The 67,983-nt window shown below is 32.6% G+C and overlaps 6 protein-coding genes and 1 pseudogene across 9 annotated transcripts; 4 read left to right on the forward strand and 3 right to left on the reverse strand.

Moving 5' to 3' along the window:
• Positions 1 to 10,864: 10,864 nt before the first annotated feature.
• On the forward strand, positions 10,865 to 15,893 carry LOC11407103 (polygalacturonase At1g48100). The gene is made up of 7 exons (XM_003613167.4): positions 10,865 to 11,372; positions 12,622 to 12,753; positions 13,218 to 13,439; positions 13,524 to 13,568; positions 13,666 to 13,873; positions 14,581 to 14,771; positions 15,078 to 15,893. The coding sequence occupies exons 1-7, from the start codon at positions 10,959 to 10,961 to the stop codon at positions 15,468 to 15,470; spliced, it is 1,605 nt and encodes a 534-aa protein (XP_003613215.2). The 5' UTR covers positions 10,865 to 10,958; the 3' UTR covers positions 15,471 to 15,893.
• Positions 15,894 to 16,596: 703 nt separating this feature from the next.
• On the reverse strand, positions 16,597 to 20,875 carry LOC11415598 (uncharacterized). Of its 4 annotated transcripts, none has more exons than XM_024784329.2 (7): positions 19,595 to 20,366; positions 19,450 to 19,520; positions 19,284 to 19,352; positions 19,139 to 19,204; positions 18,979 to 19,038; positions 18,227 to 18,287; positions 16,597 to 16,930 (listed from the first exon to the last, which is right to left on the reverse strand). In XM_024784329.2, the coding sequence occupies exons 1-7, from the start codon at positions 19,665 to 19,667 to the stop codon at positions 16,920 to 16,922; spliced, it is 411 nt and encodes a 136-aa protein (XP_024640097.1). In that variant the 5' UTR covers positions 19,668 to 20,366; the 3' UTR covers positions 16,597 to 16,919. The 4 variants fall into 4 exon arrangements, with proteins under 4 accessions (XP_024640097.1, XP_024640098.1, XP_024640099.1 ...); XM_024784330.2 differs by having other exon boundaries at positions 19,139 to 19,201; positions 19,595 to 20,365; XM_024784331.2 differs by lacking the exons at positions 19,450 to 19,520; positions 19,595 to 20,366 and adding an exon at positions 20,383 to 20,875.
• Positions 20,876 to 23,748: 2,873 nt separating this feature from the next.
• On the forward strand, positions 23,749 to 34,523 carry LOC11415599 (phosphatidylinositol 3-kinase, root isoform). The gene is made up of 18 exons (XM_003613170.4): positions 23,749 to 24,017; positions 24,410 to 24,494; positions 25,877 to 25,973; positions 26,200 to 26,352; positions 26,467 to 26,676; positions 27,535 to 27,713; positions 28,403 to 28,550; positions 29,058 to 29,153; positions 29,746 to 29,881; positions 29,972 to 30,093; positions 30,545 to 30,739; positions 30,910 to 31,080; positions 31,273 to 31,410; positions 32,172 to 32,326; positions 33,069 to 33,212; positions 33,317 to 33,464; positions 33,541 to 33,728; positions 34,079 to 34,523. Exons 1-17 carry the CDS (start codon positions 23,906 to 23,908, stop codon positions 33,676 to 33,678), a joined length of 2,427 nt encoding a protein of 808 aa, XP_003613218.1. The 5' UTR covers positions 23,749 to 23,905; the 3' UTR covers positions 33,679 to 33,728; positions 34,079 to 34,523.
• Positions 34,524 to 35,568: 1,045 nt separating this feature from the next.
• LOC25494605 (ADP-ribosylation factor 2) lies at positions 35,569 to 39,207 on the forward strand. The gene is made up of 7 exons (XM_024784593.2): positions 35,569 to 35,730; positions 36,098 to 36,269; positions 37,332 to 37,402; positions 37,527 to 37,646; positions 38,260 to 38,378; positions 38,461 to 38,542; positions 38,816 to 39,207. Exons 2-7 carry the CDS (start codon positions 36,122 to 36,124, stop codon positions 38,819 to 38,821), a joined length of 546 nt encoding a protein of 181 aa, XP_024640361.1. The 5' UTR covers positions 35,569 to 35,730; positions 36,098 to 36,121; the 3' UTR covers positions 38,822 to 39,207.
• Positions 39,208 to 41,323: 2,116 nt separating this feature from the next.
• Positions 41,324 to 44,777, forward strand: LOC11416588 (ADP-ribosylation factor 2). Its single transcript, XM_003613171.4, has 7 exons — positions 41,324 to 41,483; positions 41,842 to 42,013; positions 42,714 to 42,784; positions 42,898 to 43,017; positions 43,554 to 43,672; positions 43,758 to 43,839; positions 44,458 to 44,777. Exons 2-7 carry the CDS (start codon positions 41,866 to 41,868, stop codon positions 44,461 to 44,463), a joined length of 546 nt encoding a protein of 181 aa, XP_003613219.2. The 5' UTR covers positions 41,324 to 41,483; positions 41,842 to 41,865; the 3' UTR covers positions 44,464 to 44,777.
• Positions 44,778 to 47,780: 3,003 nt separating this feature from the next.
• On the reverse strand, positions 47,781 to 56,431 carry LOC11426325 (mitochondrial Rho GTPase 1-like; annotated as a pseudogene).
• A 2,210-nt stretch (positions 56,432 to 58,641) lies between these two features.
• LOC11413525 (type 2 DNA topoisomerase 6 subunit B-like) lies at positions 58,642 to 64,826 on the reverse strand. The gene is made up of 12 exons (XM_024783805.2): positions 64,623 to 64,826; positions 64,354 to 64,459; positions 63,696 to 63,776; positions 63,583 to 63,609; positions 63,090 to 63,195; positions 62,922 to 62,997; positions 62,116 to 62,136; positions 61,502 to 61,698; positions 60,751 to 60,889; positions 60,451 to 60,644; positions 59,887 to 60,016; positions 58,642 to 59,052 (listed from the first exon to the last, which is right to left on the reverse strand). The coding sequence occupies exons 1-12, from the start codon at positions 64,656 to 64,658 to the stop codon at positions 58,744 to 58,746; spliced, it is 1,422 nt and encodes a 473-aa protein (XP_024639573.1). The 5' UTR covers positions 64,659 to 64,826; the 3' UTR covers positions 58,642 to 58,743.
• Between the last annotated feature and the right edge of the window lie 3,157 nt (positions 64,827 to 67,983).

A 67,983-nucleotide genomic window follows, 5' to 3' on the forward strand; every position in this document is an offset into this window, starting at 1 on the left:
TGATTTGGGTTCCTTTTTGTTGGCTAAAACTGAATGGATTAGTCCTCTTTGTGATGTTCATGTGGGAGAACTCTTGGTTTACTATCTGCTTTAGAATGGGTTCATGATCTTTAACTTGGACCTATTGATTTCGAGCTTGACGCGAAAAGAGTTGTTGACAGCTTTCTATCTGCACAACATGATGCTACAGAGTCTGGTAGTATTATCCATAGATGTAAAGCTCTTTTCAATTTATTTTATGAAAACTAGTTTATTCGGAGACAAGCAAATGAGGTTGCCCATGAATTAACTAAGGCGGCTTATTATCAGTTAGTTTCGATATATTGGTTAACATACCAGATTATATTGAACACATTTTAAATAATGAAATGCTATAAGTCTATTTCTTTAAAAAAAATTACTAAAATATAACTATAATGAAATGCTATAAGTCTATTTCTTTAAAAAAATTACTAAAGTATAACTATAATGAAATGCTATAAGTCTATTTCTTTAAAAAAAATTACTAAAATATAACTATAATGAAATGCTATAAGTCTATTTCTTTAAAACAAAATTACTAAAATATAACTATGGACTACAAAAAGACATCATGCTATAATATGTATTGGTTAGTCCTACTTATATATCGATTGATAGGTTGTTCAGTAGTATAAAAATAAAAACTAATATTTTGAGTCTCTCATATAAAGGAAATTATAAAGTGAATAAACAATGACATATATAGTTTTAAATCGTGTTTAGCTTGTTGAAAATGTACAGCATCGATCCTTTTCTCCTGCATAAATTTAGTACTTGTGGATATAGTACTTATTTGGCATGCAGCTCTGATCTAAAAGACACAATGAACATTCCATAGTGACAAAAACTAATTAAAAATATCACATGGGTGAGGAAATTACACACTCCAATAGCCAAAATGAGGTTATTGTCTCATTGTGAATGTGTCGCATCCTTATTTGCCATGGGATTAAGGGTCTCTTCCTCCAAAGAATTATTGAAGAATTAAATGATCTAGGTACTCAAAAGTGATCCGTGAATTTGTATTGCTAATATGTCTTTCTGTAAAGAAGTTAGGATACACACATAAAGATGAGGACAATCACACATATTTTTAGATAAATGTCACGTGGCCGTGGAGATCATTTTTTATGTCCAACACCATGATTTAAATAAAATAACACATAAACAAATCCTATAAAAATATTGGTATAATATCTTAAAGAAATTTTTATCTACAACAGTATTGGTATGATATTGTATACAACAATATATAAAGGGAGTCATGGTTTTTTTCTTTCTGAATTTTCTATTTCAGTTATACTTTTATCAAATTTGTGTGTAAGAATGTTATATTGCTGGTGTTATTGAAAAATATAAGAATTTTTATTATATTATTGGTAAATGATAAACAAAATCTGTTACCATTTTTTTTAAAAATAAGTTTGTTACCATTTAAAAGTCACAAACATCTATACATATAATTTTAACCAAAATTCAAATTTCATAAAAAAAATAAAAAAAATTGCTTATAATATTGCCAGTATTATTATAATATATACTATGTAGCATGGAATATTTATCATGTTTATATGATTTAGAAACTATAAGAGAAAAATCGGAACTAAAAATGAAATTATAAGAGAAAAACTATTAGATCAGATGAAGTAGATAAGAAAGAGAGTCGGATTAGAAGAGGTAGAGGAAAAGCTAGAAAAATTATAAGATAAACTATTATAAAAGATTTAAAGGTTAATGAGTTGGATCAAAATATGGTTTATGATCGAACAATACGACATAATTCGATCTATGCAGTCATCCACACTTAATATGATAAGACTTTGTTGTTGTTGTTGTTCTTGTTGATTTAAAAAAAAGTCCCTATCCGCACTTATTCATCTTAAATGGTGAAATTTTAACCACTAAACAACTTCATCTTGAGAAGAAAAAAAATCCCTATTTAATTTGATAGAGAGCTATTTTCTGTGGAACGGATAAGCAACTTATTTACATCTTGCAGCATAAACTCATACCATGATAAATACTTATGTGTAAACTATTTATATATAGCAAAAGATAAAATAAAATTTGTTTTTGTATGAGCCATAAAATATTCATATGCTATCTTGACGAGTTTATGAAAATAAACTAAAAACAACTCATGAGCAATGCCATAAGTATATTCACAAGTTCTGCCGAATAATTTTAAAACAAAATTTATGTTATTAGATAAACTCAAATATGTCAATTTAAACGAACCCTAAGTTGAAAAAAGAGTAATAGTTTATACACTAATTTTTTTGTTGACAAAAACAAAACGATATTCATTCATTCAAATCGATAGATTACATCAGATACAAACATCACTAAAAACGTAAAGGGTGAATCTGTGAACAAACTCACAGCATCCAAGTTAATATTATAAAACGACAAAATGCCTACAAATAATATGATAAAACCTAAGTCACCAAAATTCACATGCTTCCGGATCTTCAACGTTGACACCCAAATCATTGGTTGAATTTGTGATTGACTGATGCCGATCTTTCAATAAGAAATAAACTAACACCGTGACAAGACGCGAAATCAAACATCGCACAAGACGACGAACAACACAACACCGCACTTAGACGACGAAATCACAAAAAAACACATAAGAAAAAACTTGATATATATGAAAACCACTTAGTTAGATTGAAAGAAAAAGAGAAAAAAAGATGTAAATGGGTGATTCTAGGTCAAAACTAGGGCCGACGTCCACAATTAACATGTGTTGCTCTCACTAGAAAAAGATGTTTAGAGAGAAGTTAAAGTTTCTCTCACTAGAAAACTAGGGCCGGCATCCACAATTAACATATGTTGCTTAGACACTAAATTAATTGTTTATTCAATTTTTATTTCCTAGAAGTTTGTATTCAAATTTTGTTGAATGGATCCTCTCGAGTGAGGGTCCAGTAAAATCATAACCATTGAATAATAAAATCATAACCATTAAATAATAAATACACATGAACAATTAAATGTTATAATTAAGAGAGATAACGATAGATAATTTCACAAGAGGGAATCTTCTCCCAATAAAAATATTGTTTAGAGCTGAGATTCTACTAAAAATATCCTATGGAATCATGACAACAAAAGAAGTAACACGTTTACAAATGGCTCTTCTTCAGAGTGAAAATTTCACATGCATAAGAAGCCATGGATGAATATGGAATCTGCATTGCTTGTTTTGAATACACGTATTATTATATTTACTGAAATTCAGATTCAAATTTCTAGATTGTGATCCGTGAACAAAAAAGCTGTTACTATCTAGAAATAGAGTAGAACCACTTCTAGACGTGTAACAAATTTTCTATCATTACCAACATTTGCATTGTTGAGGGTGACGTGGAATCTTGTTAAAGTGACTGATTCTTTCAATTATTTTCTGTTGATTAGTTGATTAGTGAAGAGAATGAGTCCAAAAGCATATAATTGATTAGCATAGCTAGAAACATTTATATAATGTTTCCAAAATGAAAAGGTTTTTATATTAATCGAGTTGTCTTGAGGGACTCCTCAAATTATTTAACTGTGTGTTTGAATTAACGTTAAGCTTTTGACAAAAGTTGCATTTTTTCTAAAGCTAAAAAATACAGTTTTTACCAAATGGTGGTGATTCACTATAACACTCAATTTTTTTGTTGATAATATATTGTCAATTCTTTTTGTCAAACCAAACCTTCACATATTCAATTATATAAAAGGTATAAACCCCTCTGTATTTGAAAGTCTTATTAAACCGGACCAATCCATCCAACTCGCACTTGTTTTGTGTTTTGGTGGGTGGAAATGTGAGAACATCGTGAGATGTAAATGGGGTGGTTGAGGTGTTTAAGTATCACGATCCTAGTTTTTTCATGGAGACAAAACTTAAGGGAAACAAATTCTTGATCATTTGAACCAATTGATATGGTGTAGGATAAAATTTAATTAAACCAAATTCATGTCGATAATTTAATGCAGAAACTTAATGCAATTTATCTAACAAGCCGAAAGTATATAATTTACCCCATTCTAAATAAAACATAAGAAACCAAGTTGTTTGGGCTCCAGTGGCAATGAGCTCATTCCAAGGTCATTTTTGGGAAATACCGGATTCGATTTTCAGGGGGGGACAACGCTTGGTCAGTGCGCATGCCTCTACGCATGAGCCGGATTAGTTGCTCACCTTTGATGGGTCGGAAACCGGTGCGAAAGCAAAAAAAAAACATAAGAAACTCATTAGCGCTGTCACATGTCTCTTTTAGCTTAATTAAAGTTTTGGGTTCAAACACAGCCTAGGACATGCGTCAACGTTAAAACTCTTAGAGAGAGTTGTCACTCATTTGAATCCTACTATACTCTAGGGATTAGTCTCAGCAAGTTGCGCGGAGAAAACCTGATTTTAAAAAAATGAAATATGAGAAAAATTAACTTATGTTTTTCAAAGTAAAACATAATAGAATTTAACAATTTATATGTGTTATAATATAATATCTCTAAAATATTCTCATTTTTTAGGGTAAATTGTACTTTTGGTCCCTTGAGTTATTTTTAGAATTTGTTTTTATTCTATAAGTATGTTTCATTTTATTTTGATTCTTTTAAGTTACAAACGTTATACATTATCATCTCTTAAGTTATTGTTATTAGTAACCAAAAAAAAATCTCTTAAGTTATTGGACACTTTGGTCCCCTTTTACAAATATTAAGATGTTTGGTCCTTGATAGAAAGATCTAAAGTGTTTAAAGTTTGTAACTTAAATGATCAAAATATCTATTTGATGTAAGTTTAGTTACCAAAATAAAAGTAAAAAAACTTCAAAAGATAAAACTATCCAAAGTTTGTAATTTAAGGGAACAAAATGAAACGCAAAAGAATTTAAAGGAATAAAGTGAGACATAAAATTAATTTAAGAGACCAAAAGTATAATTTAGTCTTTTTAACTTTTTATATTTTCAATACCCATACTTATTAATCATAAAGGGTGTTAATTTTTAATTCAAGTTAGTTGATATAATAATGTAGTTAAAATTGTTTGCTACTTTTGTGCAAGTTAGTAGGTTTTGGATGATTACTTGTATAGCAAGTAATGATGTAAACTCAGTTTCGTAGCTAATGAGAATTATAAGTTTACAATCATAAAGAGCATTCTCTTCTTCTCTCTCTCAAACACAAATAACTTACATTGCAAGTTATCATTGTTGTGCTACTAAAGGGTAACTTAGGCGATAGACTTAAATTTTTATTGCAATTGCTTAGATTAAACGTAAACAAACACATTTTTTTAATATGCATAATTTGATCAATTTTGCTTATAATTTTGGAGTTGGTATCTTGGAGAGAAGAGTTAAAGGAGTGAATTCTCTTGTTTTTTTTAGGGACACTGTCTTATGCTTGTTGTCTATAGTTAATTGTGTGGGCCATATTTTGGTGCACAGTTGGCCAAGTCAAATAAGCATGAAATAATTTAATCAAAATTACACTTTTAGTCCTTTAACTTTATTTTAGGTAACAGTTTAGTCTTTTATCTTTTCATTTCAATTTTGTCATTTTGATCCATTTACATATGAATTTTGATCCATTTTGATCCCTTAACTTTATTTCTTATGGTCTTTTAGTCTTTAAATCTATGATCCTTGTCTATGTTTGCATAAGAATATTTAATTTGAAGCTTGAAAATGTATATGAAAATGGACAAAAAAGACCAAATTGAAATGAAAAAAAGATAAAGGACCAAACTGTTACTTAAAATTAAGTTAAGGGACTAAAAATTTAATTTTGCCAATAATTTATCACCTTATTGGTCACAAACATTTTCTCACATTAATAATGGAGAAGAAGCAACCCTAATAATAATCTTTGTGTGCATTAGTTCACGAGGCAAATTAAAATGTTCACGAGACGAACACTAGCACAAAAAGACGGTTGGTAAGGACGAACCGTACTCCTTATTTGTCTCCCTTTTCTTTGAATTAGACCATATTTTATTTTTATGGTCAGCATATAATAAGGAGGTTGCAAACTAAAACATGTTGGAATTAAATAAAGGTGTAAAAGATAATAAGATTTAGTATTAGAAAGTATACATGCATATGTGGGTTTTTCATATGCATGTCCTCAGTTACAGGAAACATGTCTCCAATTTGTACGTATGCATGATCAAGTTGTGCATATAATATGCAACATAATAGGCAGCTGGGCTTGATTAAAATAGGTCAATTCATGATCGTATTGTTTCTTCCAAAAATAATAATAGGAGTAATTTATTTATTGTGAAGTTTGCTAAAATGGTGATCAATATGAAAAGAGAGGAAAATCAATCTTTGTAATAATAGAAATACATATATAATTGTTGAATATTATACATTTTTGCATCTCACTTTAGTGTATGTTTAGGCCAAAGGATCTTCTTGGTCATTGTAAATATAATCACAAAATGTTAACACAATTTAAAGCCATTTACAAAGACAGAGAACATGACACTCAGGTTAACACGTCATCTTTAATAATAATTTATGATAATGAGATTATTGAATGCAACTACATGTGTTGATATCGTTTTAAAGTCGGACAAACATCAAACAACCTTCGGTTTGAAATGCTGATATGTTACATAGATTTAATTATTACATTTGCTCAAAAAAAAAAAATTATTACATAAGTATCACATGATTTTGCATATAAAAAATGGAAAAATGAATTGCAATATGACAAAAAGTGTTTGACCCAATGTCTAACATGAGATAGTTATTATGGCAAAATGTCATTTTGAAGGGACTTAGACCATCTTCAATAGTGAGGTCTAAACCATTTAAGATTCACTATTGGTATCTCTATTGGAGAGAATTTTTCCAGAGGTTTTACAGGACCCAAGGGCTCACTTAAGCATATCATTCTTAAGTGAACCCACAATATTTTTCATTAAATTAATTAATCATTTTGCATTGTTTGTTTGACATTCTTTGTTTATTGATGAGACCCATTTTGAACTTTTGTAAGAGGTGCTGCATTATAGTGATCGACTGCTTGTTAAGTACTGTTATTAAAAAATTATAAATGAGTGACGTATACACGTGAAACCCGTTTAAATATTCAAAATTGAGGGTCTCCATAATGGAATGCTATTAGAGAGATACGCATTATAACTAAGGAGAATGATGAGTTGTTTTCAGGCAGTGACATTTATGTTAATAGTCCACTGCCACAGCTGACATTTAACCAGCACCTTGTGTACTCGAGATCGAGAAGAGAACACTGAGTGACTATAGTGAACAATATGGAAACAACAATAAATCCATATTTCATTATTGAAGATGACATTGACATTTATATTCAAGTTTCTATGGTTTTGTATTCATGTTGATATCACTACATTAAACTTCACAAATGATTTATGATTCATTGACAATTTTTTATATCCACAATGCATCAAAATTCATTTTAAGCAAATTATCAGAGATCACACCAAATATTTTTTTAATCTTAAACTTTGATTGGTAAACGCACATATAATCCCTCAATGAAATACTTTACTAGTCATCAATGAGGTTGAGTTTAGCGGAATGGATAAATCTCTCACAATGTGACGAACTAATGTTTAAATTCTAGTTGCGAGATGTCTGACACACCTCAAATAGAATTACCTCTAGTGGATAAAATCTATAGAAAACTAAAATAAAAAAAACAAAAAAAACTAGGTAACTAAATGAGAAGAAAAATAAAAAATAAATTAATTAACTAGGTAGTAAATGAAGTATATTGGTTTATGATTCATTGTGTTTTAATAAAAGAAAAAGAGATAGATTTTTCTATGGCAATGTATACGTAGCTACACATGGAGGTTGGAGGGTTTGGTAAAATATGAAAGATTATATCCTCAAATTGGTTTTTGAAATTGTAAGATTGTGTCAATTTAGTCCCTTACATTATCGATATTCCAAAATATCTTTTAAATTATAAAATTTTAATCAAATTCGTCTCTCTATCTTCAAATTGCTCTTAAGATTGTATGAACTAGAATAACATAAGTTTGTAGTGTGACGTGAATAAATTTAAAACTAAGAGAATGTATAATGTGAGTAACGATTTTGATTAACGCTTTACAATTTTCAGAGCAACTATTTATGCGATAAGAAATAAAAGAAATGTGTTAGATGGTCCTTCAAGTTGTGCGCCTACAATGATTTCAGAATGATTGCCCAAATCAAGCCCTCAGGCCTGAATCTGTAGCTGCATAATGATTGTACTTTGCCTCTTAATCTTCCATTAAATTAATGCATTAAGCATTACTCACCACATAGGGATTTTGACATGATCTTGGGAAAGTAATTTTTTTTTGTTCATTTGTTTGGTTACTAATATTGCACATTTTATTTTCCTATTTTAGGGATCTCAATAGATTTGATAAGCATATGCACAGAAATTTTGTAAGCAGTTAGCACTGGCATGAAGTTGTACTTTTTCTTTTGTTTTATTCACATGCACAGAAAAAGTTGTCTACCAAAACCATATTGAAATAAAAATGCTACAAAACTATGGGCATGAAGAGGGTTTGTTTTCCTGTCCAAAAAAACTGGCAAATATTTGATAGACACCTTTAATAATATGCGAGCGTACGGAATGTGATAGATTAGTGATATGATGATAAATTGAACGAATGGAAATTAATTTTACATGTCTAAAATTACTTTTAGTTCTCTCTACTATAAAACCAAACAGACGTATATTCACCAGCCATGCATTCGGATTGTACTATTATAGATTGATATCTTCTTTTTCAAGTAAAGAAATAATCAGGTTCATGCATTTTTATTATCTCAAATTCTTTAATAATGTCGCTAGCAAAATAGAACTTTTTTGATGTAACAAGTAAAAGAGGAACAGAAAGACCAGAATTGGAGGAAATAGCCTAAGGAATGGTTTTTGTTTTGATGATATAAGAAAGAGTCATGGCTTAAGAAGACAAAGTACACAAAAAGTTTTGGCCCGTGAAGTTTGCATGTGATCATTAAGAGCTGTTATAATCAGTGCCCTTGCACATTATAGACCCACTCACGTGTATCATCATTTGTCTTTTGCATCAAATCTTCATTCATTATTATATTATTGCTAATACAAATTCATGTTTAACATTTTTTAATATATACAATTTGATGTATGTTTATGTAATAATGTGCACTAATCCCTCTCTTAAGCCTGAACTTTTTCTTGGTTATGAAAATGGTAACTTGTTTCATGCTCTTGTTATTCTTTGAAACAGCTCTTGTATCTACATAAAATGTTTTAGGACCGATCATATTTGGTTTCAATCTGTATGATAAAATAGGCCAATCGTTGAGGGAATATCGTATCTCCATTGCCATTATTCAAATGAGTTTTATATATAATTGACAATTTGGTATTAAGCAAATAACTAATCAAGATTAGCTAAGAAATGAAAAGAAAGTAAGACAAGACAACAATGTTTTGACAATTATGTAATTTGGTATTAAGCAAATAACTAACGAGTCAAGATCCTCTTCATTTAATTTTTTTCTCCATTTCTTCCATTTAGAAAGATAAAGACACAATTTTTTTTTAAATAATTAACGATGGTGGGACTCATTTAATAATAAGACCCACCGCTTATTTTTGTGTCTATCTCTTTCCTAATGACAATCTTCATTTATTTTTATAAATGGAGAGGATCTCAACTCATAACTAATCAAACTCGTCCAATAGTACAATTATGCTTTGCATGTATTCAAGCATGACATAAGGTTAAACTGTTTAATTAAGCACTTATGACATAAGTGTTTATTGATTTCATAAGTTATCCGAGCGACTTTACAAAAATAAACTGAAAGCAGTTTATCAACATGTCATAAAATGATTTCATAATCTCTTTCAAACAATTTTACAAGTGCTTATATCAATAGGTAATCTTAAATAAGTTAATTTAAACATGTGGTTAATAATTTGAGACTAATACATAATACATAAGATGAGATAGATCAATCTCTTAAATAGATGACAATATTTAGGGATACTTGAATTTAACAAAAACAGCCAATTGGTTTAGTCACGGTATAGTATTTTCCATAATCTTACTGTGATTTTTTTTAGGAGTTACTGTGATTTTGTTATGTGGTGAAGATTCATTTTCCATATCCCGGTTTTCATTCCCATTAGGTCCAATGGGACCACTCCTAGAATAAAATATTAAAAAAAATTCTATAATATATAAGTGAAAAAAGTCTTGCATCATATATTAATTAATTTTTATTATAGGATAATAAATTTCATTGTTAAATTAAATGAAATATAAGGTAATTTTTTTATCAAACGATGAAAAAGACACTTATACATGATGCAAAAAGATTTTACTTATGATGTAGGTTAGACAAAACCTAAAGTAATTTAGTCACATGTAATGACATGTGGGATATGTGGCAAATAGAAATAGTGGTCCTATTGCTCACTCAGAGCAAACAAACTATAACCAAAGTTCACAAAAAAGAAAACAAAATAATCAATGAAAGATGAAAAAGAAGGAAGAAAGAATAATAAAGGATAAATCATAAATGGCTGGAATTATCAAGAATATTTTGCACTTTTTATCGGCCTTCTCAATTATTATATACGAAAACATCGACATAGACACACGATACGACATTCACACCGGTACTTCCACACTAGTTAGTAATAATTTTTGAGAGAATGATGGAATTAAATTTAATCACTCTTGAAGTGTTAGATACTGACACATGTCAAACGCCAAACACACTTTCAATCAGAAGTGTTGGTTGTACCGTACTATCGAAATTATTATAAGCTTTCAAAATGCCTCTCATTATATAAACATAGCCGTCACCTAGTTTTTGGCAATAAAAAGAACCCTCTGTTTCTCTCTGCCTCTTCACTCACATTTCCACATTAACCACTAAAAATGAGTGGTTTTAGCTTAAGAGGCTTCACATACATGTTACTCATTGCATTTCTCATCTGGTCTTCCAATTTTGAGTGCTGCATTGCAAGAAGAGGTAAGCATTTGAGACAAAGTAGAACTTTCTCATCCTCTTTGTTTAAGAAGAAAGGTAAGAGTTATAATGGAAATAGTCATAATAAAAATCACCATAGTGGAGGATCAAATTCAAAACCAAAGTCTCCACCACATAAAAGTACTCCACCATTACCAAAATCTCCTCCATCACATAAAAGTGTTCCATCTTCTCCACCAATTTCTAAACCAAAATACTCTCCTTCAATTCCACCACCTAAAGCTAACAATGGTGTGCATTCAACTTTCTTCAATGTGCTAGATTATGGAGCTAAAGGAGATGGTAACACCGATGACACAAAGGTAAGTAACTCTTTTGAATTTCATTACATTCTGCATATGGCTTTAATGTATCACAAAATTCAGTGTTCTAAGTGAAAATATGGAACATGCATGGTAATTTTATGAGAATGTTATGAATTTTTCATAAGGAATTGTTCATGTTCCTTACTATATGCTTACATTTTCTTTTTGCTACATTATACATTATTCCTTATGACTATTAGGATTCAAGGAAGGTCACTTGAAACTACTATGCTCTTGCTTTGCCTAAGAAAGCTTGTGTTATAATTTGGTAATTGTACCATCTTTTTTAACCCACCGGTAAAAAGAAACATGGTAAAGGCTTTTTAATTTTTTTTTAATTGATTGAAAGGGGTGTTTGAAAATCACAAAATCATGATTTTTATTTCAATGTTTCTTCTTCTACAAAGTTTATAAAGATTCACTTTTAAGTGAATAAAAAAATAACATTAGCTTGTACACAAAAAAAAAAGTCACAACAAATACTAGTAGTCTAATAAGTAAGACACACATCATTGAATTGTACTATATTATATTAAGAAATTAAATATTATTGTTTTTAGTAAAATAAACGAATATTATTTTTTTACATTTGTTCTAAACTGGGCTTCCATTTCACAAGAGTCAAGCTAGAATAAACAAATTCCATTTTCTTTTCCTAACCATGAATGATGAGGTTTCATCTACCTAATTTTGAGGAGTAGTTTTTTGAAGTAACCCAATTTAATAGTAGAAGAGTATATAAATAAGTTATTTCCTTTTGTCTTCTCTGTTTGGGATGAACTACTTAGGAATTAATTAACTATAGAAATATTAATGTGAACAAAAATTGAATAATATAAAATTGGAAACGGAACAGTGAAAAAACCACGAGAAAAAACCAAAGAGTGGGACCTCTTTACGATTGATTCTCGTTACAGCAGTTACTAGGTCACGATTCCTACAATAATTGTATAACACACACATGCACAAACTAGCACCTAACCTTAATTAGACTTATTTTTCCTCCCCTTTTTTCATCAAGTATAAAAGAAAATCGTTAAAATATTTTTCTTTTAAAGATTCTAGCGGCGAAACTCAATACTAAGTGTTTAGAAATTTCGAGTTTGAATTCGCGCTAGACATATCAAATATTTATGCGGTCTTTTGTAATCTTAAATGTAGAGGAACAAAAGAACATTATTTAATGTTATGTTACTTTGATCTGGTTATGTTACATACTTGAATTGAAATCAAAATTGCAATGCAGGCATTCCAAGCAACATGGGCAGCTACATGTAAAGTAGAAGCATCAACAATGGTGATTCCAGCAAATTACATCTTCTACGTGGGACCAATTTCATTCTCTGGCCCATATTGTAAGGCCAACATTGTTTTTCAGGTAAATGCAACAACCAAAAATAAAAGTAGGAATCAACAGTAACATAATATTATTCTTAACTACATAAATAAATAAAAGGAAGAAAAAAACAAGACTAGGAAGTAAGTAGGTAACACGTGAAAACAATAACACACATCATCCCAATATTCACAAATCGCTAAGCCAATAACCAAAACATGACATTAACATGTGCCTGTCTTTTTCGCCACAGTTCAGAATATTAAACAACATACAACAGTTAAATGTGTATTTTGTCATTGTTACCTTGCTTCAACCACCATCACTTTTTTTTTCTTTCACTAGTGAAATGTTTATATAATTTAAATGTAGGATTTTATGCATTTTTGGTAAACAAGGTATCAGTTGTGAAGACTAATTCTTCGAAATAATTGAGATCTATTTAAGAGTTTGATTGTCGCATTTGAGTTTTGTATCAGGCTAATAATAAAGTGATTTTTTGTCAGCTTGATGGTACAATTATTGCTCCAACAAACCCAAATGCTTGGAGTGGAGTAACACTACAGTGGCTGGAATTCACAAAACTAGAAGGAATTACCATTCAAGGAAATGGTGTCATTGATGGAAGAGGCTCAGTTTGGTGGCAAGATTTCCCATATGACAATCCAATTGATGATGAAGAAAAGCTTATAGTTCCTTTAAATCAAACTCAGAAGCCTCCAATGCCGGTATATTCACAATCAATTACTACCTAGGATTTTGTTAATTTATATTACTCACATTAAATTAATTCTCTAAATTTATAACAATAGGTACAAAATGAGATGGGAAGAAAAATGCCAAGCAACAAGCCAACGGTGAGGACTACTTTGAAACTTTATAATTAATTAATTTGGATTCATGTTTATATGGTTTTTCTAATCTAATGGTTTTGTAATTTAATTTTTTGGACAGGCACTAAGGTTTTATGGTAGCTATGGTCCAACTGTCACGGGTATAACAATTCAGAATAGTCCTCAGTGTCATCTAAAGTTTGACAATTGCAATGGGGTCCTTGTTCATGATGTGAGTATTTCATCTCCTGGTGATAGCCCTAATACCGATGGAATTCACCTTCAGAATTCCAAAGATGTGTTGATTCACAGCAGCAAGTTAGCATGTGGTAATTTTTCAATTCTTCATAAGTATTGCACATTCATACGATCATAAAAATCGATGAGACCTCCAAATCATGGTTTAACTCGTTTAAGTGTGACGGTGATTAGTCTTACATTAGGCGGACATATTGTGTCATGTTCTCTTCATGGTCTTGATCATTAGTCTGATGTTGCTGTCGGACTCTCCAAAATAATTTATATGATAATTTGTGATGGCATGCAAAAGTAATGTAAAAGTTGATATCTAATACTGGCATGTGAATCTAGTCATTAAAAGAGCGTGACATTATCTTATCCCATCACTTCGAACATTTTTTTTAGGGACCATCCCTTGGAGCATTGCAGCTAATAGTGTCTCAATGCTTTGCAAATCATAGCCATAGATTATATTTGATAATAAAAACACCATAGGTTACATGACAGGTGTCAAACCCATGATGCATCATCCAATGTTATCCTATAATCTGTATCCCCAAGCACAAGCTCTTCTTTTAGTACTTTTTCCACTATTCTTGTTTCATCAGAAAATGGAGCTTCTTATTTTTGTTCTTACTTACCAACCATTTATTAATTAAGGCCCTACATAGCAGAACATAGGACTTATATAAAACAAAAACTAGGGAATATAATGTAGACTAATAGAATTCAATTAAGCAGTTTATGTTGGTTAAGTTTTATTTCAAATTTAAAAGATTTCAACTATGATATGCAGGAGATGATTGCATTTCTATACAAACTGGATGCTCAAATGTATATGTACACAATGTCAACTGTGGTCCGGGACATGGAATCAGCATTGGAAGTTTAGGAAAAGATAACACCAGAGCCTGTGTCTCAAACATTACTGTCAGAGATGTCAACATACACGACTCAATGAATGGTGTTAGAATCAAAACATGGCAGGTAAATTCATTCAATACAATGGTTACAACCCTAAGTTGAAGGTTACAGTATTAATACAAAAATGATTAGATACTGCAATGGCATTGTTAGTTAGCTAAATGGATTGAGTACATAGTATAACTCACCCAATACATGTACTTTTTTGGGTATATTTAAGACTAGAAGGAGTATAGAAAATAAACTGATAGTAAAACATTTTAGAGTTGTTAGCATGTAAATTACGATGAGTGAAACCCAATGCTTCCATAATTTAAGAGTTTGATGCATTAAGTTAGATACATCTCACAAAAGTTAAAACATCTGCAGGGTGGATCTGGTTCAGTACAGGGAGTATTATTCTCAAACATACAAGTTTCAGAAGTTCAACTTCCAATTGTAATAGACCAATTCTATTGTGATAAAAGGGTATGCACAAATCACACATCAGCAGTGTCTCTAGCAGGAATCAACTACGAAAGAATAAAAGGAACATACACAGTTAAACCAGTACACTTTGCTTGCAGTGATAGCCTGCCATGTGTAGATGTTTCTTTAACCACTGTTGAGTTAAAACCAATTCAAGAAAAATATCATCTATATGATCCATTTTGCTGGCAGACTTTTGGTGAATTAAGAACTCCAACTGTCCCACCAATTGGTTGTTTACAGATTGGGAAACCGTCGAATAATCGAATTCAAACTGATCACGATATATGTTGAATCGTTGATGTGGCGTATGTTTGGACCTGCAGTGAAAATTTCTTCTCGCGTCCGAAGGCAATCTTGCCCACAACCAACCTATAAAACTAAAGTTCCACGTCGATGTGGTTTTCCTAAACACACTGCATGACGGAACAAAGGCCTAAATTCATATGGTTGTTGATGTTGCTATTATTCGAAAAAAGGCAAGTCTCACATCAACGAAGATATGCTATTAATTATAGGTAGAATGTATATTCCAGAGTCCTAGTTCTATAGGGAATTTTAAATTTTATTAATGAGAATGTTATTATATACTATATTATAATTATCAGCCCTACTTTATGCAAGAGGCTAAGAGTATATCTTTTATTTGTGATAAAATGTAGCCTTGCAGCTAAAATTGTCATTGTGTGTGATATATTATTTATTACAGAAGTGCTAGGATGATAGCATATATGTGTGCAATAAAAACATTGACATCTTCACGACAGTTTCAGAATTATGGAATTCAAATCGAAGGACAAAACAAAGAACATTACTTACAATTATGCAGTCTCTTCCAGAAAAAGAAAACATTTATGCCGTTTCACTCTTAAGAGAAATGTACTTTAACAACGGCCAAAAATGGTTGGAACAACAAAAAATCTGTCAAAAAAGTGATGTTTTTTGAAGGGTAAGGAGCCTCTAGATCTTGTTCATAACTCATTGGTAAAGAAGTAGAGCAAGATTGAGATCTAATCTGATATTCATTCAGAGGTTTTCCTGTGTTATCGTATTGAAACCGATTTGAAAGTTTGTGTTATGAGATTGAGGCTCATAAGTCATATCCTCAATTACCTCTTTATTTTTGACATCAGAGTTTTGTTCCAGTTGAAGATGGTTAAATACAATAATCCAATCAAATAATTATGTAACTTTTTTTTTAGGCATTATAGATAGAGTTTCATTTGTATACAATCTGAGTGTAAAAAAAGTTATATATATTTTTTTAGAGTAATAAAATAGTTATTATGATAAAAGTTAAATTGTTGATAATGATTCATTGACCATGTAATAAATCTTGAAATTGATAGTGTATATGAATTAAATCCACATATAATTATAGATGAGAAAAGGCAAAAGAGATAAAACTCTGCAAAGCAAGCACATAGAAGAGAATCAACTATGATATAAACAACTGAACAAATGATTGGTTATTTAGTTGTCAACACAAATGAAACCTTTATAATGTAATTTCCCCTTCACTCTGTGCTTCATGGACAGAATGTGAAGACTGAGGGAATCATGTATCTCACCCTCAAGTAAAAGGTAAAAGTAGAAATTCTAAAAGCTAACGGGAAGAAGATGAAATATAAGGAAATAAGCAACAATCCCAAAAAAAAGTAAATATGCAACGAGAGTTTGTAATGAGGAACTTGTAGCCACAACTTACAGCTACTATTTGCCAGCAAGGAGAAAGACTCGCATTCACAATAGACCTGTTTCAATTTCAGCATAAATAACAGATATTGGTAGAAAAGTTATTGGAGACAACATTAAAGATAAACAACTCCAAGTACAAATAGAGCAAGTGTGACAATGAGTATTCCTTGTGTAGCTCTTCACTATATGTCATATGAGTAAGACCCTACCCTTAACCTTGTGACAGGGTCACTCTCTGGTTTATATTAAGCAGTCACCGTATTTTCTATTAGCATTCAATTATCGTTGGCTATTGTAGTTCTCAAATCTTAATTCCAAAGACAATGATCAACAAGATACAAACATAATTACTTAGGATAGAAAATGGCTTGATCGAACTGATTCACCATCTCGACATAGCCTTTGTTTGAAAGTTGAAAAAACAAATTAGGTGACTGTTACCATTTCTTAAATTATTTAGGGAAAGAAACTTTACACTCCATCTATAGGATGTAAATGTCATCTAAACTCTTCTAGGTTATTTGGGAAAATTGGCAAAGCACATTATTAGCAATGCATTAGAGTTGATTCCAGAGGCCACGATAAACATTATGCAGCAAACGAAATGTTTTTCGATATTATCTTTCCATAGTGTAAAACTTGTTTAAATCATCGTAGTATCAACACTTGTTTAAGTTAATATAATAAGGCTAAGAATGAACCAAATTCCAATTCAAAATGACATTTAATTCCGCAGTCAAATCAAAGGTGTCAGCCATATTCTTTCTTCGTAGTCTTGTTGTTGTTTCTCATTTTCTCTCAACATATTATGATATTTTCTCTTCACTTCCCAATATAAATACTTACAAGTTTTGAACCTTTTTCATTCGTTTCTATTATGCATTCATTCTCTCCTTCACACAACACAACAGAGATAATTCATTACAGCATGGTAACAACATGAAGCAGGATACAAAACTCATAGCTTCAAACTTATTTATTTTCATCTGTATATGTATTGTATGTATAGTGAAGGCTGAACAAATCAACAATAACAACAGCAACGTAGACAAAAATATCATCATCGTCAGTTCAGTTATATTGTTCAAGATTGATAATCAACTCCAGCTAGAAACATGGCAAAGTAAAAGACTCATACTACTAGCAGAGTATTAAAATCACACATGCAATAAGCCTTTAATTTATAAACAGCAAAAGGGTTACATGTTTATATTGCCATTTTCTATCATTTCTGGAGTCGAAAATACAATAATTGAAACACTTCGCTTTTGCAAAATTTATTCCTTAAAGGGATCCAAATCTGCACCTCAACTCCATAAAGAAACTCAATTAAAAATAGGATGTGTGCATACCAGTAGATCTACTGCTTGGATCAAATGCTCCAGATGTGCCTTCCTGATGCTGCTTTACTTCCTGCTTGAATGACATAAGTGAAGGTTAATTTGTATAATCGGCAGATCCATGGCTTGGTTGCGGCAGATCCAATGTACAAAACATGATGCAAGAATTCTACTAAAGTTTGTGCCTCAGATAAGGATGTTATCGATTTTAGCTATTGTTAAAACCAACTATAACGAGTATGGCTTTCCCTTCTTTCCTTGACCAAGCAATTATAGAGACTTTTTCATGCAGAGACAAAAGAAAAAATGATTTGTGTTGACAGTAGTAACATTAATGCCAATCCTGGTCTTCTCTTGCAATATTCATGTTGGATTGATATGTCTCTCCCTCTAGTATTTCTTCATTTAAATTAGTGCTAAGCTTTTAGGTTCCTGAGTAGTGCTAAGAGCTTAGGAAACAATTGGACTCATATCGAAGACGTAAAAAACATAGGTCTACTGTTTTGTATAGAAAGGATGGTGAGTGATTTAGAAGAACAAACTACTATTGATCTTCGACTTGAACATGTCAAGTTGCAACAAAACCAGTACATTACATGGCATGGGCTGCATAGCCACTCAGCCACACTTCGGTGCTATAAACCACTATTCAAAATACTCGAATAACCAAAATTAAGCCAATTCAAACCTCAACAACTGTCTTTGCTTTGTCTCAACTCTCACGTTTATGCATACCATTTGATGTGATTGAATCGGAAGCTAACCTGTCTAAAGTCCGTGTCAGTTTCTTGAATGTAGGTTTCTTCTGCAATGCCTTTAAGACCCTGTAGGCGAAAACAATATCATTTAGCATAAGATATGTATTAAATTTCAAATTAATTACTAATTCAAAATAGAGAACAAAGTACAAGAAATAAGAAACACCTTAAGTTTTGGAGATTTTGAATATTTAGATTTAGAGAAACAAAAGCACCTCTCATGTCGCTCCTGCTGAATAAATATTTATTAATTAACATCATATGATTATCTAAAAAGGTAAATACAAGAGATAACATCAATACTATGTTACCTGAGCAGCATTGTTTGTTAACCGAGCAACACCGTGTTGAGATGATGGAAATACTTTGTTCCACAACCACTACGACCAAAACAAACAGAGATAATAAAGAAAATAATGAAAATGGTGAGATAAGAAATGAATAAAAAAGGAATGTTGTAAAACCCTAATAATACACCTTCGCGGAAGTGTGGCAGCGTCTTGCTAGGGCAATTGATATGACATAGAAGCCAAAGAGGGAAAATACACCTAAATAATTTACGAATGAGATGAAGAATAATAATATATTTGGATGGAAAAGTGAGAGATAGGGAAGTACGAACCACCAACAGAGAAGAAGATGAGATTGAAGTAAAATTCAACGGTGTCATCGATGTTGCCAACTTTTTTTCGCATTCAGCGAGAGCAGGAAAAAAGAGATGTAAGAGGGATTTGAAGGGAGCGAAGAAACGATTAACCTCTTCTTCCAGGAGGCGTTTTATCTCTGCTTCGGAGAAGGTTGATTTGATCAGGCGAGCCTTCTCCTCGATAGTCAGGCCAGATACTTCCGCTTTCGTCAGGCCAAACCTCTTGCTTACGATGTTGTTGATCACAATGCGAACCACCGGATTAAGTCCGTCGTCGGCGGCGGGAACGCCAAAGAGAGACATGTCTGTATTATATGCTTTGTTTGTTTGAAATGGTAGGTTTTTCAAATTCAAATAATCCATTCAATGAAGAATAACAGTAAACTAAAAAAAAAAAAAAAAAAAACCCTAAAAAAACAGTAAATTAAAAAAGTTTTATATGGGAAGACCAATTTTTATTTTTCTTTTTATTGTGAAACTTCTTAGTTGTTGAACAGAGAGTTATTGTATAGTTGATAATTAACATATCCTTTTTTTATCCATCCAATTCAATAGAAGTCCTTATATTTCTTAATATGTTGAGGTCTTTAACAATTAGACATGGATCTTTCCAAATTAAAGGAAAAAACAAATTTCCAAATTACAAATAAAGAAAGAGAGAATCGATTCTCAATTTATATTAAAAAAATTAGAAATTGATACATAGGTTAGGAGGGATACCGAAAGATATTGGTAAACCAGATAGACCAAGAATGGTTACTTACTTTTCGCGTATTTGAATAATCTAAACTAGAGATCATGGAGAAGCACTATATGAAGAAGATATGGTTGTTCTATTTGAAGGGACTTTGAAGATGATGAACAACAGAGAGTAAAAATGGTTTTGTTCAAGTGATGAACATAAGCCACACACTTTGATTTTGACGAAAAGCACAAAAACAAGCACAAACTAATTATATGATAATGGTAGCATCTTTAATTTGTTAATGTTTAAAAGCTTCAAGTCCTTGTTGAAGGAGAGGGAGTGAGTGGGTGCTGGTGGTGAAACAAAAGGATAGGGAGAGGGAGTGAGAGAAGAAGAGAAGGAGAATGAGGGAAGAAGATAAGGGTAAAATGGTCTTTGCCGTCCACCTAAGCAAATTTTTTTAATTAGGACGAAAATTCAAATGATTAATATTTGCAGGGGCAAAATGGGAGGATTAGTAAGTTCAGGGATGAAAAATCAAATGACATATAATTGCAGGGATGAAATGCATATTTAAGCCTTTTAGAAATAATAACAGCAAAATGACAACAACTGGTATAAACCAATGAAATTCATGTGAAAGGCAAACAATGACAAGAACGGCAACATGAACAATGAGAAAGGCAAACAGTAACAACACAACAAAGAGAACGATGCTAAAAAAACGGCAAGAATGACGAATATAATGATAGCTGGAATGCACTTGGGCAAAAACAATGATGAGTGGTAAGGGGAGATGATCAGAAACGACGACAACAACGAGTGAAGGTAAAGATGAGTTAAGAAGGCATTGAGTGACCAAGAAGAAGAATAAAGACGTAAGGGTTCTTTTTGGCTGTGTTTTGAGAGAGAATAAGTACAGAGTTTTCATGACAAACATGTTTTGTATTCTAACGGCGATTTGACTGAATGTAACTGGAGGGGAGGTATCTGATGCTTTGCAAAACAGAGGGGACATATGACGATATGCCTCTCCCTCTGGTATTTCTTCATTTAAAGTAGATCTAAGCTTTTAGGTTCCTGAGTGATTTAGAAAGAGTCTACTGTTTTGTATAGAAAGGATGGCGACTGATTTAGAAGAACAAACTACTATTGATCTTCGACTTGAACATTTCAAGTTGCAACAAAACCACTATAGGCTTAAATAGGTCTTTCGTCCCTGCAAATATAGGTCATTTGAATTTTCATCCCTGAAGTTACTAATCCTTCCAATCTGCCCCTGCAAATATTAATCATTTGACTTTTGGTCCTAATTACATCTGATTAGTAACTTAGGACCAAAAGTCAAATGATTAATATTTGCAAGGGCAGATTGGAAGGATTAGTAACTTCAGCGACGAAAATTCAAATGGCCTATATTTGTAGGGACGAAAGACATATATTTTTACATGGCATGAGCTACATAGCCGCTCAGCCACACTTCGGTGCTATAAACCACTATTCAAAACACTCGAATAACCAAAATTAAGCCAATTAACACCTCAACAACCGTCTTTGATTTGGCTCAGGTTTATGTATACCATTTGATGTGATAGAATCAGAAGCTAACCTGTCTGAAGTCTGTGTCAGTTCTTGAATGTAGGTTTCTGCGATGCCTTTAAGACACTGCAGGTGAAAACAATATCATTTAGCATAAGATATGCATTAAATTTCAAATTACTAATTAGAAAAGTAGGATACCATATCATATAGAGATAAATACTATCTTAAACTCGACCTTAACATATGATGACAGGCAAACTTGTTACATTAGAGAAAGTGAGAAACTAACAAATAGAGAACAAAGTACAAGAAAGAAGAACACCTTAAGTTTTGGAATTCTTGAATATTTAGATTTAGAGAAACAAAAGCACCTCTCTAAAAGGTTATGTGGCTCCAGCTGAATATATATTAAGTAACATCATACCAAAACAGAGATAATAAAGAAAGTTATCAAACTAGTGAGACAATACAACAATAAATGAATTAAAAAGGAATGTTGTAAACCGCTAATAATATACCTTCGCGGAAGTGGAGCAGCGTTTTGCTAAGGTATCGAGGGCATGATAGGCAAAGATACCTAAATAATTTAGGAAAGAACAAGATGAAGAAGAAGAAGAAGAATAAGATAATAGTAAAATGGATGGGAAAAAGTAAGTAAATGCGTGTGAAAGGTAGGGAAGTACAAGGTACAGGGAGGAAGATGAGATAGAAGTAATCAAAGGTGGGAGGAGCAGAATCATGACGAGCAGTCTCTTTTTCGTATTCAGAGATATAAGAGAGTTTTGAAGGGAGCAAATAGGTGAGTCATCTCTTCTTCGATGAGGCGAGTAATCTCTGCTTCAGAGAAGGTTGATTTGATCAGGCAAGCCTTCTCCTCGATGGTCAGGCCGGATACCTCCGCTTTCGTCAGGCCAAACCTCTTGCTTACGATGTTGTTGATCACAATGCTAGCCACCGGATGAATTCCGTCGCCGAAAACGCCAGAGAAGAGAGACATGTTTGTATGTGTATATGCTTTGTTTGTTTGGAATGGGAGTTTTTCAAATTCAAATGTTCTTTATTTAAGAGTTTTTCTTCTTAGCTCTCTGCTACTGTGTTTTGTATACATATGAATAAGGGCAAGTTCTATGGTACACTCAACAATTTAAGTGTATTGATACACCAAAGACAAATTAATTATGAATTTTAAAAGCGTTGAAAACTCTAAAAATAAAACAACGAAAATCTCGACCAAGAAATCAATTTTGAGTTGTTTTTTTTAAGACACCTCTTAAAAAGTACGTGGAAATGATCTGCAAAGTTTTGTAGCATTCTAACAACGCCTCAATTTATTTTGATTTTTAACCTAAACATGCAAAATCACAATTTTATTACGTTCAAGCATATACTGATGCATATCAAATTTCGTTCCCTAAAATTTTATAGACACGGGAGAGAATTATTTATGAAATTTTAAATGAGTGAATAATTATTTATGAATTGTTTAAGAACTCTAAAATTAAATAAACAATTCATAAATCAATTCCTATAATTATGAATTTCCTAATCAATATTTTCCCCGATCACATGCATAAGTAACTCTTATTTTTTAAAAATTTATTAAATAATTGTTGTATCTAAATTATATTATTGTCCAAATACATAAGTTATTTAATAAATATGAAAAAAAGTTGCAATCTCTTTAAAAAAACATAAGTAAAGACTTTAAATAAAGACCTCATAAATAAGGACTTAAAACACCTAATAAAAAATATGAAAACCTAAAAAACATAAATAATTCACCTCTAAAATCAATTTTGACATTTTAAAAGTAAATACAAACATTCTTAAAAAAAAAAAAAAAAAAAAAAAAAACCAAACACATACAATTTTTATTTTTTTTTCAAAAGCAAAAGAGAAAAAAACAAAAACAGAGTATTGTTGAGTTGCGTGGTCGAAGAAAAGAGTGTGATCTTACTTCAGCTCGTGTAAAACTGAGAAGCGTGAACTCCAATTCCGTTTGCAACAGTTTCCTCAATCTCAAGTTCTTCAACGATCGCGTAGAACCCTAACAATTTCACATGACTGGAAACGAGTTTCGCTTCTTCTTGTCCTGCGATATCAATCTTCCCGTCACTTTCCGTATCGAACGCCTTGAAGGCAATTTACCCTTTCCCAATTCCCTTAATTCAGGTCTATTTCTTTTTATCTTGTTTAAATTCATCTATATTTCTAATTTTGGAATTTTAAATTGACTTAATGTGTTATGTGATGAATCAATTTGTAAATGTTCATCACTTTGACTTGATCATTGTGCAGTTTTGATTCCTTAGAATGTTATATTATGTGATTGGTGTAAATGATTATTATATATGAAGCACCGACACGGACACTACGATACTGAAAGGTTAATGATTTTATAAAATAAATTAATTGAATGTAATCCTATGTGTTAGTGTTGGGCTCCAGACACGCCATTGATCAGAGGTGTCAGTGCTACTGAGATTTTCATGGTTTCGGTTTTTGCTTATGTTGAACGATCTATTTTGCTTAGACATATGTTCATATTTTTTTTCTTGTTGTAGAAAATGATGATGGAACTGCAGAGTTATATGTGGAGTGTGCGTTGCACATTGATGGTGCACCGTTTGGACTTCCCACCAGAACAAGGTTATATCATCTTGTCATCGTTGAAATTTTGTGCTGTTTATATTTCACAGAACTTTTAAGACAGCTGTACGATTTTAGTTTTAGGGATGATTAGGGAATTTGTTTGATCAAACGTCTCAATAGTTTTTGTCATTTGTGCTTAAATTCGATAAATTATGCATTAGGAATTGGTTTACTCTACATTTGTTTTGACTGTGAAAAATAAAATTTTGGTGGATTTAAATCAAAGAGTGGAAGGGCCGAAGGGGTAAGCTCAACATAAACTGTTTCTATAAGCTATATCTAAGAGCTTATTAAAATAAACTAAAGCGACTTATGGATATAGCATAAGTTATTGTTATTATGAGTTCTTTTAAACACTCAGACAAGTCCTTGTATCATGTGATAAGCCTACTAAATCAATGTTGCCCGACCAATTTCAACCGACATATTGAAGGAATAATTGTTACTGGATTATATTTCGTTTGCTTATATATCGGACAGTTATAAGACCTATGATATTTTACGAGACAAAATGTTGGGCGTTAAAGAACCAACACAAACATAAGTTAAGCGCAACAGAGATGAGGATGTTGCATTGGATGTGTGGTAAGCCAAACTTATATAAAAAGAAGCAGGAGAAGTAAACAAATGCAAGGTAATTTGTCTGCTTGGCTAATCAAACACGGAATAGTTTACAGATCTTTGGGTTTTGATTACCAAGGAATAGACTTTACAAATAAAGCCCGAGGATTGGCATTCAATTGCTGTTATTTTATATGTATGTATATGGTTACAATTACCTACGTTCCCAATGTGCCTATGATGTAGCACCATAAGACTTAAATGAGATAGGATTAGAAATGAAAACATTAGAGAGAGAGTTGGTGTAGCACCTATAGTAGAAAAATTGGTAGAAACTAGACTTAGATGGTTTGGACATGTAGAGAGAAGACCTGTGGATTCTGTTGTAAGGAGAGTCGATCAGATGGAGGGGAGTCAAATCACTAAAGGCAGAGGAAGACCTAGAAAAACTATAAGAGAAACTATCAAGAAGGATCTAGAGATTAACGAGTTGGATAGAAATATGGTTTTTGATAGAACACTATGGCGTCATTTGATAGAACACTATGGCCTTATATCTCCAAGCCCTATGTTCTTCTCACAAATAACGAAACTACCTTCGTAGATAAATGAAACAGGGGAAGGGCCGAAGGGGTATGCCCAACATCAACTGTTTCTGTAAGCTATATCTAAGAGCTTATTAAAATAAAGATTTATTAACCATGATGTTTTATCTTCATAGATAGCTCATATTCATTAACCAATCAGAAATGCGATGATATTATAACGACTAATTATTGTATTTATGGATTTTCATATTTTTAAATCTCCTGGTGAAGGTTGGAGTCCACGGGACCCTCGTATTGTTGGAATGAGCTCATCACGTTAACAGCTAAATATCGGGATTTGACTGCTCAGTCACAACTCACTTTCACTGTAAGTTGCAATGGCAGCTTACTAGCTTATTTGTGCATCCTTCAATATGTGTTAGGTCATTTATCTTGAAGTTTCTACTGGACATTTTTTGTCCATCAATGAATTAAAGCAAGAATAAAAGTATTCTTGTTTTTGTTTTAACTTCATGAAATCATGTGTACATTTATTTATTTTTAAATGAATATACAATTTTTGAAGTGTAATTTTTGCAATCTTGTGTGAACAGGTTTGGGATCTTTCTCATGGTGAAGGATTGATTGGAGGAGCCACAATTCTTCTCTTTAACAACAAAAAGCAGCTCAAGACTGGGAAGCAAAAGCTTAGGCTTTGGGCAGGAAAAGAAGCAGATGGAACATTCCCTACTTCTACACCTGGAAAGGTTAATAATGTGCATTTTAAGTGATCGTATTTATTGGTGTCACATTTTGTTTTATGTTTATTTTTATAAAACCTTTTTAAACGAGCATACAATACTCTGATGTGTCCTCATTAGGTCCCTAGGCATGAACGGGGGGAGTTGGAGCGTTTGGAAAAGCTTTTGAATAAGTATGAGCGAGGCCAAATTCAACGAGTGGACTGGCTAGATCGCCTCACATTCAAAACTATGGAGAAAATCAAGGAACGTGAAAGTTTGAAAAATGGAAGTGCTCATTTGTATGTGGTTGTAGACTTCTGTAGTTTTGAGCATCGAGTTGTTTTTCAGGTATTCTTACCTCCCAGTTGTGACACTTCCTAAAGGACTAGTTTGACAGTAATGCCTTTGTTCACATGACATATCCCTCCATCCCCCCAAAATAAGTTTACTTATGTGTCTTAGTCTACAAGTGCCTTTTCAGTGACCGCTATCACATAGATTCTTAATTTCTAAAGAACTTCAATTTTTGTTTTCTTTCAGTTTTCTACTTTGCTTACAAAACACTGTATCACTTAGGTGCTTCCAAAATAATTTTTGAGTTGAGACTAATTGCTATTCTTCAATGACATGACTAAATAAATTGTGCGCAGTTTGTATGTTAGAAAAAATTATGTTCTACTGCCAATCTTGACGTTGTTCTCCTATTGTTATTTTTCACAGCAGTATATGAATACTCCCACATCAAATTCACTAGTATGTAAGATCTCCATATCTAGTTTACCTATTAAAAATAAATCCAAATGTGTGTGGGATCCCTGGAATGCGACCTTGAATTTGCAAGCATCCTACTCCCTCCGGTCACATGTATAAGCAAAATGACTTTTTAGGTGCATTGAATAATTAATGTATCCAGTTACATTTATAGGTTAGATACATCAACTATTCAATGTACCTAAAAAGTTGTTTTTTGCTTATAAATGTGACCGGAGGGAGTACATTTCTAAGAATGCTAACATTCCATGCATAGACCATCACAGTAATTGAGGTATCCTATCCTACATACTAGTGTCTAGATGCCCATTTAACGAACAACCCTGAAGTTATTGGTACTGATGTTTTTGTTTATTTGTTTTCCTTTGTCGATAGTATAATTAACACTGATATAGATCCTACACATCATTAACTCTTCTCTGTTAAAAAATATAGGAATCTGGTGCCAACTTTTTGTTGCCATCTCCTATAGCTTCGACCAATGATATCGTTATTGTCTGGGACCCAGAGGTGGGAAAAATTAATCCCTCTGAGCATAAACAGTTAAAGCTGGCCAGGAGTTTAACCCGTGGTGTCATAGACAGAGATCTGAAGCCAAGCTCAAATGAGAGAAAGTAAGCTTCAACTTCCACGTCCAAATATGGTTTCCCTATTATATCTATGATCAGATCAATGTTGCGAAGAATTTACCTTACAGTGCTTCAAATGGTTAAATTGTTAAGTGGCATATCATAAACTATGAAGTAATAAGCATTCATTTCCACTTATGAAGTTGGACGCTTGTTGAGATCATGCTTCATAGATTGCCACAATTCTGATTCCAGTTGGTTAAATTATCAAACTAAATGGTTTTAGATTTAACGGGTATTTTTTTGAAGTTTCTAAACTGCATGTATAATTTCAATAAAACATTGTCAAGATTTATCTCTGGAGTTTAGCATTGCAGAGGATAATCTATTAATGTGAAAGAATTTCCGTATTGTACCTTCTTATAGGACCATGGTCAGTAATTTTCGAAGTGATTTAGACCGTGTATTAATGAAAATTTAATAAGCCATCAAAATGCCAAAGAAAATATTGGGACCGATTCTTCATTTGTCTTAGTTGCCAAACCAGAAAAGTGTGAAGTGTTACCTGTTCTCTTTCCGACATAAACCTTTTTCCCCTAATTGTTTTCTGCTTTGATCTTTTGTCGAGCAACTTTTCTTACTTATGTTAGTATTTTAATATTGCACTTTTTTAATCATGTTTAACATATAAATATAAATTCATTTAACTGTTTTGTTTGCTCTTTTGTGTCAAGGTCCATCCAGAGAATATTGAAGTATCCACCAACAAGGACTTTGAGTGGAGATGATAGGCAACTCTTGTGGAAATTCCGTTTTTCTTTGATGTCTGAGAAGAGGGCTCTAACAAAATTTCTTCGTTGTGTTGAATGGAGTGATGTACAGGTTAGCCTATTGTTATGATGGAAAATATTAATAGATATTATGATATACCGCTTTGGGTTTTTCAAAAAAAAAGAAGGCTTTGGGTGTGTTATAGACGTGGTACTTAAAGTTTAATGAGGTATTCTTTTATTCATTAATGGGAAAAAAGGAATTCTGTAATTTAGTGAAATAAATTATGCATTGGCCAATGTTTTATAAGTGAATTGGAAATCCGAGTGCATATCCGATAGTTAGTTAGGAGAAATCAGGGAGGAACCCTTCTAACCATTTCCTTATAAACGTGAATTTAGGGCATTGAGTGGTATCTTTTTAGGGGTTTCATATAATCAAATGCTTTTATCTCCAATAACGAGAAAAGACTTTTCTTATTGTTGTTGTTCATTGAATTTTTTTGTTTCTTGAATAATTATCTTGTTATCTCTCTGGTTTTCTCCATATCCTTTAGTTCTTTTTACTTAATAACAGCTGTAGAAATCTCAATATTTTATAATGCTGGTTTCATAACAGGAAGCGAAACAAGCACTAGAATTGATGGGCAAGTGGGAAATGATTGACGTTTGTGATGCACTGGAACTTTTGTCTCCAGTTTTTGAAAGTGAAGAGGTAATTGCAGAGTAGAGAAATATTTTGAGAATCTGTACCAGTGTGGGTGTAGGTCTTTTATTTATTTATATTCAGTAAGTTAGGCTAGCAGTGCAAATTATCATATAGTTCAGAAGACATCAACACCTTCCACACATCAATCATGATCATAATTTTCTCTGCACATTAATCATATGTGTAACACATTTTACTCTCAGCAGACATATAGAGAAGCAGGTTTCTTGTAAATTTTACTACATATAGTCTTAAATATAAATACTGAAAAAGATCATCAGATAGACAAGACAAAGAGGAAAATTATGAAGGACTGAGGCGAGGATTGAATAAGATATTTGCACTGCAGTTACAACTAGATTCAACAAGGAATAGCAAATCAACCCTATTTGTCTGTAAGTTATAAGGTGCAGGTCCCTTGATATTGCTACGAGTTAACACCATAAGGGTCATAAACATAACCCTATATCCCATAGAAAATGTAGGGGCAAAGATGCCAAACTGCCAATGCACACTCAAGTCTCAGCCTTAGAGTTGGTATAAATGTATCACTTGCAACTTGTTTTTCACAAGGAGAAATTTGTACACCTGTTTTCAGGTCCGTGCTTATGCAGTGAGTGTTCTTGAAAGAGCTGATGATGAAGAGCTTCAATGTTACTTGCTCCAATTGGTTCAGGCTCTTCGGTTTGAGCGATCTGACAAATCTCGCCTTTCTCTTTTTCTTGTCCAGCGTGGTATGTGCATGGGGTAGTAAGTGCTAGCTCAGGTTCTGTTTCTGATTGTATTTGGCTCTTTGTCTGAAAGAAACTTATAACTTTTTACAGCATTAAGCAATATTGAATTGGCAAGCTTTCTTCGCTGGTATGTGGCTGTTGAACTTTATGACCCTACATATGCAAAAAGGTTTTACTGCACATATGAAATTCTGGAGGAGTATATGATGAAGGTGTGAACTTACAAAAAAATTTAATACTTCTATTGCTTATTATGATGATAACTGTTTTACCTGTTAACTGTATTTGGAAAATATGTTTGATGTGATATTATGTGCTCCTTTAATGTTGCAAGGCTGTCAATATAGCTAAGCCATTTCTGCTTTTATATGTATAGCCACAGCAGAAATATTTTCATATTTTAACATAAGAGATTCATTCTTGAACTAGAAAAGTTGCGTATGTAACCTGGCTTATGTACTTTCACATCTTGATTTCATTTGTGCAGCATAGAAGTCTTGAGTGTATTTTTTACAAGTAATTTAATAATTAACACCAATCTTGCAACATATTAAGCTTTATTAATGAATTAAAGGCAGTGAAAGTGCTAAAACCAATCTTGCAGCATAGAATAGTTAATTCATTATAGAATCTAACAACTCTACCCCCACCCCAAAATCTCAGATGGGAGCTGGTGCAAACGGAGAGGAAGATGGATTTAAACGGTGGCAGAGTTTGGTACGACAGACAGAATTAACTGCTCAGTTGTGTTCAATCACTAGAGATGTCAGGAATGTCCGAGGTAATACACAGAAGAAGATTGAAAAGCTTAGACAGCTACTTTCTGGTCTTCTTAGTGAACTTACCTATTTTGATGAGGTATTGGTCTAAGATGATGCTGTGAAGTAATTTATTGTCTTATGTTCTTTTTTTTCCTAGCTTAAATGAATGATACATCTGAAAGAAACTGTTTAATTTCCAACAATTACATGTCATGAATTTTTAGAAAGTTTCTAAGATGTATACTTGATGCTATGTTTCTTCTGTAGCCAATACGATCACCTCTGACACCAGATGTGCTCATCACTGGGATTGTGCCCTCAGAGTCATCAATATTTAAAAGTGCATTGCATCCTTTGCGCCTTACTTTTAAAACAGCAAATGGTGGAACCTGTAAAATCATTTTTAAGAAGGGGGATGATCTTCGCCAGGACCAGTTGGTATTCCTGCAAAACCTTCTTACATTCTGTGTGTATGCTTGCAATTGGATATCTGTGTACGTGTGGGCACTGGCGCACCAAAACACATACCTGCCATGTGCTTTGACATACACACAAACTCTATCTTATGAATTTGGAGATGGATGTTCAGGAAAAACGAGTTTGTTTACATAAGTATTTGTCTTTTTGTAGGTTGTTCAAATGGTATCGTTAATGGATCGACTGCTAAAGTTAGAAAATCTAGACCTGCATTTAACTCCATACAAGGTTCTAGCAACTGGGCAAGATGAAGGCATGTTGGAATTCATTCCATCCCGTTCATTAGCACAGGTAGGGTCATTTTTTTAACACTTTTTCTGTATTAGTATGTAGTCACTGCTTCATCTTTTTGTATCTTGGATTTTCTTCTATGTTGTTGTTTTTTAGTTTTAAGTGTTTTAGTTTCTTCTATATTGATATTTCTTGTCAAAGACTTGTTTGTTATTCTTGTTGTATACTTTGAATGTGAAATATTTGATATACAGTAGTAAATCTATTTACTTTGATAACTTTCAAAGGCTTAGAAGCTGATGTCTCGGTCTGCATGTCATGAATAATGAATCTTATTTTTTTCCCCCTTTATTTCGTACCTGCTTACTTTTGTAAAAATTTTGAGATTATTAGATGGAATGAAAAATTATTCATTATCTTTAAGCATTTAACTTATCACTTACAGAAAATGGTAAAACCTCCGGAATTTTGTATGCCAGTGTTTTTCAAATGTATAGTTGATTAAATGTAATAGCACAATTTTGTTGGAGAAAGTTTCAAGTTTAGTTACTAGTATTTTTATGAAAGATTTTATTTTTATCTTTTACTTTCTCTATTCAGATGGTGTTTACAAATGATTTTACATTTCTTTTTCAAGAAAAGAAAAAGAGCCTTACTGAATACGAATACATGTCAGTTGGTAGTTTCTTTTAGTTGTATCCTCAACTCTCTTTTCCTCCCTTTATAGGACAATTATTTTGATGATCCATAAATGATCACGTTGATTGTAGGATATTTAATCTTCCAGTTGCTTGACTAACACGTAATCCTCTCGTGTCTAGATTTTATCAGAGCATCGCAGCATCATAAGCTATTTGCAGAATTTTCATCCTGATGATCATGGGCCTTTTGGAATCACAGCCAACTGTCTTGAAACGTTTATAAAAAGCTGTGCTGGCTACTCCGTTATCACATATATACTTGGTATTGGAGACAGGTGATTGTTAATTTTATTCATATTTTTTGTCTAAATTGTGATCTTGACATTTTGTTTTTGGTGCTTCTAGTTTTGCGTTGGTGATGTGATGCTGTGTTACTTGCACAGTTACACCAATATCTTCCAAGGCCCCCACCTCCTGTAAAATGGGAGTGTAGTTGGTTATTAGGAATGGCTAGGTTATCACAAAATTAAAAATAGATACATAAACTTAGGTTGGTAATGTCACTTAATACTTTAAGAAAAAATTATCTCAACTGTTGAGTTTTTCTGAAATTGAGTTGTTAAATTTAAGGAAAATTGCATTCACCTCCTCAGAGTATGTTGAAGTGACACACCCTAGATATTGTAAAAGATAATGACCTCCACTCAATTACACAAACATTCTCTCTACTAAGTAAAATACCATGTAAAAGTAGAAGGGGTGTCGCTAAACAGAATTGAGGAGAGGTGTGTGCAATTTCTCCAACACATAAAGTTGGTGAGTGTTCATTTAAAAAATAGAAAGACTGTGTTTTATAAAAATATACCTCATGGAAGGTGAGTGTAATTTTTCCTTAAATTTATAAAGTATGTAACTCGTAAAAGGCATCCAAGTTTTTTCCCCCAACTTTTAGTTAAGAAATTGGCATGTTATTCTATATTTTATGATATACTTTATATTTTTATGAAATTGGCATGTTACATTGTTCACTAAATCTATAATTTCTCCCAATTTGAAGTGATAGTTTTCTATTGCTAGGCACTTAGACAACCTCCTCCTAAGAGACGATGGAAGTCTTTTCCATGTTGATTTTGGTTTTATTCTTGGGCGAGATCCTAAGCCATTTCCGCCACCAATGAAGCTTTGCAAGGAAATGGTTGAGGCTATGGGTGGAGCTGAAAGGTAAAGTTTCCATTGGATGATTCACTTCAGTTTTCAACACATTGGTTGTGTGATTTGCGGCTTAAATTATGAGACGGTGTTTTTTTCCCCCTGTGCTCTTGCAGCCAATATTATACAAGATTCAAGTCCTATTGTTGTGAAGCATACAACATTCTTCGGAAATCCAGTAACCTAATTTTAAATCTATTTTACTTAATGGCGGGTTCCAATATTCCGGACATAGCTTCTGATCCTGAAAAAGGGATTCTTAAAGTGAGTTCCCTCCTGTTTCTGTAAATAGGTTACAACTGTGCTTTTGTTCTTATACCAAGAATTTCTTGTTGTACAGCTCCAGGAAAAGTTTCGGTTGGACTTGGATGATGAAGCCTGTATACATTTCTTCCAGGATCTTATCAACGAGAGCGTGAGTGCATTGTTCCCTCAGATGGTTGAGACCATTCATCGTTGGGCTCAATATTGGAGATAACCCTGATATCTGTATCTGTTGGGTTTCATTACGTTATTGTCATTAACCAGGTAAGCTCTAGTTACATTCAGTATACACCTATAATTTTGATGGATTTCATTGCTTTTCTGGCAATTGTATGGCATGACTTTGAACTTCAAATTAAAACTTAATCACTGATTGTCCTTGCTTTTTGAAAACAAGATACTGACATGATCATTGGCACTAATTGGAACATAATAGTACTGTGCATTTTTCATTCCTATTTGAGTGGATCAACAGCATTTTATTTTCTTTATAGTTGTTTCCTTAAAACAGAACGATATTGTCTACTGAAAATCTCTCAATGCTTAACAAATTGAAAATGGATGTTTCCCTCAGGCATCTTCCTCATATTTTCTCACCTTTTTCCACTTTACAGCATCTGATGCTGTCTGGAGGCTTCTGAAGCAGTTATATAACGTGTGCAGCTTTATCTTCTCTTGGAAGTACATAAGGAGAGTGAGACATCAGACACGAGTCGCAGCTGTGATGTCAGCTGTTTGCACAACTAATTATCCTGGTGGCAGTGAGGTTGTCTGCAAATGTTTAGATAAATTAAGATACAGCATAACTTGTAAAACTTTTATCCTGTACAAACTAATGGTCGTTTAGGGTAAACTAGCCTTTTGCCATTCGTATAGAATCCCACTTACCTACCTAGTCATTAACCAACATATATTATGTAAATAACTTCAGCTATGATCCCATACTTTTTGCCAAATAGGCCAGAGATAAATTACCAAAATTGCATCTGTTTGGATTGTGAGTATTGAAAAGTGCGACTCTTTTTAATTAATGTACATTCTGTATGCTTTGATTTGATACATCATGCACTTGAATTGAAGGAAATTTATATGGGCTATAGAGTATATGGGGATAAGGGGAACATTTATTAACACTGGGAAACTTGCAATGTAGGTTAGAGAGCTTCTTTTTCCATCTCTATGGTTCTTAAAAACAGCTCCCGTCTGAGTTTATCCATCCAGACAGAAAGAAAAAAAAACCATTCTTTTTATTTACCCATCTGGACTAGGAAAATGGGGAATGCAGTGAATCCCTTCTCACAATGTAAACATCTGCGTAAACTATTCATTTAAAACTATGTAAGATTGCATCCCTTCTCACAAAAGCTCCTATTTGTAGCTTCAGCTTCAATGTGAATCTCCGTCGTAAATTTAGAATCTCTCACTGAATTTCCAAACATTTGTTAAATTGCTTTCAAACTTCGTTTCGAAATAACACATATTTAGATATAGTATAGGCTTTTAAAAAAAAACAGTTCAACTTGACAATCTATCACATTTTTAACTTATGAATATAATTAAATGACAATAGTTACAATTGTAAAATCATTTTCAATGGAGAAGACTTTGACTTTAATATGATTTGAGATGCGTTACACGAATGATTAAGTGTCATATTCAAATTTTAGTTTGTCACATTGAAAAAGTCTAACCTCTTCTCAAACTCAATCTTAATTGATTAATGAACTATTTTGTATAATAAATAAAATCAAGATAAATATACTCTCCCATCACTATTATAAGCAATAATTTATTTTCATGTCCATTTCATAAATGATGCATGTGGTCTATCTATAGACTACATACATCAATTAATAAATTTAAAAAGTATATTTTTGTTTATAATACTGACGGAAAGGTACAGTTGATTAACAAATAAATATTGCAACCGTCCAATCCCTAAAAAAAAAAAATTGCAACCAATTTTTTAATTAAAACAAAAAACATCCTAATATTTTGTATAATCAAGCTTTACACAAAAAAAAAAAATCCTAATTACTGCAAAACAGTAAAGTAGTCACTCCAATTTAGCTTTAGAAGGTTCGAAAGCAGAATCTTGATGAAGGGTCCTTCTCGTTATTTTCAACCAAGGAATGAAATAATCCCGGTGCTACCCTTCCTTTTTCCTCTAATAAAAATCAATTTTATAACTTTCTTTTCCCATATTACGCGTTGGAGCAAAGCTTCCTTCATCTCTTTACGTACTCCGAAGCTTTCATCTCCAAAGGTAAATTCAAATCTCAGATTCATTCTCGTCATTCAAATTGGTTTCAGATTTTCTCTTTTCTTTTTCAATCGCACTTCAATTTCAAACGAAATCGGTATTTTATTCTTAATGCTTCGATCTGAGGGTTTTCGGATCAAACCGTTTAGATCCTTCCGTTTTTATACTTTTTCCGATCCATTCTCATTTTGTGTTTTGTTCTAATTTCATTTCATTCATTGCGATCCGTTTCCAAATTTACCATGCGATCGATTTGCGTGCCTTTTTCTTTCTTTCAAATATTTTATCTAGCTTAGTAGATTTGCGTGAATAATTTTTTTAGATCTCCTTTTTTTTTGTTATTGAAGTTTTGATTGGACTGTGTAATTAGGTCGGATCAAGGAAGTGAAGAGAAATGGGGTTAACATTCACAAAGCTGTTCAGTCGGTTATTCGCGAAGAAGGAAATGCGAATTCTGATGGTTGGTCTCGATGCGGCTGGTAAGACCACCATCCTTTACAAGCTCAAGCTTGGAGAGATCGTCACCACCATCCCTACCATTGGTAAGTTTCTGTTACTATATGCTTTTTATATATAAGATGTGAAAATATGTGTTTGTTTGATATCAGTTTGATCCACATGTTTGATATCATAGTTGGAATGTCAGGCCAGAATCACAGCATATCCATGCATGTTTGGTGTCATAGTATGTTTGTCAAAATCACTGGCTTGCTGTGATTCTGGCATACCAACTATTACACCAAACATAGACTAAAATTATCTTCATGTTTTAATGATTTAGTACATGCTATGTATAATTGAGTTCTAGGCCAGTTACCTCAGTGATCTTTGAAATGGAGTTTAATCAACATATTGCGATTGTACATAAGAAGAAACCTTTAAATTTGTTGTTTTTAACTCTGAGATCCCAAAGTATGTTGGTCATATTAGATGCCAATACCATAGACTCCCTTTTAGTTCTTGGTTTGTCTTTTACAAAAACCAAGATATAACTTTAATTTATAATTTAATAAGCAACTTTCAAATTTCATTAAATTTTATTGGCTCACCCATTCATTTAGTGTTTTGTCTATTTTTCATTAATGTAAGTGGAATTTCATTGATAAGATAATGGTATGATCAACAAAAAGCAGTTATGTAATTTTTAAATTTAAAAATGGTAGATAAATAAGAACTATTTTTTCCTTTAAAAAAACTAACCATAAAAAAGGAATGGAGGAAGTAATGTGTGATGCTTTGAGACCTGATGTCTATACTATGTTGTTAAATAGCAGCTATAGCATTAGCAGCGCTATACTGCTATAGTGTAATGGAATTTGAGCAAACCACTATTGTTCTACGGTTGATACCCTATTTAGTATAAAATGTTGTCAAATAGCGGTTACACTTGTGCTATAGCACTAGTGTGTAGTGGAATTTTAACAATCCACTATTGACTACACTTTCCAAATACTCCTCAACAACTGCAATATTACTTTTGACAATGCTTTCTATGATGGATTATTGGTCATTATTATAACACTATTGTGCATTGTGTCAGATTGCTGAACTATTGTGATGCTGTTATGTAGATGCTTGAACATTTATTTATTGATTTGGTTTAGGGTTCAATGTTGAGACTGTGGAGTACAAGAACATTAGCTTCACCGTTTGGGATGTTGGAGGCCAAGACAAGGTGTAAATTTTTGCAATACCTTATGTTTAGATGCAATTTACAAGATTGTAGTGCAAACAACCGAACATATCTCTGATAATTGTCTTTGAAGTCAGTGGCTGAATACTTTTGTTTTCTTTTACAGATTCGTCCACTGTGGAGGCACTACTTCCAGAACACTCAGGGTCTTATATTTGTCGTAGACAGCAATGACAGGGATAGAGTTGTTGAGGCCAGAGATGAGTTACATAGGATGTTGAATGAGGTACTTTAACTTTATTTGACCTATTTTGGCCTTTGATGCCATGTCTTCACATTCATTTTTGTTTATGTTAGATGCTCCTATGACAAATTTAGGGAACTCATTCTTATAGACAATGTTTGGGATCACATGCGGCTGAAAGATAGCACCTTTAACCAGAGTAGTTAAGATTGACTGGTCAAAGAATCATATTGACCTATGAAGAATATTTGTTTATGTAGTCTCAACATATTCAAAGATTTCTTTTTGGGTTTTGTGTAAGCAATACTCTGTTTTAATAAGGAAATGTCAAACATTTTCCTGTATCTACTACCACTGTTACTTTGACACTCACGGGTTTAATACAAGATGCTATCTGCTGCTGGATCATAATTTCTGATAACTCTTCTCTGTTGTATTTTGTTGTACATATTAGGAGTTGAATCACCAGTTCTTGTAAATTTCCTAGGATGTTTAGTGCTTCTAATTGAATGAGTTTCTATCTCAACTTTAATGTGTAGAAGTATCACGGAAAGAATCATCAGTCTCTTTGCTCTATTGCTTTCTGTTTTCTTTATGTTTGTGAATGAGATGAAACGAGACTTTTTGAAAACTTCTATTTTAATTATCTTTTCAGGATGAACTGAGAGATGCAGTTTTGCTTGTGTTCGCCAACAAACAAGATCTTCCAAATGCAATGAATGCTGCCGAAATTACTGACAAGTTGGGTCTTCACTCGCTGAGACAGCGCCACTGGTAAGTATTTTGATGATGAAGCGCTTCGTGTCCAGTATTGATTGGAATCTTGAGATCTAAAATACTCTTCTGGTTCTTCCAGGTACATCCAGAGCACCTGTGCAACCTCTGGGGAGGGTCTCTATGAAGGTTTGGACTGGCTTTCCAACAACATAGCCAACAAGGTAATAATCGGTTTACTCCCTTTTTGTACAAATGTTGATTTGAATATAATGCTTACCAAATGAAAAATGTAAAGCTTTAGCTCATTGAAAGTGTATGCAAAAGTGCACTGTGCAATGTGTCTTTGTGGTGCTTACCCTATTCTTGCATTCTTCAAAACAAAAACAAAAAAAGCATAAATAGTACTTGTCCTTGCTAGTTCCTCTAATTCATTCCAGAAAAAGCAAGAGTGTGATCTTTGGAATCGCTTTTTCCTAATTCTTTTTACCTTACAGGCTTAATGCTTATCGGGAGTATTGTGGATTGGTGATTCTGGATGCAGGGGTGAATATTATCTAGCTTTGCTTCTTGAGTCTTGTGGATCGGTAATTCTGGATGCAGAGGAAAATATTATCTAGCTTTTATTTCTTGGTCGTCTTCTGAAACAACTTGAATTTGTGTTTATGACTTTATGTATTGTGGTATAGGATGGTGCCTAAAATTTAGTAGAAATTTGTTTCATGGGCTTTGTAATACTTCTGCGCCTTCTATTGGTTTTCGATGCAATGCCCATAGTTGTAGTTGAGATACAATTAAATATGCCTCAAGTTCTGCTTTATAGTTTTATTTCGGTTGTATGACCTTTCATCTATATTATATAATGACTTTTTGATGGGGAATTTGTTTATATTATATTGTTTGCAAGATTACCAGGGTATTTTTTTTAAGCAGTATGCAATCAACTCTTGGTGAGTAGGTGAGTTTAGATGCTATAGATGAATTATTAGAAAAGTAATACCTTCTGTGGTTATCTAAACTTTGATTACTTAACACGTTAATGTTTGATCTGTGGATGGGATGGGGTATAATGCATAGGGCATCACTGGATTTATTTGGAAAGAATACATTTTGTGGTTTCCTTGTAGCCACTTTATGCAATGTTTGTTTAGATGGAACTGGCCAACTGGGTAATGTTTCCTGCCGTTGAAATTGTGCATTTAGTTATACGGTTATGCAAGATTGGATTTGAAAAAAAAGTCCAGTATATATTGAACTTTCACAAATGCTGGGAAAGGTCAACCTTCTACTAAGATTGTATAACTGGTAATCTGGCATCAAGAGTCGTTGATAAACAAAAAGTGCAATAGGAACTAAAAAAGCGCCCTGCAACCTCTACCCTCACCCTTACAAATATCATGGCTACTGCAACCACAAATCTGAATGTGTTGCCCACAACCGATGATTTGCAGTTTGACATTTCCCGTATTATCCTATTTAAGCTTTACATTTTGTGTAATTGTTTTTTGTTGTGTTCAAGTTTAGTTTGTATTAATTTTGAACCAATGAGAGTTGTTGAAGACTCCACCCTTCAAATGACTTCAAAAAACATGGCAAAGTTAGCTAAATTTGAGACCACTTATAGTCAAACCGCTCTTGTAGAAGTAAAATTGTTGATCCTCCTTTTGTCCCGCTCATCGTCTGTCTATGGAGGTATTTAATTTGACCATTAGACTTCATATTTAGGTATGATAATGCCCTCTTGTGGATCCTCCTTTTGTACCACTCATTGTCTGTCTATGGAGATATTTTGTTTAAAGTGCCTAACGATTAAATTCGCAGAGAGAAATGTATATTCGAATTTAAGTCATCTCGTCTTATCAAATTTACATGCATCATAACAAATATGATACAAATTGTTATCTTTTTTCATGACACTAACAAAATAGCATGTTAAATTTACTTAAGTGTATAATTGAAAAGAGGGACAGTCAACCCAAAACTTTTTTTTTTTATATAGAATATATATATATTACTTTTTTTGAAGAAGGAATATATAGTTTTTAAAATTGGTATTTTATTTGACACAAATATCTCAACAAACTTTATATATTACTCTAATTTTTTTAAATACAATTACTCTGATTTTAACCATTAATATTTTATTTAGTTTTTAATTAATTTTTAATATTTTATGTAGCATAAGTAACTCAACAAACTACTTATTAAATTTTAATATTTTCAAATTTTATTTTAACATATTTTTTTAATAAATATAATTATTTCATCATCAATTTTAAAAAATATTATATTTTTGTTTTATCTTTTCTGTACACGTGTCACTCCAATTATGTTTTTGTTTAACTCTTTTCTATTTTTTTAAATTTATTTTCTGATTAGGATAAATATTTCATTTGATGTTATTACTTTGTCTAAAATTTTAGGTAGCCTAAAAATCTAAATAAAATACACATAAGTTTTTTTATATTTAATCAAGATTTTAATAAATTACATTTGTTTTAACATATGTTTTCAACGAATTTAATTATTTACTCTTAATTCAAATATAAAAAATTATACTTTGTTTTGTTTTTTATGTACCTGGCTTCTCTCGTTAATTTTCATAATTTATTTTACAAAATTATTATTTTTTATCTAGAAAAAACATATCAACAAACTACACCAAATTTATTTAAATCTATAACATTACTATTTGATTTATATAAATCATGTTTTATATGCAACATGAACGGCACTGTAAAAAGACAACAGTAGCTTAAATGAAGGAGATAAAATTGAGAAGGACGGCAAAAGAATGATGTATTGTAGCACTTCAACAACATTAAGGTGGAATCATATGACATACATTGACCCAATTCAAATATAACACATACGTGAATTCAACTAATTTTATATTTAAAAAAAAATTACTTTGTAAAAAAAAAAGTATGTTTAACAGAATTGGATTGGTTAATGTGATGCGACATTATGTCACAAAATGCAATCCATTATTTTATTTTATTTTGAGCAAAAAATCAAAAATTGTGGTACCTTTTTGACGTAATAAAATCAAATCTCGCACACTACTCAATTCCTATTCCGCGTTGCTGCAAAGCATTCTTCACCCTTCTCTCTCTCTGTCTCTGTCTCTGCGATTTCTGCTACATCAACTTTTCTTCTTCCAAGGTAAATTCAAATCTCAGATCCAATCTCTTCATTCAAACCGATCCTTTTTCTATTTTCTTCGATCTGTTCAGATCCTTCTGTTTTTTCATCGTTCAGTTAATTTTCTTCTTTTTATTGATTTTTTCATTTGATCTTGTAATTTTATCTGTGCGATCCGATCAACAGTGAAAATCGATCTTGCATGTTGCTTTCAGCGTGAGATCTGGTTCAGCGTGAGATCTGGTTGAATCTCATGATATCGATGCACTTTATTAATGTATTAGCGTTTTGATTTAGGATTTAATTGATTTGCGTGAAGAAATTATGATTAATGTTTATGTTTTGGAGATATGTTATTGAAATTTTGATTGAAAATTAGATTTGATCAAGAAGTGAAGGAGAAATGGGGTTAACATTCACGAAGCTGTTCAGTCGGTTATTTGCGAAGAAGGAAATGCGAATTCTGATGGTTGGTCTCGATGCAGCTGGTAAGACCACCATTCTCTACAAGCTCAAGCTTGGAGAAATTGTCACCACTATCCCTACTATCGGTAAGTTTCTCAGTTCGATGTTTGTTGTTAGCTCGATTCATATATCACAATTGTCCGATAATTATTTGAAAAAAATTACATAATTGTACGTAATCACATGTGTTTTGTTCAGATATTGGACACACGTGTGCTCTGAATTGTCGGTGCTATGTAGTTCACTATGGATTTTATCCTAGTTGGCATTTGTAAAATCATCTGTATGTATTGATTGTTTTGGTATTTTGCTATATAACCAACTTCTTTGCATGTTAACTCAATGATTGTTTCACATTAAACTTGATCAAGTGGTCAACACATTGTTAAATCTGTGAAGAAATTTGCCTTTATATTTAACAATGAAATCCCAAACTTTTTCATATATTCTTTAACATGTGTGCTTGATGTTAGACGTGTAAATATTGTTAAACAACTCTAATGACTTTGTTTGGATTATGTTCTACCTTACGAGAGCTTCTCAATTGAAATATGCATTTGGTTTGTAGAACATAATTTTTGTTAAGTTCATTCGTGTTTATGGAGTAGTTACCCTTAACATTTAATTTCATTCATGTTTATTTTAAACTTGATGGGAAACTTTATTTAAAATACTCATTATGATCAAAAGATTATTCTAATTTTATTTTTGCAAGAGTGCTTCGTGGAAAGGTTGAAATGCTGTTATTTGTATTCATTAATTTATTTATTTTATATTTTAATTTAGGGTTCAATGTGGAGACTGTGGAATACAAGAACATTAGCTTCACTGTTTGGGATGTCGGAGGCCAGGACAAGGTATTTTATTCAAATTCATTTTGAAAATAGTGTACCTCACAAGATATTTTAGCACCCCCCCCCCCCCCTCCTTTCTTTCTTTCACTGCTAAAGACTTGTGCTTTCTTCGACAGATTCGTCCCTTGTGGAGGCACTACTTCCAGAACACTCAGGGTCTTATATTTGTTGTTGACAGCAATGACAGGGATAGAGTTGTTGAGGCCAGAGATGAGCTACATAGGATGTTGAATGAGGTACTTTTCTTATATTCAGTTTGGCATGTTGTGCTATATTTTCTTCGTTATTTTTTTTTTTCCTTTTCATCCACAAATTTGTTGAGAATTGAGATAGAAAGATATAGGAATCAAATTGGTTTATGAAGATGCGTTGCTTGTACAACTCTGATTTGGGTAGAGATACTGATACATGATTCTCGATCATAATGTTCACTGGTTCAATGCATATCTCTGTGGATGAAAATGAATTTCTGTCGAGCTTCTCATGGGAAGCATATCCCTTCATTGTTGCTGTTAATTAATCCATGTTTTTGCTGGATCATATTTTCTGATGACTGCTGTATATTAATCTGTCTTTTGGTAGTTGAATGATCAGTTTTTCATAGTCAAATACCCTATGAATTTACTGCTTCTGATTGAATGTAGTTCTGTGTCTACTTCAATGTATAAAATGTTCATGAAAACAACTATCAGTGTCCTTGAGTTCTTGTTCTCTTTTTTGTGTTCTTGTAAAATGACAATGTTTTAAACCATTATTTTAATTATAATTTCAGGATGAACTGAGAGATGCAGTGTTGCTTGTGTTTGCCAACAAACAAGATCTTCCCAATGCAATGAATGCAGCTGAGATTACTGACAAGCTGGGTCTCCACTCTCTCAGACAGCGCCACTGGTAAATGATTTGATAATGCTACATGTAGCATTTGGTGTTAATAGACATCCTACTGTGTTCTAACAAACGCTTCTGGGTCTTCTAGGTACATACAGAGCACTTGTGCCACCTCTGGGGAGGGTCTTTATGAAGGTCTGGACTGGCTTTCCAACAACATTGCCAATAAGGTAGCTATTGGTTTTCTCCCTCCTCTATTTTTATTTTTTAACACTTAAAAATGTTTGTCCCAGAAAAATGTTGATTTTATCCAAGATGCAATAATTGAGTGCTTTTAGTCCCTGATTTGGGACTAGTGAGACTAATTTATTTACTTTTTGGTTAAATGCAAGTATGAAATTGTATAAATGTGTATATGGGACCAAAGTTAATATATTTCCAATTTTACAAGAACTAGAAATATATCTTGTGGTTTAGAATCTAAACCTTTTTGAGATGCACAATAAATGTTTTTTTAAATGTAAATTTGTAGTTTGATAGACATGGTAGAGAAGTTAAGCTCACCCATATACTCTAGGCATCTAGATGCATCGTTATTTTCACATCATCCCTACTTATGCAATACTTATTAGGGGTTTGTTTACTTAGTAGTCTTTTTGTGGGAGACTTTCCCCCTTCTGAGCACCTAAATATATTCTACTTGCTTCTATTTCGTCTTCATTCAAAATTTTACATTTTTTTAATTACATTATTCTAACTATTGTTTGCCAGCCTTCTTAGTTCTTGGCTAGAAAACACGAGAAAGAATTGACGTCGCTTATTATTTCCCTGGTTTTCTATCATTGCAGGCATAATACTTTTTGGGAGTATTTTGTTTTGGGTCGGTATTTTTGGATGCAGGGGTGAATATTATCTAGCTTTTATTTCTGGGTCCTCTTCCGAAACAACTTAAATCTGTGTTTCATGTATTGTGGTTTAGGACGTAATGGTGGCTACCATTGTAGTAGGAATTTATTTCATGGGATGTTTAATACTTTTTGAGCTTTCTATTGTGTTTGGATGCGTTGCCCTAATTGTAATGGAGATACTAATTCTATGCGCCATCAGTTTCAGCTTCTGATTTATACCTTTGTTATGCTCATATATACCGTTCCTATTATGTGCTGGATGGAGATTTTGTTTTTTTTAAGGTACCAAGGATAATACGATATTCATATGGTTTTTGGTGCTCATGTTTTCAACTTTGTGCGTCACGTGAATCCGGATTTTATGGTTAATTTGACTGGTTGGTAATACATAAATATTTTTTTCAGGATTGACATTTTCTTGTTTAGTTGATTCACCTTGAATTGTAAAAATGGTACCTTGTTGTATGCAAGAATGCTTCTCTTAATTTTCAGTATTTTGTCTTGTTGAGGTTGACACCACCATACACTTACATACCAACATAGTTGCTTCTTAAAATTAATATATTAATTTATCACTCTAAATTTAGATTTTGCCAAAAATGTAACATCTCAAGATTCAACCTAATGAGTACTACCCATTTATCATAATCCCCCCTCACTTTAGAATTCTATCAATTACTTGTGTATAAAGGATTGTATGAGATTTTTTAGTGAAATTAGGGGTAAAGCTGTAACTGGCTAAAAATAGCAAGGATAGGATAGCCATTTACTATCATCCATGTAATTACTAATTACTAATTAGGCTTAGGCCAAGTTGTTTGAAGCAAAGGAACACGTTTTCGCTCCTCATTTACACTCCTAACCTGTGCTCTCACTCTATCACCATTCCCCACCAAACCTTCATTGATTCCATCCCTTGACCTATAAACCATCATTCTAAGATTGTATTATGGTTGAATTCAAGATTTGCATCCAAGAATCCATGGATGAGTTAAGGGAAGGATCAAGCCTCTCCTGTACGTAAAAACTATCATAATTTCCTGTACATATTATGATGGAGAAAACTGGATTACAAGTTTCATCTTTTGAATTAAAAAATCTGCACTGATGTGGAATGAAATGCTCGTGTTATAATTTTTGTTATAGTGTTCGGATTGGAATGAGAAGTACTGGAGCTTCATTAGTGGCACAGAAAAAAGAAATTTGGAAGGAGATAAGGAGATTGAAGGAACTGAACCTAAAGATTGACGCGGAATATTTAGCATGGAAGAAATATGAAACTTGACGGGACTTGAGAATAGTGGAAGCTCTTGGACATGAGTATGAACGTGAAGCTATATCTATGTTAGCCATGAGTAGAATATTGAGGCCTAACTCATCCTTTCAAAACCGGCTTGTACGGTGAGGAGTGTCTCGTCTTTATAAACTCTTCTCAAGAATCCTATCTATCCGATGTGAGACTAAATCCACTCGAGTGTTGGCCGCTAACAATGAGAAAAGTGAGTTTTCCCTTAAGAAAATTCTCATGTTAAGTTAATTTAACCTTGAGTAGTTGCTGTTAACTAACTATTAGTTGTAACCGATACCCTTTATCTTCTTTTTTTGAAAATCTGAACACACCGGTACTAAGCCATGTAGACTTGAAACATATATCCATCTTCTCTCGAGTAAAAGTATTAAATCCTGCACATTGGAGGTAACGAGAGAGACAGAGCAATGCTAGAGGAAATTGAATCATTAACCTTTGAATCTCTTTCAATTTCTTGCACATTCAGAGTTAGCATTCAAATTTCTTTCAGATTCAACATTCGAATTTCTTCCTCAGGTTAGTTTCATGAATCGTTTATATGCTGCATTTTTTCTTTGATCAATTTTGGCAAAGTGGTTGAATGCATTTTTCCTTTGATCAATTTCAGTGTCTTCAATTCCCTAGCAATTTCCTGTATTTCTATTCTGCTATCCATGCTGGAAAAAAAACTCCTTTGCCTTTTGTTTTTGACAGTATAAAAAGCCTATTCATTCTTAATTTTGCCAACAAATACTGAAATCAAGGGCTCAGGTTTATGTGTCTTGAATTTAACACTGCATAAGCAAGTACTAAAATCCGAATCTTTAGTTTTTTTTACAAAGCTTTCATGTGTGATAAAGTATTAAACCTTGACATTTATTTAGTACAAAGCAGTTTGATTTCTACTTTTGATTTGAGGGGCGTTCCATTTGGTGTTTCATATATATATATATGATTTCTTGAATTAAGATAGGATAAAAACAATGTCTACAAATTATAGGAGGATATGAAATCTCACACTTAGTTTATATGTATACATGGCCCTTAGTTTATTTTTCTTTTATTGATATTTGAGTTTAAAATTGAAGAAACACTTTAGTTTCTTTCATTTTTTTTTTTTAAAAATCTTTTGGTCTTTGTTTCATTTAATTCGAGCTATTAAGATGAACCAAATTTTTTGTGAGCTTGAATTGATTGAGTCGAGTTTGAGTCTTCAAAATTTGTGACAAACTTGAGTCGAGTTTTAAACTGATTCAAATTTTATCGAGTTTCAAACTTATGTCGTTTATATGTGGCTTAGGATCATTCCCATAATCTCTGTCTCATTGGGTTTTGCTTTCTGAATGAGTTTAAGTTTGGATTGATTAAAAGACATAATATAAGATATGCTAAAGTGGGTGGATTGTTGCTTCAACTTGTGATTGATTTTTTAGGTTTTATTAATTTGACAGACACATTCGGAACATAGGCTAGATGATACTTGTTTTTTGTTGCTGTTTCATTCATTAATTGTAGAGAAAAAGACGCACTAAACTAATAACTCAATTGTGTTGAAATTGCAGGTCAAGTAAGATATTTCAACTACTTCACAAAGAAAGGTTCAAAGAAAAGCTACAAAGAAGAATTAATATTGTTGACTGGAGTCACAGTTTTATTTGCTCATTATCTGAATTTTATAGTTGTTCTTTTTTATGAGAGCAAGACAGTTTATGATTATAATATTTTTATTTTTTTTATGTGAAGAAGGATCATTTATGACATTTTATATTTTTAATGTTATATTAATTTGTATGTATGTTAAACTTGATTATTTTTTTAAGTCAGGATTCGTTGACACAAGTGTTAAACGGTTTACTGCCAAGAACGAAGGCATGTGTTTTTTTCCTCGCCAATCTCAATCATCAATCACAACATAATTCTTAATTATTTTTTCCTCTATAATGAGAATCGGCAGCAATCCAATCCAATTTTTCACGATACTGCTATGGGGGTTTGTGCTAAACTCTAGAATAGATGGCGTAAAAAAAGCCTTTATTGTTAAAAGAGAATGTAGCTTAGCCAAAAGCAGGCTGCATCCATTCTTTCTGGGTAGATACTTTTGCACTGTTTAGATTTTGAATTTTTGAGTGATGTTATTGTCTGTTTCTTTGTTATTCTTCCTTGACGCATTCTTCCTTGCAGTCGCAGAACCATCCCAATCGTCATGGCAACTCCAACTGCAATACAGGTGTATAATGGATTAAGTTACCATAATAGATTTAACAACTTTAATATACAAAGTTAAAAGGAACTTAACGAACAATTAACAAGTTAACCTGGAAAATGATATACCTGAAGCATACATAAGAGATCGACCTATGAGTCTGTGGTACTGCTTGCAGGTTGTTTCAGCTTCAGTTTTTGGAATGCTTAAATGAGGTTGCTCAGCAGCAGTTACAATTCGGTGAAATATATTGTTCGAGTCCCCTAACTTCACACCGACTGGAATGGGAGCCTCTACTCCTATGTTCTGACTAAGCTACAAAACACGTTGGCATGTCAACATTTGATGCAGTAAAGCATTTGCATGAAAATTTCTCAGCATCAAGAAAGTACATACGCCATGTTCAGCTATACCCATAAATGAAAAAGATAACAGTATGCTCTTCACTTTCTGCATTCTTCTGCGAGTTTGTATAGAAGGGTGACAAATATAAGGCCCCATTGGCCATTTCCTTTGGGAAAACATTTTCTAAAATGTATGCTCATTTACATTTTTAAAGAAAGAATTATTTTCGGAAATACATCATACACCCTCCGGTCACTATTATAAGCAAAAATCAACATTTTAGGTTCATTCATTAAATGATGTGTGGTCTATAATAAAGACTATATACATCATTAATTGAATTAATCTAAAATATAAAGTTTTGCTTATAATAGTGACCGGCTGGTGTACTTTGCTAGCATTTTATCTTCTCTCCATCACAATAACCCATAGCACAAGTCTCTCATCTTATTAGAAAGTTAAAATGAACATATTCTATAATGTGAAAACTTTTTTTTTCCCTTACTAAGTAAACATGCCTTCCAAATATAATCAAATCAAATGCAAAAAGAGTCATAAAATGAACTACATCGATATAAAGTTTCTCGCTACAATCTGCAACTGACGTATCAATTGAACATATATAAGACAGAACACGAACCTATATTAAAATGCGCATGAAGGTGAACGTGTTGTAATAAGTGTGAAAGTTGTCTAATATATAAAGCTTATAACAGCAATCAAAGTTGACACCATTGTAGAGAGCGCTTGAGCTCATCACTTTTCGTCAAATAATATACCGTTTCTTGTCTTTATTTTATAGGTTCTATCATACCACATAAAATATCTATTTATCTAACCCATCAAACAATGAAGTACATCAATATGCATGTACAATTACGTATATGACAATGCAGATAGATAAAATAATGAAAAATACCATAGTTGCCTCTTGGATAGCCATTGTAAATGAATCTTGATCATCTTTAGCTACAACTATAAGACAGGGTACCTGAAAACCAGTGTCTTCTCCATGACGAGCAATTTTTAACAAGAGTTCAGATGATGCCTTCCTTGAAGTCTCATCAGACCTAAAATTAATATTTAGTCAGCTGAGCTCTATGCAACCAATAATTTTAGTCAGCTGAGCTCTAGACACCGAGGGAGTAATTTAAAATAATTAGGTTGAAAAATCAACCCATAATCTGTGATCTTCGGCCTATTAGTTGTTTTAGGAATCATCCAAATGCACAATTGAGTTTTTCTAAATGCTTTTGATATCAAATGTTGAAAAGTTGCTTATGAGCTAAAAATCCACGAAAACGAGTTATAATTTTTTATTTTATATACAACAAAGGCACCAAGTAATAATTTAATAGGGAAACCTATCCTTATAATGTTAAAAAAGGTAATCCATAGTTTCTATCATATGCTGGTATTATGAACTTTAATATAAGTGGTCACCTGTCATGAACAAAAACTGCATGTCACATGAGGCCAAAGACTCCTTGTTGGCCAGCAGCTCTGTGACTCCACATTCAGAAATCTCTCTCAACACAAGATATTTTTTGTTTTCCTACAAATAAAACGATGAATCATGAATTGGAAGAAATAAATGCCAAAACACAAAATGAATACATGGAATTAAGACTTTGGTGTGAGAAAAGGTGAAAGAAATGAAATGTCTTTCACTGTCACAATAAAAATTATCAATTACCCTAGAAATATCAACAACATTTACAGCATAACGATCCTTATTGGTTGGATTGTAAGCTTTGGAATATGGCCTGCATTATGAATTTCAACAACAATAAGATGATGCTCAATAATTAAAGACGTGTTACCAGGAATCTCAAGGTAACAACTAAAATACCTGCCAATAAAGTAATTCAATAATGCAGATTTTCCAGCCTTCATAGGTCCAAAGATGAAGCACTGCAAGACATTTCTTTCTGAATGTTGTTTTTTGCGATCCACATGTCGCCTCCTAGTCACACAGATAGCAGATGACGGATTACCATGAAAACCCATGTATACCAAGTTCTCCACACTAAAGATTGGGTTTAGAAGTGTCATGAGTGCCCACTGTTCAGAAAACACATAATATAAATCAACGGTGATGCAAATTAAATCCTATATGCATTGAAAAGATACACAGACCAGACAATACATCATGTAAAACTGAGGCAAATTTGATTCTCAGAATACTTTTCAAATTGAGTGATAAAACTATGCATAGAAGGCCACCACTTTTCTTCAAACATTGCTCAACAAAATACAAGGAAGAGGGACTAGAGAGAGACAAAGATAAAAGACTTGTGCACCTCTGACAAAAATGCATCAAGTGATAGTCCTCCAAATGCATTCCTTTCTACAGCATCCTTGTATGGATATTCAATCCAGGGACTGCAATTAAAAGTCATAAAATATCAAATAACATTGCCAAGAGTCCTAATTGACATTCAGATTTGGGAAAGGCATACATATAAATGTCGTAGCTTGACTTTGTAAAAAACAATGAAGAAAAGTCACAAGTATACCACATCCTTCAAGCATGTATGTACATTTGAATAATTGCACGACATAAGAAAGATTACAAGAAATCTATCTACCTTTCCGGAGCGGTGGAAAACAATTCTTCAATTTCATGGGGCCGCAGCACCTTATCCTAGAGGAAGGAAAATATATGGTTAAAAGAGATAATACCCAAAAATGATTGGGAAGCAGCATGAAAATGTGAAATTAGTCAGGGTCATTTGCACAAATAACTCACAAAATCACCATCAAGTCCATCAAAGATTTTCTCCAAGAAACAAATTGCTTCATTTGTTAACTCAACACTCTGCAGACATTAAATCCGATGAGAATAGAATAAGATAAGTTTCTTATACTCAACAAATGAATACAAACATGTATAACATATAAAGAACATAAAAAAATAAGGTCACAATTCATCTGAAAAGAAACACCTGATCAGGTGCACGTTTCAAAGGTGGAATCAAATTATCAGCAAGCTTGATATCATCATTATATCCAAACTTCCTGAGCACGGTCCATGTTTTCTCACGGGGCATTTTTTCTAAGAAGAGGGCGTGAAGAGATATAAATCCTGCCAAAGAAAGTCCCCGCTCATTCACACCTTCAGGCAATTTTTTTCGCACAACCTTCTTTACAACCAAAATTTCGGATGGTTGAAAAGGAGCATTAAAACATTTAACCTGTAGAGAGTTTAGTTAGATTTTTCACAAATCTTTTACACAATAAACAATTATTATTTTTTGGTACAAAATACACAATTTAATCTACCACACTCATAATACGTAGGGGTATGCATGGTTCATGAACCAAACCAAAATAAACAAAAATTTTGGTTTGGTTCAGTTCTTAAACTTCTTTCTTCGAAAAGATTTTTTATTTTTTTTTGTAAATCTGGTCCAGTTCAAAACTGGTTTAGAACCGTTTTTTCTGCCTAAAACTGAATTTTTCATTAAAACTGGTTTCTTGCAAGGGGTGGAAACTCTCTATTGTTGCTGTAACAAATCCTATCTCTTGTTGAGAAACCAACAAGCAAAGGAGTAAATCAATTTGGGAGAGATTTTCTCAAATGTACCTGTTCTTGTTCAATCAAAAGCGAATTCAGCATATTTGGCTGATATTATCTCAACGAAAAACGTGATAGCTGCAGAGAGACCACTTGCATCGTTGTTTTCTCCATGTACAGTGCTCCTCTTTTTTTATTTTCCTGGTCACTTTCTCCTATTTTCTTCTTTTAAACAACACACAATTGTTTTTCTCTTTCTTGAACACTCTTGCAATTTCTCATTCTCGCTCTGCATTTCTTTTGTGAACTTTACTTTTTACTTATTTTAATTTTTTTAGGAGATTGGTACAAAATAGTAGAGATACGTGTGATTAAAGCAGCAGAGCGAAAGTGACATGATTAACTGGTTTTTAAAGGTGAATACTGGGTTTCTATTTTTATAACGAATAAGTTTCCGTTTTTTTAGCAAAATAGTTTGGATTTTTTAAATAAGTTCACCGGATTTTTCAAAATGGCTATAGTTTACCGGTTTTTTGAGCATAGCTAAACACGTTGTGAACAAACTTGTATTCAATCTACAAGGTGTCAGACTATTATATACTGGGATAATAAACAATCCACAGTTTTGAAATTTAATACGAGAAGAAAAAAATAAAAAACCTGATAAATATTTAGTTCATCATCGCTAAGGGCACCATCTCTGTCACGATCACAGAGGATAAAAATCCGCTTCAAAGCCCGCACAAATGGAGGTTTTAGTGTCTGTGACTCCTTATCAAATAAAGGAGCTAAGGGATAAAGGGCATTCTTCTGTGCTAAGTAAATATCTAAATTTTAGTGTTAAAATTACATCTAATTTACATCTAAGTAAATAGTAATACATATGCCAGTCAAAATTACATACTTGTCTCCCTCCATGAAAATATTGAGTATGATATGACCATTTGCATTGTGTAGTATGATATCACCGTCGTTTGAATATGAGTATGATAGGGTATTTTCAATTGTGTAGTATGGTAGTGTATGTCTATTAAAATGTCTTGTTATGTATGTGAATTTTACTTCCTTGACGTATTGGTAAGACCGTGATATCCACATCAAGGAAAACGTCTCAACTCGATTAAAAGAGCTGTTAAACTTTCTCTAGATGACTTTAAGGCTAATCATTCTGGAGATTTTCTAAGTTCCCGTGCGCTCCAGGTAATTTCATATTTAATTATCTGTCGTTCTCTCTCTTGCACATTTGTGGTATGTGGCCTCTCGCACTGAGTTTTGTACACAATAGAACCTTCCTCTGTAAGGGGCAGCCACCATCCTTTTTCAAAAGAACAAAAGCATCCACAACAAAGGAAATAAATTGAAATGTTTTAGCTCTTAATTTAACATCTTGATTTACCATTCAATGAACTGAATTTTCATCATAGAATTCCTCTTATGTATAATTGTTCAGTCTATATTCTAGTATGGCAATTCTTAGCCGTTAGCAAAGTTTCGTGTCTCAGGATGAATATGAGTGACAGATAGTTCAAAGTAGCATTGCCCTATAAATTTTGCATTCTTCACCAAATTTTATGGGCTTGTGACCTGCTTTCCCTCTTCTCTACTAAGGAAGTTGAGGATTGTGAGAGTCTTCTTCTAAAGGTCTAAAACTTCCAAATTAAATTGGTCAATTGCGCTATATTCATTGAATATAGACAAAAATATTCTAAACAAAAATCTTGCATCAAACTAAAAATATAGGTGGCAACTTCTTTTTCACACAAGCCTTATTTTCTAGCTATTAATCTACTTTACCAAGAAAGTTATTCAGAAAATTTCCAGGCTTCCTCACTTTCTAAGGACACGTGTCCCTTCTCTAATCGGGATAATTGTTATTATTTTAAACAACATTCAAACATTTTAATAATCAACACAACCATATAGCATATCCTATCAACCACACAACGTAACAATAACAAAACACTTGATGAATCATCGGGTAAGGAAATGACAACATTGATGAATCTTTTCCTTTATCATCTTCAGAGCAAACTTCTCTTCACCTAATCTGTTTCTCTTTGCTTGCATCATTGGAGGAAAACACTTGTTTAATTGTATGCTCATGCAAAAAATAGAAATAGCTATTAGAATGTGAAAATTTTATTGTAGTAACGAATCACTTCACGTACCAATTTAATACAGTTATAAAGAGCGAGACCAAATTAGCATACACAAAAAAATAGGATAAGCATGTGTCACAATATAGCACTATTTCCATGTATCCAACAAAGAATAAAAACATAGATCAATGGTTTCTACTAAGTGCAAGAATATAATTACAACTTCATATAACTAACAACAAAAGTAAAACGAGATAAACCCTACAAACCATGCACATAGAAGAGAATCAACTATGATAAAAATAATGAAACAAATGATTGATTATTTAGTTGTCAACATAAATGAAACCTTTGTAATGTAATTTTCCCTTTATATATGATATATGATTTAATACATATATGCTTCATGGACAGAATGTGAAGACCAAGGGAATCATGTATCTCATCCTCAAGTAAATTGGCAATAGTAGAAACTATAAACTATAAAGCTAATGGGAAAGAAGATGAAATATAAGTAAATAAACAACAATGCCTCAAAAAAAAAAAAAAAAAAAACAACAATTGAGAAAGTTGTAGACAGAACTTACACTGACTAGTTCAGTTCTCAAATCTTAATTCAACAAGCAATGATCAACAAAGCAAATTATCAAGATTATCAATTCTTGGAAGGGAATCCATTGTAATTAACTCGTATTTTCGTATTCCTCATTCTTTAGTTAGTTTACCATTTTGTTTCTATTATAATCCTATTTTATCATCCATAAATGACAGTTTTTGCCATTAATTATATAACTGTGGTACCGGTTTCTATCATATCCCTTTTTAGTCTTGTTGTTGTTTCCCATTTTCTCTCAACATATGGTGACACTTTCTCGTCTCATCCCAATATAAATAGCCCAGGATTTTATGGGTGATTTGATAATATAGGACAGATAGAGAAATGTTGTGGTTTTCTGGATGGTAGTTGAAGATGACAATACTGGAATTTTATTCGTAATCAACAACACACTCCATTTGTGCATTATGAGGAACTTTTATGACATTCTTTTTTAACACGGGAAAAGAGGAAGAACGAGTGTATGAATTGGTTGATCAATGGTTTCAACTTCGAAGCCTCGTGTGGTGGAGAGGCTTGATGGAGCTATGACAAATGACGCTTGGTTTCAACTTCCCCCCGCTAAACCAAGAACTTGGTGGCACCAGCTTCATATCACTATCCCATTCTTCTTGATAGAGAACCCATGGTGAGAACAAGTGGACAGCAGCGCAAGTTTAAGTTTGAAAATGCTTGATGTGTTGAGCCTAGTATCCGCGATGTGGTTAATAGCTGGATTGGTAATTCTGACCGAAGAATAGTCCCACATTTGGAATTGTGTGCGGATGAATTATCCCACTGGAGTAGGGAAAACTGTAACAAGTTGAAAACTGGTTTCAACGAGTGTATACGATAAAGGTTGGAATAGTCACACGGTTGGAATTGTGTGAAGGATCTTATGAGGTGTTTTGATCAAGGTTCTTTCGTAGATGCTAGACACCTTGAAACTCTTAGAAATCGGTGACACATCTGTTGGTACAAGACGATATCTATTGGAGGCAGAGGGCTAAAAATCACTGGTATCGTGATGGGGACTTGAACACCAATTTTTTTTATGCTTCTGCTACCTCAAGGAGGAAAGTGAATCGCGTAGTTTCTCTTTAAAACTTGGATGGTGTCCGGGTAACAGATGACCTGGGGATGCGCCTACTTGCAAAAGATTATTTTGATGATATGTTTTAGGAATAAGCTAGCACTAGGGAGTCGGTGTCATTGCGCCGGTGATCGATGATGAACAAATATGCACCTTAATATCCCTTTATGTATTGATGAATTCAAAGATTACATTATTTCTATGCAACTAGATAAATGTCCAAGTCCAGATGGTTTCAATTCAGGCTTCTATCACAATTTTTGGGAAGTGTGTAGCCCAAATATTTTTCAAGAATGTTGCTCTTGGCTTAATGACGGAAGTCCCTCCCTCACTTATTTTTAAAAATATTGCTCAAGGGTCAAACTCACGACTATGAAGGATTGGAGACCCGTAGCTCTTTGCAATGTTAGGTATAAGTTGCTTTAAAAGTTTTTAGGTAACATGTTAAAGAATGTACAACATAAGTGCATTTCTGATAATCAATCAACTTTTGTTCCACGTCATTCTATTCTAAACAGTACACAAATCTTGGAAAACTTGTGGTTCTAAGTAAACCTTTGGAAGAAGACGATTGCCATCTTCGAGTTCAATGCGGACAAGTTTCTTTTCAATCATATCTTCCTTTGCTTGGAGAGGGACTTCATGGTTGGAACCCAATAGTTTATCACGAAAAGATGGCTTCGGGGTAGATGACTTGTGTGGATCAGGTGGTTTTTTTGTGTGTTGTGTGTTAGAGTCACCATGGGCAGAGAAGATAAACTCAGAGCTCATGTTCACCGTCTCAAAAAAAATTCTTAAAATAAAAGGTTTTAGATGACATGTGAGTATGAGAGAGAGTTATTTCAAAAGTTGTCAAAAAGTAGATGTACAAATATCATTTCTCTTATATAAATAGGTTTTAGATGAATTATTTAGGTGACATGTCGTTGCTTTGATGTCCATAACCATGAAGCCTAGGGCTGGACAAAAAAACCGAATCCGGCCCAATCCGTCCGGTCCGATAGGCCCGCGGGTAGACGGGTCGGTTCCGCGGGCAACTCGGTTTAAGCAGTTTAAAGAGACACGGTTAAAGGTGGATAGTGTTGGACGGTTCGGGTGGGGATATCCAATCCAGCGGAACCCATCACCGACCGATAATAGCTTTTATTATTATTTTTTTCTTCAGCATTTTAGTATACTAGGGTTGATATAAAACCTTTTTTTCTTCTCATTTCTAAATCTCCTTTCTCTCTCTAAATTGAAGCCGCCACCCACCCCTCTCTCTCAAGAACCACAACCTGTTACCAACAACTATCCCTCCTTCCTTTCAAGCTTCTACTTCTACACTACCCATCTCTCTTTTCTCTCTTCCAAATTCTTTCCTCATTTTCTTCTTCACAATTCTTCTATTTCTTCTCCAAACCCCATCATATGTGTGACATGAGTTTCAAAACTCTTATCATTTGACTCAAATAATAAGATAATCTTCCTCCACAAAGTAGATCTGACATGAGTTTTCCAATTTTGATGTTCTTGTTTGTTGTACAACTTAAAATTTGATGTTTTAAAGTTTCTTTTTGTTTGTAATTTTTGTATAATACTACTGCTGGTTGATGATCTTTATCAATGGTATATTTCAGAATTTTTGTCTATGACTTTGAAATTTGGCTTTTCAGCGTTTTTGTTCCTTCATATCCGCATAAACCGAACCGCTAAACCGTGTTTCGACCAACCCGTCACCCGCCGTAACCGAACAATCAAATGGACGGAAATGGGTTCTAATTTATAAACCGCGGTTGCCTCCCGGTTTGGAGTTTTTGGACCGAATTCCGACCGAGTCCGACCGCTGTCCAGCCCTAATGAAGCCTACGAGTGTTATGATTTTTCCAACCTTGACTATGATGTTTTTCGCAATTCCATTAGAAAATTTATTTTAATGATCCACAAGTTCAAGGATCATATTAGTTGGTTTGAGTTTACCCAACCCGAGTTTTTTTATAAATTTACAAGGGTAAGACATTGATACTAGACATAAATCACAAAAACCATTTTCAATATATATGAAGCTCCTCTCTCCTATCAGACAAGGGATGTAAAAATTACCATAATCTTTAAGTTTTGGGAGGATCTCTTTGTGTATTATAGCGTTCAATTACATTGAAGATTTTGTTAGCTCAATGTCATCTATTCTTCTTATCTTGGAGAAATTTAAAAAAAAAGTTGGCATTTGGTTAACTACTTTTATGAAATTGCAATATTCACTACACATTATATTAATGAAATCCTTAATTTTTTGGGTGCAAGTTGTGGTTGTTGAAAATCGAGGTTCTTTTCCACCTCCCTTTTGTTGCTACATTCATCACTAGATTCGTCTAAATCTTCCCTCTCGATCAAGCGATAACATTTAGATAGTTTATAGGATTAGGTTCCTCTTGATCGGGAAAAGTTCTAGAAGTGTCAGAATTTTTAGTGGTAGTTGCTATTTGTGTTGTGAAATTTGCAAGATTTGAGTCTCAAACATTTTATTGTGTGTTGTCATAGCATCTAAATACTTATATAAAAAAAAGAATATCGAAATATATTTTTATTTACAATGAGTTTAAATGGTTATTATTGTTCCTCAAGTGGGCTTAGCCACTGAACTAACAAGAAAATTAAAGGAAATAAAAAAAAAAACAAGAGTATGAACTGGTCAAAAACAATCGAACTATGATTGTCAACATTTCTTAAAAAAAATGGAAAATTTCATTTAAAGAGAAATAGACACATATAAGTTTGAAAAAGTTAAAAAAAGAAATAATTAATGATCGTAGGATCTTCTTAGTGATTGAAATTCTCTATTTTCTTTTGAGAATTAATGGAGAAGATCTCAACTCAAAATAAATGGACCATGGAAACATTTACATCCACATCGTGGATTAGCAACATCCATGAGTGTGTGTGTGTGTATATAGTCATTCAGTGGTCACATTTTTTAAAAGAAAATGTAGGTACTAAGAAACAGTGGAATATGGTGGTGTCGCATATGTGTCACATTTTTTGCGCCAAGTATCATTTCTGTTTGCTATATGGAGGCAATCTGAAATATGAATTTATAAAAAGCCTTAAAACATATCCAAGTCCGGGTCCAAGTAGGTGAAATCGCTTTCTTGAAACTCTACATCTGGTTCATGGATATGATCATCCTCCTCAAAAAGGAAAGGCGCAATTTCCTTAGATTTGTCGGGATCCTTGTCATTCGTCTCTATAACTGAAACAATCTTTTCCTTGATACTGTTTTCCATTATTTCAGTTCCAACATCTTGAGACTGTAATCCAAGTAGAGAAAAGCATTCTCTCTGGAAATCTAAGTCACTTGAAGACAAGATAAGTCCGGCAATTGATTGAGCGAGATCAGGGGCATAATTGCGAATCTGAAAGTGATAGACCAATATTAGGCTACAAAGTTGATCAATAAATTAAATGAAACCAACGAGAAAATACAGAAAATGCAAAACAATCTTACAACCCAGGTACTCATGCAAAGATGGATATGAATCATTCAATAGATATAGCACATGTTATAAAAAGAAACGCAGATGATATAGCGAATGTGAATGCTGTACTACATGGTATTAATAGACAAACACATATTGTAGATAATAATGCACACAAAGAGTACATGTTATGAAAAACTTTACACCAAACCAGGCTGCAAAAGGCCTACTCAAAGATGGGTTTGTTTTCTTCGTTTTAACTTTAACTTAAAAAGAATAAAGCGAGATCAACCGACCAATTTAGTTTGGAAGTTTTGGGATTTTAGCAGCAGACTCTCAATCCTCAACATCCTTAGTAGAGAAGAGGCAAAACAGGTCACATCACATGCCCATATAATTTGGTCAAGATTGCAAAATTTATAGGGCAATGCTACTTTGATCTATCTGTCACTCATATCCAACCTGAGACAGGAAACTTCGCTAACAGCTACAAATGCAGGATCCTGGCCATACTCAAATATAGACTGGATAGTAATACATAAAAGGAATTATGCGATGAAAATTCAGTTCATTGAATGGGAAAACAAGCTGTTAAATTAAGAGTCAAGACATTTCAGTTTATTGCCTTTCTGTTGATACTTTTGTTCTTTTGAAAAGGAAGGGTGTCTGCCCCTTACAGAGGGAGGTTTTATTGTGTACAAAACTCATTGCGAGGGGCCATAGATCACAAATGTGCGAGAGAGAATGACAGATAATTAGATATGAATTTACCTGGAGGGCACGGGAACTTAGAAAATCTCCAGAATGATTAGCCTTCAAGTCATCCAGAGAAAGCTTAACAGCTCTTTTAACAATGCTTCTTTCAAGTTGAGACATTTTCCTTGGTGTGGGTATCACCATCTTACCAATACGTCAAGGAAGTAAAATTCACATACAGAACAAGAAATTTTAATAGATATATATACCACCATACTACACGGACCAAATGGTCATATCATACTCATATATTCATGTAGGGAAACAAGTAAACTATTTTGACTAGCATATGTATTATATTTACCTAGAAGTACGTTAGATGTAATTTAAACACTAAAATTTTGAGTTGTACACTGGTTTTGTCAAAAGAAAAGGTAAATCTCTCATGATATACTAGATCCCCTAAAATTTTAGTAAGAACTGCTATATTATCACTTATTTAGTTAATTGATATAATAAAAAAATTTCAAAAAATATCTTGCAACAAAGCATCAAGAAACCATCAAAGAAAAAGTAAAAACAAAATGTGTTTTAACTGTCCAAGATAAAGAAAAAAAGGATCTGTCCAATGCTGGATATTGTTTTAGATATGAGTGGAGGACAATATCAATGTGAGTATCAGTAGGCAAGTTTTCCCATTCTAGCAATGCAGTGCCATCGAGCTCTACTATACCCCCTAAATGCAAACCATATCTTTTCCAGTCAATACTTTTCAATGCCTTCATAGAAGATTGAGACATTGCACATGGTGAAAAGTCCTTGAAATACAAAACCTGATACCAAACATTGTTAGTAATCGTCAAAACTAATTGGCAGATAAGTTAAACCTATGCAACAAATCAAACCGAAGCATATAATTTGAGGGACAAGTTCAAGGACCTCTGTTTTGTCACCATATTCCCTGAAACATGTAGTGTTCTGAATTGACATATTACTTATTACTATGACCGCTTCCATCACTAGTTCGGTGTGCAGACGGTTTTCAGTGCAGCAAGCCACTCCAACTTTGAGATCCTCCCTACCAACGGTTCAAAAAGTTGGTAATTTAAAATCTTTAGTGTTATATTTTAAGAATCTTGGGTCCCTGTTTTAATTCAGTGTGCCATATCCACCAATGAAGTAAATATTTGAAGAAGGCTCAGATTTACCAGGCAAACCAAGTTCTCACAGTTACTTCTAGACATGATACAATTTCTTTTACAATTTGTATGCAATGTATGTAATGTTACAACCATCAATTTAAATGGACCCAGTTAATAATAACATGTCATGAATCACATGTAAATGGGTCAACTTTTGTGCATACTAGACACCAAAAAGTGTCTGGTCATATCTCACGTTAAGGGTTCCTCTACAAAGAATTAAAAACTACTATGCATTATACTTACCATGCACATTGTGCAGCAAACAGGGAGATTTATGGTTCAACTAATAATCAACATATCACAAAAATTGTCGGATTATGTCTACAAATAATCAACCATAATTGAAGTATAGCAAAGCAGAAAATATATCTTCCTAAATCTTGAGCATTTAGCTTTGGCAAAGAAACCAAACTACAGATTCTAGAACAAAAACATTTATGTTTCTAAATGATAAACATGGAGCTGACTTGAGATAGGGAATGTACCAACTTGTGAAGCAAGAGTTACATTTGATACTTAAGTTATTTCCGTGCTTAAGTACGTAGTCTCCGAGACCAAACTTAAGAAGTTCAAGACTTGATGCTGAGATTGGTAACTGTTTGCACGTATTTGCAAGAAAAACCTTTTCATATCGTGATTCAGGTACATCAAAATCTTCTGATACTAGTTGAATTGCAACATTCTGGACAGAAAATCAAAGTTAATAGCTAAAACTGTGTCAGAATCTCAACCAAGTATTTTGTATAAACTGTGGACTATATAAACGATATTCTTTTGACTCAAGATTGTATAAGTGATATAGAAGTTCAATTTGCACTCTGATTTGTGGAATTAGTAACTGTTGATAGCATTAAAACCATGCTGAAGTTTCAATATGAGGTTCTGCATTACATTTATAAGGTTACTTCAGATTATATCAATGGTATAGACTTGGAATTCGGCAATCTGATTTGTCAGAATTTTGTTAACTGTTGTTAGTATATGTGATGGAAGAAAAATACTCTCCAGCTGCACCATACACACACTGCAACTTTTGTTTGTTTGTTTGAAAGAATATGAGAGTCTTTAAGAATTCTGCAGTAATGACAGTTCAACTTACAGGAATATTTAGAATCAGCACCTGCAAAATCAACAAATAAAATATAAACAAAAAGAACATGGAAATTGAAGAATGTTTTGCAGATAAATAGTGATGTTCCTTTGAACAATATAGCTTCAATATTAATATACATTAAAGAACTCAGTTGTCACAAGCTTGGTACAGTCAGGCTCAATAAAGCTACCTTCATATTTGTGCCTGTGAGTGTTTATCACCACTTTGTTATGGTTCGTTTATTTCTTATTTACCACAACGACTTCCTGTTTTTAGAGTGTCGGTTTAGTGCATAGAAGAAGCACTAACATTCTTTGATTCCTCAATATAGCAACATCTAATATGCCAAAATTGCTTTACGTACTGCCCCAATGGACAAATGCAAAATATATACCCAAACCTCTAATGTGTACTTACACACTGTCTAGAACTGCCAGTGCTTTCTAATAATTGAAACATTTGTTACAGCGCATACCGATATTAGTTTAAAGAATAATATAAATTCCTTTTTTTCTGTAGCATTTAGCTAAGTATTCTTGGTGTAATTCCAAGTGCTAACCAGGAAATATGCCCCGGTAGATTCAATCTTTGTTCAGGCTTAAAATTTATCGATGACTATATGAAATGATAGTTATTTCCCTAGAAATGCTGGATGACAAGGCAGTAGGCACTCTGACAAATGAACCATTTGATAAATCAGATGTTGATTAAAATTATTGGCATACAAAAATTTAAAAGTTCTATAAATCACCATTGATTTACTTTTTGCAACAAAAAAAGATTCCACCAAGTAGACAATTAAGTCGACATACCTTCTCTAGGAGGCTATGAATTTCAGCCAGTAAGAGATCAGAGTTAACAAAAGAAGAGAGGCAAACTTCACTACCACTGCAAAATAAGACGACCGCCCAGTTTTTTAAAATAAACTTAACCAACAAACTAGTCTTCTTAAATCAATGAAGTTCAAGTAAATTTCATGCCTGAATTTTGCACCATTTTTTGAGTCTGAAGTTAGACTTGTTATTCTGGAGGAACCACTTTCTTTCAGATTTATCTGATAATTATGTATCTCGCTATCATTGATACCTACCATTTCCATAGACTGCGATAAGAATCGTGATAACAACAAAACTAACATGGCAACATATATTAAATAGTTGAAATCTATGTCACTCTTAAACCATGAAGTAGTACAATGGCACCAAAGAAATACTTAAACATTTGTCAGATTTTCACATGGTTAATAAAAACTAAGTTCATAATTTCATATCATAAGTACCTATAACCATTAAAATAATATCCTAGAAACATCTTCCTCAATATATGACCTCCCACATTACAATCACACACGAACAATTCAGTTGTCCAGATACAAAACATAATGATCTCTTTTCGAATTTGTGCACATGGGATATGGATCTGTATATGTTTAATGTAATCAAAACGGAACTACCATTAGAACATTGAACTTACTGGTGGTTTTGATAGAAAGCATTCCATCTGTTTCACAAAATTAAAATCATCAATCAATACATATCTACAATAAAACATCAACTCTGCTGATAATCATGACTTAGTTCAGTTACCCCAATTGTCAGCAGCATTTGTGAAAGAAACTCTCAAGTTTTGAAATTCCTCTAAGCTGCTTCCAATGCCAGTATCAGAGACTGCTTACAATAAAAATTGAATATTATTATTACAAAAATAAAAATAAAAAGATACATTTGTCTTATAACCTTTGTAGCACCAGCACTTTTGAATGAAGACGTGTCCTGTGTCTCATATTGACATATGTAATTACCTTCAATTATATTGTTTTCTTAAATTACTTCCGGTGACAATGTGTCACTATCATTTTCTTAAATTACTATTAGTGTGAACAATGTCAGTGTCATTTTCTTAAATCACTATGTCTATTAGTGTCAATGTGTCGTGTCAGTGTCATTTTCTTAAATTTTCTATTCGCTAAAATTGGACTGAAAATACCTCCAACATAACCGATAAAGCATGTTGCAAAAAAATTGAACAAAAATACTCCACTAACATTACTCATAGAAATTATTTCCCTAAAAATTGAAATTATTGCATTACATAGCTATAAATAGTTTCTAAAAAAAATATAATTAAAATACAAAACAAACAGCAAGATCTAAATTTAGTTTCAAACATAGTTTTACAAATTCATCCAATTACGAAATTCAACACGAAAATGATAATAATTAACGAGCAAGGAAAGAGGATTACTGGAAATTCGAAGAGAAGGACTGGAAGATGAAGAGCGAGTGAGAATAACTGAGAGTCTGCAAATCTGCTCCGATAATCGGCATCGCTGATATGCTGAAGAAATTAACTGCAATTGCAAATTGAAATCACAAATGTATATGAACAAATCGGAAAATAGTAGAAACGGAATTTGAACAGATTCATATAACCAAATCAACGAGGAAATCATACAAAAATAAATGTATGTGAAAATTTTGTTACGAAGAGATTAAGAAGAAGAAGAAACTCACGTGCAAGCAAAGTTTCTGAGATGAGGAAAACTCCATTTTCAAATTAAGCACTTTCTCGTTTGCGCGCTGAAAACTAAACTACGGTTTTGAAATTCAATATTTATTTATACTCAGAATCAAAATGGTGGACCCAATAAGTGGGCCTACCAATTGGCTTCAGTCGATCCATAATTAAGGGCTCGTTTAGATAAATGGCTTATTTGCAGCTTCCAACACAAACATTTGTTTTAGCAAACGCAGTAAGTTGTTTTTATTTTTATAAGTTACATTTAAGAATTTATTAAAATAAATTAAAAAAGCTTATGAAAGTTGTCATAAGCTATTTAAAAAACAATCCACCAAAACTTATGTCAATAGATAATTTTAAATAAGTCAATTCAACTAAGCACTAAGGGCGTGTTTGTTTGAGCGCTTAAAAAACATATAGATTATGTTAAAAAAAATCTGGAGAACTTATATATATATATATATATATATATATATATGTTTGTTGTTTACTGCCCATACAAATCATTTTAAAAAAAAAAAAAAAATGATGTTTTTTTTATGAAATGGTTTTTAAAATATCCTAAACAAACACTTAAAAATAAAAATAAAATGATTTTTTTATAAAGAAAATATATATTTTTCTAAAAATATATTAAACAAACACACACTAAGTCTAGTCCACAACTCATTCTGACAGATATTTTTCATACACCACATCTCATTATTTATCCCAAATAATTTCCTTATAGGATAAAAACTCACTCTTTAGCAAAATTACTAATAAATTTAAGGGATTAAAAGTCACCGTTCTCTCGTCTAACTATTTAATCTTTCCCTGCAAAATTGTTTATCTTCATGATCGTTTAAGAACTAAATTTATGAAGAGAGTTATAGTTTAGGGAATAATTGATTGTTTATTCATGTTTTTCCCAAAGTAATTATATCAAATAACTAAAATCAAAAAAATAATAATCATAAATTTTACGAACTACTATCTCCGTCCTTTATTATAAGACCCTTTTGAGAATTTTTTTGTGTTCTTTTTTATAAGACCTCTCTGCTATTTTCAATTACATTAATTATTTTTTTACATACATGCCCCTATTTATTATACATATTTTTCTTCAATCAGCAATAAATAGCATATAGAAAACATAAATTAACCCTCTCTCTTAAGGATAAAATTGTAAAAACAATAGTGATTACAAACAACTTTAATATAATGATCCACTTTCTTAATTCCCGTGATTTTAGCAGAAGGGTCTTAATTCCTAATATTTTTAATATTTTTAAATAATAGTCAGCAAAATCAAAATTTTGAGTTTCACGAACTAATTAATTATATTTCATTAAATGTGAATTATATGTCATAAATCTCATATACACTTGCTTTCTATTTCTTAAAACTGAAGAAAATGTGAGATGGTGAAGTTGAGAAAAGTGAAAAGAATATTGTTGAAATTTTTTGAAAAAATATGGTGAGGCAACAAGTTGTGAGAAGGAATGAGTTGTTTTTACTTTAAAAATTGTCATATTAAATGGGACAAAACTATGTTTGATATTACGGTGAGTTAATCAGAATCACATTAAATCACTATTATTTTATAGAAATTATATTTTGAAGTATATGTTTAGATTCATGATAAATTTGTAGAAGGCTCGTCTTAATTTCAACAAACCAATTGACAATTCAAACATATATGTAACTTTTGTAAAATGACAGTGGTTCACTGCGACTAAATTCAATGTGATATGAAATACGTATTTCTTTTTGGCATGATGCCAAAACATTTACTAAAATGCATATTCTTAGTTGTTTTATATGTTTTTCTTTTCTCACTTAAATACTCTTTTGTTGTAAAAGAAGAATTGAAGCATTTGGGGTCCATGAGAAAAAGTGCTTTGCACTACAGACCTTACACTGAAATTTCTGACTTCTTGCACTCTCAGAGACAAACAAGTATGAAATCCTTTTGCAGACAAATATGCTCGCAGTGACCATGCTTTGATGGCTACGCTGCTTGTTTGACTCAATTTCTCCCTTGTAATTTCCTTGTTGTAACAAAATTATACTACCATGCTAATAAGTACCATAACCGATGTGAAATATAAAGGTTAAAACTTAAAATAACGTGTAAAATCAAATTGTGGAAAGTTGATAACATGATTTTTTTATTAGAAAAAAAAAAAAATAGGCTGGATTATTTCATGCCTCCAACTTAACCTTAACCTTGTGTAAGAAAACTAGTAGTTTCAAATTGAGAATTATCGTGTGGCCAAGTCATTCTTGCGTTCGTGTTTTTTCACCATAAAAACAAAAAGATTCGACACATAGCTTTTCTCTCATCATTTATCTCCAACACTATTTCATCTACTCCATCGTAATATCAATCATAGACTAATTAATCATTTATCACTATAAGTAGTGTTAGGTAAGTGTCTATTTGTCGGTTGGTAAAAGAGTAAAAGTCGTGTTTGAACCAATGCTTATATATTTAACTAAAACTTAATCATTTATCACTTTAAATGGTGTTAGATTTTTATTTTCAATTCTTTTTAACGAAAATTGTCAAGATTACAATTGAGTCTCCAAATTATCGCGAACAGCCCTTCTACCTATCAACACAATATGTGTTGTAAAGACAATTGATGGAAGAGTTCATAATCAGAATGCTAATTAACATAAGCATACTTACATCCAATAGTAAAATAAAAGGGATAATTGCAATGAAAGTTTAAGAAAACTCTACTAAAATAACTAGTATACTTTTGAAAGAACGATCACATTATGCCAGCCATTGGCATCGCTGGATGAAACAGAACCCACGCTTTGATCACAAATCATATTCTCACTACTGGACGTGGTGGAATTATTCTCCTTTTACTTGACCTTTGCTCTCTTAATGCATGATATGAAATATTTTTCAAGTACTTGCCTCAAACTATTTTCCCTTTTTCTAAAAATAGAAATTATTTTGCCTTTAGTGCATGCATGTGGCGAATTTCTCCACATGTGTCTTTTTTTTATGACCAGTCATTGATTCTTTGGAACATTTTGGACTCCTTGGCTAAGGCTAAGGAAGGAATGTAGCTATACAACAACAAAACCGATAAAAGGAAGAGCATAAAATTCCACTCTTTAGTCTTTATATTTACATTAGAGTCCTTATATTTGAACACTCTGCAGTTTTCTCAACACCTCATTTTTTTTATATCTTTCTTTCTATCCTATTATTTATATATCACATCTCTTTCTATTTCTTTCTCTCTAGGTGTAGAATGGATTTGAATGTACATAAAATTTATTCTACGCATAGAAAAAGAGAAAGAAATAAAAAAAATGATGCGATATATAAGTAATATATGATAGAAA

This window comes from Medicago truncatula, chromosome 5, assembly GCF_003473485.1.
Source record: "Medicago truncatula cultivar Jemalong A17 chromosome 5, MtrunA17r5.0-ANR, whole genome shotgun sequence".
In the NCBI taxonomy this organism is placed as follows: Eukaryota; Viridiplantae; Streptophyta; class Magnoliopsida; order Fabales; family Fabaceae; genus Medicago; species Medicago truncatula.

Excerpts from the sequence above, each read along its gene's own strand:
- LOC11415598 (XM_024784329.2), bottom strand. The coding sequence starts at position 19,667 with ATGCGAAAAAAAGTTGGCAACATCGATGACACCGTTGAATTTTACTTC. Across the intron at positions 19,521-19,594 it reads CATCTTCTTCTCTGTTGGTG|GTGTATTTTCCCTCTTTGGC; the intron begins GTTCGTACTTCC and ends TAAATTATTTAG. Across the intron at positions 18,288-18,978 it reads CTGACACGGACTTTAGACAG|GAAGTAAAGCAGCATCAGGA; the intron begins GTTAGCTTCCGA and ends TCATTCAAGCAG.
- LOC11416588 (XM_003613171.4), top strand. The coding sequence starts at position 41,866 with ATGGGGTTAACATTCACGAAGCTGTTCAGTCGGTTATTTGCGAAGAAG. Across the intron at positions 42,014-42,713 it reads CACCACTATCCCTACTATCG|GGTTCAATGTGGAGACTGTG; the intron begins GTAAGTTTCTCA and ends ATTTTAATTTAG. Across the intron at positions 43,018-43,553 it reads TACATAGGATGTTGAATGAG|GATGAACTGAGAGATGCAGT; the intron begins GTACTTTTCTTA and ends TTATAATTTCAG.
- LOC25494605 (XM_024784593.2), top strand. The coding sequence starts at position 36,122 with ATGGGGTTAACATTCACAAAGCTGTTCAGTCGGTTATTCGCGAAGAAG. Across the intron at positions 36,270-37,331 it reads CACCACCATCCCTACCATTG|GGTTCAATGTTGAGACTGTG; the intron begins GTAAGTTTCTGT and ends GATTTGGTTTAG. Across the intron at positions 37,403-37,526 it reads ATGTTGGAGGCCAAGACAAG|ATTCGTCCACTGTGGAGGCA; the intron begins GTGTAAATTTTT and ends TTTCTTTTACAG.
- LOC11415599 (XM_003613170.4), top strand. The coding sequence starts at position 23,906 with ATGACTGGAAACGAGTTTCGCTTCTTCTTGTCCTGCGATATCAATCTT. Across the intron at positions 27,714-28,402 it reads CCAAGCTCAAATGAGAGAAA|GTCCATCCAGAGAATATTGA; the intron begins GTAAGCTTCAAC and ends TTTTGTGTCAAG. Across the intron at positions 30,094-30,544 it reads TGGAGGAGTATATGATGAAG|ATGGGAGCTGGTGCAAACGG; the intron begins GTGTGAACTTAC and ends CCAAAATCTCAG.
- LOC11413525 (XM_024783805.2), bottom strand. The coding sequence starts at position 64,658 with ATGGAGTTTTCCTCATCTCAGAAACTTTGCTTGCAC. Across the intron at positions 62,137-62,921 it reads TTCATAGCCTCCTAGAGAAG|GTGCTGATTCTAAATATTCC; the intron begins GTATGTCGACTT and ends TTGATTTTGCAG. Across the intron at positions 59,053-59,886 it reads TAAGTTCCCGTGCCCTCCAG|ATTCGCAATTATGCCCCTGA; the intron begins GTAAATTCATAT and ends TATCACTTTCAG.
- LOC11407103 (XM_003613167.4), top strand. The coding sequence starts at position 10,959 with ATGAGTGGTTTTAGCTTAAGAGGCTTCACATACATGTTACTCATTGCA. Across the intron at positions 11,373-12,621 it reads GTAACACCGATGACACAAAG|GCATTCCAAGCAACATGGGC; the intron begins GTAAGTAACTCT and ends ATTGCAATGCAG. Across the intron at positions 13,569-13,665 it reads TGCCAAGCAACAAGCCAACG|GCACTAAGGTTTTATGGTAG; the intron begins GTGAGGACTACT and ends TTTTTTGGACAG.